We start from the raw sequence: 72089 nt of genomic DNA on the forward strand, positions 1-72089 counted from the left end.
ATTTCTGACATTTAAAGCAACGAACACGATTCGGGATGTATTGTCGAATCCGGCAGTTTGAATATCCAGCTTTAATAGTCTGGAGTGCCGGAGGTCAGAATGATGGATCTTGTTGGAGTAAGATTTCCATCTTTTTTCGTCATAATCCGTTTTACATTTATTACTTTCTGACTGCTGAGTTATTGCAGTAGTTCTTCTTCGGAGACTGTAGTTAGGTCCCACTCGCTGATGACACCTTTTGACGAATTTAATGTTTTGTGGGGAGTAATTTTTACGGTCAACCCACCAAATGTTGTTGTTTTTAACAGTCGCTCAGAATGTTTTGAGGTGGCTTTTTCTATCAGAAGGTCACCGGATTGCAGTCTTTTAACCATTTTTGGTGATCCAGCAATAGACTCCAAGATTTTCTGAATTAAGAATGGTGATAACTTACCTAAAGGTTGGGCGGATAAGGAATGAATCACCAGGAAGTTTGGACAATCGTCATGACATTCTGCTTCTCTTGGCAGTCTTTTAGGTTGACTTGACTCATGGTCAGTGTTAGAACCTTCCGCTCTTGAGCTAAGGTTCTAAGTTTGGATAATGATTTTTATCCATGATCGCTCTTTTTGGCCCTGGGGGTTTTTATTTACAAGCCAGGTTACCGTCCCCGTCACGGGGAGGCAGAAGCAGTGCCGCTTGGTAGTCAAGCGTAGAGTTAGTTAGTACGGCTAGCTAAATTAAAGAAAAAGGTACTTGCCTTCTTCTGGGTTCTCTTCTTAGCGTTTTTAAGTAAGTAGAGCTACTTAACAGAAAATTAATTCTAAGAGAAAAACAAGGAAAACTCTGTCGCTTGGAGGAAAAACACTTTATAAACACGCAAGAATCGCTTGACCACGGAAACGCTTGGCACCCGGGGCCACCAGACCTAATTAGAATTCTCTACAATTGAAGTAGGGTATAGCGGTCTGCACCCCATGTTGTCGAAGAAAGAACTCTGAGTATATTAATTTTTTTTTCTGGCAAGTAGTCCGAAAATATTTGACATGTTCTAAGAAATTAAGCTTACTATCAAAATCTGACCAAGGAGACGAATACTTTTCATGACTGATACAGGATGATTCGTTAAGTAGAGCTCTGGGTCAGGATACATCTTTCATTTGTTTCAAAAATGAATGACACTGGATTTCTGGTGTGATAGTCGGTACCTATTCTGCGTCATCCATAGCCCAATATTGTTAAGTGAGATTTGTAGTTGCCTTTCGACGAAGTTCATATTCTGTGGGAAACAGTCTGTTTCTTTTTTGAGAAACAGTCAGGTCAGCCGGCATAGAGACATGCGTTTACAGGTTTGGGTATACAAATAATGTAGAACTGAACCTTGTGGGACTCCTTCCTCTGGTATACAGATTTGCGAGAGGACTTGCCGAGAGCGGACTCGAAAAGTTCTATGCTAAAGGAAGTTTTGTATGAAATATGGTAAGTTGCCTCTCTGGTCAAGAGAATGAGGGTCTTTCAGGATGCCAAAACGCCAAGTGGTGTCAAACGCCTTCTCTATATCAAGGCATATCATAACGACATGCTCGTTTCGGATAAATGCATTTGATGTTCGTTTCAGCTTTGACCATGAGATTCAGGTATGATCGATTTTTTCTGAAACCAAATTGATTATCAGAGATTAGATGTTTGGAGTCAAGATACCAGGACAGTCGACGGTGTATCATTTTACTCAAGCAGCTGGTAAGAGAAATAGGTCTATAGTTCTGAGGGATAGAGTGATCTTTCCCTGGTTTGGGAATTGCAAGTACATAGGAATTATGCCAGCATGTGGGGAATGAATGTTCTGTGAAAATACGATTGTCTAAGTTTTTAAGCATTATATAATGCACTCCGTCCGGACCAGCAGCACTGTTCTTTGAGGTATATATAGTTTCTTGAAGTTCAAGCATAGTAAGTGGCCGATTGTATAATAGACAAGATTTGGTTTTGAAGTTCAATCCAGATTTTTCAACTGAAGCTTTAATCTTCTGAAATGACTGGTCGTATGCGGTCGATGCAGACAGCTGTAAGAATACAGAGCCTAAAGCAATTGTGATTTCTGCAGGAGATCACAGCTCTTGTCCATTCCAGTTGAAAATTGGGGAGAATAGAGGAGGAAATTTGCCATTTAGTTGTTTTTTATTTTTCTCCATATTATTCTAGAATCTTTATTTTTATTAACTGAATTTACAAATGTTGTTGTTGTTCTGGAGGCTTAATGGCACATAAGCTGCTAAGGCTATAATGTGCCTATTCACTTATTATAATAAAACATGAGTTTTCCCTAAATCAAAAGAAAATCTGAAATCAGAAATAATTGTAAAGCCCAGTTTGCCTGAGAAAGTCAAAAAATTCAGAAATATTTGCCTTATCACCAATGAGATTTTCAAGAGTTATTGGTTTATGGAGATTAACCAGTGAGATCAAGGATGAAGTTCTGGCTTGTTTGTAATAGGGGCAGCCAATAAGAATATGTTTTACACTCAAATTATTAGAACAATGTGTACATTGTGGTGGATCATCTCCTGTGAGTAAATGAAGGTGGGTCAGATGTGTATGTCCTATTCTTGCCCTTGAAAGGACTACTTCTTCTCGTCTCGATGTACGGATACTGGAGCGCCAAATTTTTGGATCATGTTTAAACTGAAAGAGTTTATTATTAGTCTGAGAGTGCCAGAGTGCTGTCCATTGTGATAGGCAAGCAGCATGAACAGTTAGTGCATAATCTGATGCTGGAACAGGAATATTGGTTAAATCAAAAGTAGTTGGATTTTTTGCAGCTTTATCGGCCAGTTCATTTCCTAAAATACCAGAATGGGATGGAATCCAGCAAAAAGTGACCAGATGGTTTCGTTCTTTAATTTGCAGTAATAAGCTTCTGATTTCATTAAGAATAGGGTGGACTTTATCTGAGGAATTATATAACGACCTGATTGAGCTGAGGGAATCAGTGTAAATAACTGATTTGAAGGAACTGTCAGAATAGAGATTTTCTAAAGCTAGTTTAATTGCATATAATTCAGCAGAAAATATACTAAATTCTGATGGAAGGGAAACTGATACAGTTGTATTCGGAAACACTGCAGCTGCTCCAACGTTTGAATTAGATTTAGAGCCATCTGTATAAATTGGGGAGAAATCAGTATATCTTTGAGTGTGAACTGCATGAATTTGGTTGACATTTGATGCTTGCAAAGTATTCTTTCTCCATTGACAGAAGTAAGTGTCACAGGTTGGAAGAGGAGGAGGAGCCCATGGTGGCTGAGTATAAATTGCCACCTGCTTTACGGAATGGATGGAAATATTCCAAACTTGCACCAATTCAAGAAGGCGAAGACCAGCTGGCTTTACTATACTAGGCTTGTTTCTGTATAGGATTTCTAATGGTGGGTTGAAAAGGTATGACTGAACGGGATGAGAGGCAAAACTTTGTATCTTGACAGCATATTTGAGTAACAGTGTTTTCCTGCGTAAAGTTAGTGGGGGCTCGTGAGCATCAATGTAGAGACTATGTGCTGGCGACGTTCTGAATGCACCAATTGCAATTCTCAAAGCACTGTGCTGAATGGGATCAAGCCAGCGTAATGCACTCTTTCTGGCAGTATCATAGATTGGAGCACCATAATCGAGACGGGATCTGATTAATGCCCTGTATAAACGAAGAAGCGAGGTACGATCTGCACCCCACATTTGGGCAGATAAAGCTCTGAGTATGTTTAACTTCTTTAGACATGAGGTCCGTACATTTTTAATATGATCTAGGAAATTTAACTTGTTGTCAAGGATTAATCCAAGAAATCTGATGTTGCTAGTGACTGGGACAAAGATGTTAGAAATTTGAAGTTCAGGATCTGGATGAAGTTTGCGTTGTCTACAGAAGTGGATTGCAACTGTTTTCTGCTGCGAGAGCCGATAGCCGTTGAGGCTCGCCCATTGTTGAATTTTATTAAGTGCTATCTGAAGCTGTCTTTCAATAGACCTCATGTTTTGAGAATGACAGGAGATCGAAAGGTCATCTGCATAAAGGTATGTCTCAACTGTATTTGGAAGCTGCTTAGTGATAGAATCTATTCTCAGAGCAAAAAGAATGGCACTCAGTACTGATCCCTGTGGAACACCTTCTTCCTGGATGAAAGTTGTGGAAAGGGCATGTTGGTATTGAACTTGAAATGATCTAGTATGTAAGAAGTTCTGAATAAATATAGAAGGTTGCCTCGTAGTCCGAGAAGGTAAAGGTCACTAAGTATACCATACCGCCAGGTGGTATCAAAAGCCTTCTCTATGTCTATTGAAACCATTACTAGATGTTCATGTTTGACAAAAGCATTACGGATGGCAAATTCAGCCTTGACCATAAGATCTAAGCATGACCTGTTTTGACGGAAGCCATATTGGTTATGGCTCATTAGCTGTTCCGACTCAATAATCCAGACGAGTCTTCTGTGGATAATTTTCTCAAGAATTTTGCTGAGGCAGCTTGAGAGAGATATGGGTCTATAGCTATTGGGGTTGGATGGATCTTTTCCAGGTTTCAGGAAAGCCAAAACTGTAGAGTGATGCCAAGTGGCTGGAAAAACATTTTCTAAAAAAATGCGATTGTAAAAGACCAGGAGGCAGCGCAAAGCTTTGTCATCTAGATGTTGTAGCATGACATAAATCCCATCTGGCCCGGCAGCACCATTGCGGGCGGTTTTAATGACATGTAAAAGTTCAGAATATTGCAGAGGTTTGTTATATGGGAGAAGACGAGCAGTTTGAAAATGAATAGCATGCTTTTCTTCAGTGTTTTTCATTCTTTGGAATGAGGTATAATAGGATGTTGCTGCTGAGATTTCGGCAAAAGTACTGCCCAAAGCATTAGCTATATCTGCTGGATTAGAGAGATCTTTCCCATTCCAAGAGAGGATTGGAGAAGGTATGGTAGGAAACTTACCAGACAGCTGTCTAATTTTTTTCCATATAATTTTGGAATCAGTATTTCTGTGAAAACTGGAGGCAAAACGAGTCCAGGATTCTTTCTTTGCTTGCTTTTGTATGAAGCGTGCTTTTGCCCTTAATTTCTTATAGTTAATGAGATTGACTGTGCTCGGATATTGCCGAAACAAATTCCAGGCTTTATGTTTTGCTCTCTTTGCTGTGGTGCATTTGTCATTCCACCAGTAATTATGATGCTTTCGGCCCGGGGGATTTGATAGTGGTATTGTGTTTTTAGCCACATTTAGAAGATGCGAAGTGATGTAATCTGTCGCATCATCAATATGTTGGAGGCGGATTTTTTCTTCATCAAGGTCGATTGATGATTGAAATTTTTCCCAGTCTGCTCGGACAAATTTCCACTTTCTGCAGGGTTGAATTGCAGGAGTCTTTGCTGTCAGAAAGTTGCATACTATTGGGAAGTGGTCACTGCCCATGGGATCATTTATTACATACCACTCTATGGTTGGGACTAGTACTGGTGAACAAATTGAGAGATCTATTGCTGAAGTGTGTCCTGCTGGGAGCTGTACGTGTGTCGGTGCACCAGTATTGAGTATACTGAAATTTAGTGCCTCTAAAAAGCTTTCAATTAGTCGGCCACGTCTGTCCAATTTGGGAGAGCCCCATAATGGGTGGTGTCCGTTAAAGTCCCCTAATATACAAAGAGGTGGAGGTATCTGTATAAAGAGGTCTTCAAGATCTTTTAAAGAGTAAGTACGGTTTGGTGGTAGGTAGATTGAGATAAGTGTTATTGCACTATGGAGAGTTATGCGAACAGCAACAGCTTCTATTTCAGTTTGGAGTGGGATATGTCTAGTTGGGATCTTCGAGTTTACTAGGATTGCTACCCCACCTTGGGCAGCATTAACGGTATTTCGATCTCTTCGATAAAGGCAATAGTTCTTTATCGAAGGAGAAATTTGTGAGGTCAGGTAAGTTTCCTGTAGGCAGAAGGCAACTGGAGAATATCGGTTAATTAGGTATTTAATATCGTCAGTGTTGCAACGAAAACCTCTGCAATTCCATTGTAAGATACTGTGGTTCATTTAGGTTTAGTTGAGGATGATTCATCAGACTGTTTTTTGTTTGAGCACTTTTTCCGGTATTTTTTTGGGAAGCTGGGGCGCCCAGTATCCATAGTGTCATTTGCATGGAGTTCTAGTATGGGTTCCTCAAGATCTGAGTGTACATCTACTTCCATACTATTGGTGGATGATTCAGGTTTCTTGTTGTCTTTGGTAGTTTTTAATTTTTCTTTATCATGCGAGACTGTCCGAGTATCAGTTGGGATGCTGATTGGAGTGTTGGTGGACTCACTGGTTTTACTTTGATGTTGTTGTTGTTGTTGTTCTGGAGGCTTAATGGCACATAAGCTGCTAAGGCTATAATGTGCCTATTCACTTATTATATTAAAACATGAGTTTTCCCTAGATCAAAAGAAAATCTGAAATCAGAAATAATTGAAAAGCCCAGTTTGCCGGAGAAAGTCAAAAAATTCAGAAATATTTGCCTTATCACCAATGAGATTTTCAAGAGTTACCGGTTTATGAAGGTTAACCAATGATATCAAGGATGAAGTTCTGGCTTGTTTATAATAGGGGCAGTCAATAAGAATATGTTTTACAGTCAAATTATTAGAACAATGTGTACATTGTGGTGGATCATCTCCTGTGAGTAAATGAAGGTGGGTCAGATGTGTATGTCCTATTCTTGCCCTTGAAAGGACTACTTCTTGTCTCGATGTACGGATACTGGAGCGCCAAATTTTTGGATCACGTTTAAACTGAAAGAGTTTATTATTAGTCTGAGAGTGCCAGAGTGCTGTCCACTGTGATAGGCAAGCAGCATGAACGGTTAGTGCATAATCTGATGCTGGAACAGGGATATTGGTTAAATCAAATGTAGTTGGGTTTTTTGCAGCTTTATCAGCCAGTTCATTGCCTAAAATACCGGAATGGGCTGGAATCCAGCAAAATGTGACCAGTTGGTTGCGTTCTTTAATTTGCAGTAATAAGCTTCTGATTTCATCAAGAACAGGGTGAACTTTATCTGAGGAATTACATAATGACATGATTGAGCTGAGTGAATCAGTGTAAATAACTGATTTTAAGGAACTGTCAGAATAGAGATTTTCTAAAGCTAGTTTAATCGCATATAATTCAGCAGAAAATATACTAAATTCTGATGGAAGGGAAACTGATACAGTTGTATTCGGAAACACTGCAGCTGCTCCAACATTTGAATTAGATTTAGAGCCATCTGTATAAATTGGAGAGAAATCAGTATATCTTTGAGTGTGAACTGCATGAATTTGGTTGACATTTGATGCTTGCAAAGTATTCTTTCTCCATTGACAGAAGTAAGTGTCACAGGTTGGAAGAGGAGGAGGAGCCCATGGTGGCTGAGTATAAGTTGCCACCTGCTTTACGGAATGGATGGAAATATTCCAAACTTGCACCAATTCAAGAAGGCGAAGACCAGCTGGCTTTACTATACTAGGTTTGTTTCTGTATAGGATTTCTAATGGTGGGTTGAAAAGGTATGACTGAACGGGATGAGAGGCACAACTTTGTATCTTGACAGCATATTTGAGTAACAGTGTTTTCCTGCGTAAAGTTAGTCGGGGCTCATGAGCATCAATGTAGAGACTATGTGCTGGCGACGTTCTGAATGCACCAGTTGCAATTCTCAAAGCACTGTGCTGAATTGGATCAAGCCAGCGTAATGCGCTCTTTCTGGCAGAATCATAGATTGGAGCACCATAATCGAGACGGGATCTGATTAATGCCCTGTATAAACGAAGAAGCGAGGTACGATCTGCACCCCACGTTTGGGCAGATAAAGCTCTGAGTATGTTTAACTTCTTTAGACATGAGGTCCGTACATTTTTAATATGATCTAGGAAATTTAACTTGTTGTCTAGGATTAATCCAAAAAATCTGATGTTGCTGGTGACTGGGACAACGATGTTAGAAATTTGAAGTTCGGGATCTGGATGAAGTTTGCGTTGTCTACAGAAGTGGATGGCAACTGTTTTCTGCTGTGAGAGCCGATAGCCATTGAGGCTCGCCCATTGTTGAATTTTATTAAGTGCTATCTGAAGCTGTCTTTCAATAGACCTCATGTTTTGAGAATGACAGGAGATCGAAAGGTCATCTGCATAAAGGTAAGTCTCAACTGTATTTGGAAGCTGCTTAGTGATAGAATCTATTCTCAGAGCAAAAAGAGTGGCACTCAGTACTGATCCCTGTGGAACACCTTCTTCCTGGATGAAAGTTGTGGAAAGGGCATGTTGGTATTGAACTTGAAATGATCTAGTATGTAAGAAGTTCTGAATAAATATAGGAAGGTTGCCTCGTAGTCCGAGAAGGTAAAGATCACTAAGTATACCATACCGCCAGGTGGTATCAAAAGCCTTCTCTATGTCTATTGAAACCATTACTAGATGTTCACGTTTGACAAAAGCATTACGTATGGCAAATTCAGCCTTGACCATAAGATCTAAGCATGACCTGTTTTGACGGAAGCCATATTGGTTATGGCTCATTAGCTGTTCCGACTCAATAATCCAGAGGAGTCTTCTGTGGATAATTTTCTCAAGAATTTTGCTGAGGCAGCTTGAGAGAGATATTGGTCTATAGCTATTGGGGTTGGATGGATCTTTTCCAGGTTTCAGGAAAGCCAAAACTGTAGAGTGATGCCAAGTGGCTGGAAAAACATTTTCTAAAAAAATGCGATTGTAAAAGACCAGGAGGCAACGCAAAGCTTTGTCATCAAGATGTTGTAGCATGATATAATAAATCCCATCTGGCCCGGCAGCACCATTTCGGGCGGTTTTAATGACATGTAAAAGTTCAGAATATTGCAGAGGTTTGTTATTTGGGAGAAGACGGGCAGTTTTGAAGTGAATACCATGTTTTTCTTCAGTGTTTTTAATTCTTTGGAATGAGGTAGGATAGGCTGTTGCTGCTGAGATTTCGGCAAAAGTATTGCCCAAAGCATTAGCTATATCTACTGGATTAGAGAGATCTTTCCCATTCCAAGAGAGAATTGGAGAAGGTATGGTAGGAAACTTACCAGACAGCTGTCTAATTTTTTTCCATATTATTTTGGAATCAGTATTTCTGTGAAAACTTGAGGCAAAACGGATCCAGGATTCTTTCTTTGCTTGCTTTTGTATGAAGCGTGCTTTTGCCCTTAATTTCTTGTAATTAATGAGATTCACTGTGCTCGGACATTGCCGAAACAAATTCCAGGCTTTATTTTTTTCTCTTTGCTGTGGTGCATTTGTCATTCCACCAGTAATTATGATGCTTTCGGCCCGGAGGATTTGATAGTGGTATTGTGTTCTTAGCCACATTTAGAAGATGCGACGTGATGTATTCTGTCACTTCATCAATATGTTGGAGGCGGATTTTTTCTTCATCAAGATCGATTGATGATTGAAATTTTGCCCAGTCTGCTCGGTCAAATTTCCACTTTCTGCAGGGCGGAATTGATGGAGTCTTTGCTTTCAGAAAGTTGCATACTATTGGGAAGTGGTCACTGCCCATGGGATCATTTATTACATACCACTCTATGGTTGGGACTAGTACTGGTGAACAAATCGAGAGATCTATTGCCGAAGTGTGTCCTGCTGGGAGCCGTACGTGTGTCGGTGCACCAGTATTGAGTATACTGAAATTTAGTGCCTCTAAAAAACTTTCAATTAATCGGCCCCGTCTATCCAATTTAGGAGAGCCCCATAATGGGTGGTGCCCGTTAAAGTCCCCTAATATACAGAGAGGTGGAGGTATCTGTATAAAGAGGTCTTCAAGATCTTTTAAAGAGTAAAAATGGTTTGGTGGTAGGTAGATTGAGAAAAGTGTTATTGCATTATGGAGAGTTATGCGAACAGCAACAGCTTCAATTTCAGTTTGGAGTGTAATATGTCTAGTTGGGATCTTCGAGTTTACTAGGATTGCTACACCACCATGGGCAGCATTAGCCGTATTTCGATCTCTTCGATAAAGGCAATAGTTCTTTATCGAAGGAGAAATTTGTGAGGTCAGGTAAGTTTCCTGTAGACAGAAGGCAGCTGGAGAAAATCGGTTAATTAGGTATTTAATATCGTCAGTGTTGCAACGAAAACCTCTGCAATTCCATTGTAAGATACTGTGGTTCATTTAGGTTTAGTTGTGGATGATTCATCAGACTGTTTTTTGTTTGAGCACTTTTTCCGGTCTTTTTTTGGGAAGCTAGGGCGCCCAGTATCCATAGTGTCATTTGCATGGAGTTCTAGTATGGGTTCTTCAAGATCTGAGTGTACGTCTACTTCCATACTATTGGTGGATGATTCAGGTTTCTTGTTTTCTTTGGTAGTTTTTAATTTTTCTTTATCATGCGAGAGTGTCCGAGTATCAGTTGGGATGCTGATTGGAGTGTTGGTCGACTCACTGGTTTTAGTTTGGTGTGTGTCTTTTCCTGATTTAACCCAATTAGCCATAGATGTGCTGGGGGGTATTGATACATCTGTTTGTACTGCTGTTGAAATAAAGCTTCTAGTGTGAGACGCATATGAACGACTGGGCATGGTCAACATAACCTGTCTGCGTGCCTCAGGGTATGTGACTTTGTGTTCAATTTTATATTTTTGAATTTTCTTCCGTGTTTTCCACATTTCACAGGATTTTGAAAATGCTGGGTGACTTTCTTTGCAGTTGGGGCAAATGGGACTTGATGCTGAACAGTCTGCTTGTGTATGTTCCTTGGAACCACAAATAGGACAAATAGCTTCTCCTCTGCATGCTTGTTGGGAATGTCCATATTTTTGGCATTTAAAACAACGAATGGGATTAGGAATATAAGCCCGAATTCGGCAGTTTAAATAGCCAGCTTTTACTGAGGATGGCAAATCTGGGGTACTGAAGGTTAAAATGATTGACCTAGTTGGGACGAGATTTCCATCTTTTTTAGTCATTATGCGTTTGGCATTGGTTACTTTTTGATTACTCAGTTCTTGAACTAATTCCTCTTCTGATATTGTAAGTAGGTCCCATTCCGTTATAACGCCTTTCGAGGAATTTAAGGTGTTGTGTGGAGTAATAGATACTGGCAGGCCACCGAATGTCGTTGTTTTGAGCAGCCACTCGGAATGTTTGGAGTTGGCTGTTTCAATTAATAGGTCTCCGGATTGCAGTCGTTTAACCATTTTTGGTGTTCCAGCAATCGATTCCAGAAATCTTTGGATGACGAATGGTGATAATTTGCCGACAGGTTGGTTGGAGAGTGAGTGTATCACCAGAAAGTTTGGCATTTCATTGCACTGAACTTCTCTTCGGAGCCTTTTCGGTTGGTTCACGTCTTCATCATTTGGTTTGTCTAGCCTTGAGTTTGAAGGCTCTAGAGGTGGATATTCATTTTTATCCATCGTTGCTCCTTTTAGCCCTGGGGGGTAACTTTTCCCCCAGATTACCGGCCCCGCCACGGGGAGGCAGGAGCAGTGCCGCTCGGAGGCCAAGCGGTTGAAGTGTTAGTTGGTTAATAGAACAAGAAATATAGGAAAAAGAAAGGTGTGTTTCCTTTCTGTGTTCTAACTTGTGGTTTTCAAGTATAGATCTAGTTATAAAAGAAAGGCTTTTGGTAGAAACGTAGGAACTTAAGAGGAAATAACTTCAATCACTTTAGAAGAGCGCTCTATATATCACCAGAATATCGCTTGGCCTCGAAATACGCTTGGCAGCCGGGGCCTATTAGATTAGCAGTGGTAGGATATCGACGGAATATCCCCCACGCTTTGTTTTGAGCCTTTTTTGCTGCTGTGCATTGTGAATTCCACCAAGGTTTGGGAAATGGTGGAAACCGGCCAGATGTTTTTGGAACAGCATTCGCAGCTGCTTGGACAATCATTTCTGTGATGTACGTTACTGCATCATTGATAGGCTCCTGACTGACTGTACTGAGTTCAAAATTTGCCTGATGTTGGAAGGCATTCCAGTCAGCCTGATCAAACTTCCACCGTGGTAACCTAAAAGGAAGACATGGTCTCCCACTGTGTAACAAGGTTATCACAGGGAAGTGATCACTTCCGTATGGATTCTCCTCCACTTCCCAAGTGAGTGAAGGGAGTAGAGAAGGGGAGCAGAGAGAGAGAGAGAGATCAATGGCAGAAAAAGTACGGGTAGGCATATGGAAGAAGGTTTGTTCCAGTATTGAGAAGGGAAAGGGCATTGTCATTGAGCATACGCTCTATGACCCGTCCCCTTTCATTGATGTTAGCACTACCCCACAGGGTGTTATGTCCATTCATATCCCCGAGAAGTAAGAAAGGGGGAGGCAACTGCGTTAGAAGATCATCAAGGTCTTCCTGGGAGATGTCAGTCCCAGGTGGCAAATAAATAGAGCAGACCGTTAATAAAAATCCCACTGTAAGGCGAATTGCAACAGCCTCTCTGCTGGTTGTAATTAGCAAGGGCTGAACTGGGGTCTGATTACTCACAAGGATAGCCACTCCTCCATGAGCAGGACCATCCGCAATTCTATCCTTACGAAAGATTGTGATGTTATGCATGGTGGGATCATCATTCGCCTTTAGATAAGTCTCCTGCAAGCAAAAGCAAACTGGCTCGTGCTTTTGCAGGAGGGCCTTGATGTCATCAGTATTTCGCCGGAATCCACGACAATTCCATTATAGGAATTTAACCATTATTTTGGCTTGGTGGGTCCATCAGGCGGCTTCCGAGGTGCTGAGGGCTTACTTTTATCAGCCTTGGCTTTATCTTTTTTGGGGAAGAAAGGACGATGTCCCGTGTCCATTTCTTCCTCCGCAAAGAGTTCCAAGAGTGATTCATCCTGTACCTCCTTGTTCTCTACATCCATTCTTTCTGGTGTCACGGATGACTCTTCTAAAGTTTTTGGCTTTTCTTTACCACTTGGTTTAAGTTTGTGGTGGAGCACTAGGAGGTACGGATATAGGAGTGGCAGCTGATTGTGTTTTTGTGGTGGGCTTTTGTGAACTCAATAAATAGCGTGCAATCGGGGTGAATGACTCTTTTGGTGGTATAGTCATCTCAGTTTGTGTACCGATAGTGCACTTAGCAGAAACCTTCTGGGCATATGAAGGTTTCCCGCTATTTATTGGTTGTATGCGTTTTCTAGCCTCTGGGTAGGAGATGTTTAGCTCCGTTTTTAATTTCTGTATCTCCTTTTCGTCCTTCCACCGCTGGCATGCTCGAGAGTATGCAGGGTGCTCTCCTTGTCAGTTAATACAATTAGGCTTAGGAGCTAGACATTCCTTGCTCTCGTGGTCTTTAACACCACATCGAGCACAGGCACTGGTAAGAGAAATAGGTCTATAGTTCTGAGGGATAGTGATCTTTCCCTGGTTTGGGAATTGCAAGTATATAGGAATTATGCCAGCATGTGGGGAATGAATGTTCTGTGAAAATACGATTGTCTAAGTTTTTAAGCATTATATAATGCACTCCGTCCGGACCAGCAGCACTGTTCTTTGAGGTATATATAGTTTCTTGAAGTTCAAGCATAGTAAGTGGCCGATTGTATAATAGACAAGATTTGGTTTTGAAGTTCAATCGAGATTTTTCAGCTGAAGCTTTAATCTTCTGAAATGACTGGTCGTATGCGGTCGATGCAGACAGCTGTAAGAATACAGAGCCTAAAGCAATTGTGATTTCTGCAGGAGATCACAGCTCTTGTCCATTCCAGTTGAAAATTGGGGAGAATAGAGGAGGAAATTTGCCATTTAGTTGTTTTATTTTTCTCCATATTATTCTAGAATCTGTATTTTTATTAACGGAATTTACAAATCGGACCCAGGACTCTCTTTTTTCTTTCTTCCTGATATGGCCAGCCTTGGCACTTAGTTTCTTATGATTTAATCGATTATTGATTGTAGGATGTTTGCGGAATATATTCCAGGCTCGGTTTTGTTTTTTTTTTTGGCGCTCTTACAATCTCATTCTACCAATAATTTATGGATCTACGGGAGCTTGACTGTGCCTGTGGGGGATGGCAATAGACGCAGCTGCTAGGATTTGTTTAGTAATATGGTTGGTGACTATGTCAATTTGATGACCTGGTTATCAAAAGATACATGATAATTGGACAGACAACTTGAATAGTCGAGATCCACTAATTTTCGTAAAGTCGGACAAATGCTAATAATTTATAGTAATTTTTCCTCACCTCACCCGGATGAATCCGTTCCTGAAGAAAACTCCAGGTAAGAAAACTCTTCTGCCTTAAAATATGTAATTTTTTTTTAAATTAATATTCTAGAAATAGCCTATACTGTCCCTTTTGGAAAGAATCCACAAAGTTTACTTTAAATCCATAATGAGATCGCAGATCCACTACAAGGAAAAATTACTGTAAATTATTAGCATTTGTGCGAAAATTAGTGGGTCTCGACTACTCACGTTGTCTGTTCAACTGTCTAATAAAGTTTCGCGACTTTAGGCCCTCCATATTTTTTACACCATGTCCAGGTTACATGATAAATGTACTTTGCCCAATCAGCCTTGGAAAATTTCCATTTCTTGCGGTTTTCTGAAGTTACAGAGTGTGAAGTTTGAATTTTACACATTAATGGATAGTGGTCACTGTTTAGTGGATCATCAAGAGCTGTCCACTCAACATAAGGAAAGAGGATAGATTGGAGAGCAGATAGATAGATCTATTGAGGAGACTGTTCCTGTTGGAAAATGGATGTAATTTGGTAAACCAGTATTTAGGATGGTTAAATTCTGCCTGTCATTCAGCATTTCAATAAGTTGTCCTCGTCCATCTGCATTGGGAGAGCCCCACAATGGATGGTGTCCATTGAAGTCTCCCAATAAACAGAAAGGGGTTGGTAACTGCAGAATTAAATCTGCAGTTGCTTTGGCGCTTAACGCATCTATTCTCCTCAAACTTGTTATCTTACTTTTCAAGCAGCCTCCGTAGACATTTTCGCACAAGGTTCAAAGTTTCTCTCACAAAATTTGTTCTATCATATGGAGAACGAAGTCTTATACTTGAAATGCCATTTAGAAAAGTATTTTTTATAAAAAAAAAAGTTCTTAAATATCGGAGAACAGATGAAATATTTACAGTAGGAAGAATGTTATCTTGACAACAACAAAAGTTTTTGCTGCTGTTTTTAGTACATGTTTGCGTATATTTCAAACTGCATAAGCGGATCTCATCTTTTCTGAATCATCCTTCCAGAAACGCAACTTAATATAAGTGGTATGCCACTCAACGGAAAGTTTGCTCGTTTAACAGTTCGAGTTTTGCTGGCGTGTTCATTTTACATAATAATTTACTCTCGATTATTCTTTAGTTCGCAACCGGATGGTAGTGAAGGAATCTTCAACTGCACATCCAGTTTATATACGAGAATACTCGTATTCTCGTATATCAACAACCCAATTTCTTTTTGAAGCTTCCCACTAACATACACTTCTTTCCGTCTCTCCTAGCGATGCATAATCTCTCAAGCAACCAATTCAGTGGATTGTTTCCATAAATAAGTATCGATGCAGCTAAGAGTTATGTTTCAGTGGATTGTATCTTTAAACTACAGTCCATTTTCCTTTTCTTCTTTCATATGAGCTGTTGTTGTTATAGGAGTTTAAAGCAAAACAAGACATTATGCATCTAACATGAGGTAATCAGTGAGCAAGTTTCTACTATTAGGATAATACAGGGGCTCACACCTGGTGAGTATCGGCTTGGGAAACCCAGGGCCCTGAGCTGGATATCATCATCCTTCTCTTTCTTGGGGTGATTCTGTTCTACTTCTCTCTCTCTCTCTCTCTCTCTCTCTCTCTCTCTCTCTCTCTCTCTCTCTCTCTCTCTCAGGATAACTCGGGAATTTTTTTGACTGGTGCAGCAAAGCCTCAGGCTTCCTTGCACCATATGGTTAATAATAATATTAGACGTTAGATTGAATTTACAGCAATCTAATGCCTAATTACCGTTCCAAAAAGTTCTGGTTCATCGACTGAGAGATGAGTCATACAGTAAGTAGTATTTATTGGGGGAAAAATAAGGTACTCCATCAACCCATGTATATATAGTATGTCTATAAATTGCGTGGCTCCTCTGGTCGGTTTGTCTGTTTTGTCGAACGAAAAATCTGAACATCAGGTCAACATTGTCTAAGTTGACATTAAGCTCTCTGAGCAGCTCTTGGACACGGATACCAAAGGGACGGTTGGCAGTCTGACTGGTGTTATAGAGTATTTCCCATAATGGCTCATAAACGGATGTCCACATAGAGTTGCCTTGCACGGATTTCAGTTTAAACGTATATTTTAGTGACAATTGCTTTCGTCGGAGCAATAATTGTGGTTCACCTGATTAGACGCATAAACTCTGGAGAGGTAATGTTCTAAATTCTCTACATGGTTCACTATGATGATATACAAAACTGTAGAATGTCAAGAAATGAGTGTAGACTATGTTTGTGTGTGTTGTGTCGTTTAGTTGTTTCTGGTCACTTGGCTACCAGGAAGCATCGATCACCAGGAAGGCTGCTTCCCTGTACCTCTCCACGCTACAGAGATGCGGGCCACAACTATACATGGACTACACCAAATGTATTAATATCAGCACCCATAGGAAGAGCACAATTCGCATGGGTGCAGGAGTCTTCTATATTCACGTACGGTGGCGAAGACCACAAAGAATCCTGCATCCAGAGGAGATAGAATAATACTAGTGGATGCCAGCAGTTTAAGCCTAAATCTGGGTACGAGCAGACGAAATCTCGTCTCATAAACTGGAGACTAGCGAATCCTGCCCCCAAAGGGGTTAGCATTAAAATAATAACTATAAACTAAAATAAAAATTAAAATAATTTAAAAAACCCTGTCCCCAAAGGGACTAGCATAATTAACAATTAATTTTAAATAAAAAAACATTTAAATAGACAAAATAATAATAATTACTATTATTACAATTTAAAAAATAATAAAAATGAATAATAGATTAAAATAATTATTATAATGGAGATGGCGCGTAGGAGCTTCAGTCTTCTCTTGCACCTTGTCCGCGGTTGACGGATATGTGATATAAATGTCAACTTCTTATCGAATACGAGCCTCAAGAATTTGTCTCGGGTACTACTCGAATGATGTTTTATCCAAACTTGAGTTCTGGTTCAGTGTGAAGGTTCCGTTTGAGACAAATGTGTGCAGACGGTCTTCCGAAGCAAGAACCTGAAACGGTTAGCCATTGCCCAAGATTTGGCATGGTCAATGGCGTGCTGCAATTGTCTTTTAATAACCTTCATATTGTTGTTGGGGTTTTCAGTACAATGGCTGGTTGGTTGGTTGTTGTTGGGTTTTTTTTGGCGCAAAAGCAACTTTGGCCATATTGCGCCTATCTATTAATGTTTAGTGACAAAGACATTTATATTTCTTAAATATGATTTATATCTGGTCAAAATATCCTATTAATTTTAAATAAGTGAATATATTTTCAATGTTGGAGTTATCGCCTAGGATTTGTGATAAATCAGAATCTTGGAAATTTATAGGGAGATGGAAGGCTGATTGTCGCGCCATGTGGTATTGTGGACATTCTATAAGGAAATGTTTTACAGTGAGTTGACAAGAACAGTGAGGGCATTCTGGAGGATTTGCTTTGGTGAGTAAATAATTGTGCGTAAGATGTGTATGTCCAATGCGTAATCTGGATATAATGACTTCTTCATGCCGATTCTTGTGAAGACTCGATTTCCATGGCTGTAGCTCATGTTTTATTTGAAATAGTTTATTGTTTAATTCATTTTGCCACATTTGTGACCACTGATTGTGGAGAAACTGTTTTATGATTGGTCTGTAATCGGTATATGGATGTTGTTGTTGTTGTTTATTAGTTGTTGGCGCATCGGCTTCTGTGGCCATAATGCACCTCTCTCGGTTTTGAATCCCTAGTCTGGTTTCTTTCAAATTTTGGATTTAAGTAATACCTGACTTTATGAAGAGACGGAGTTCAAATGGATTCATTGACTTGTGGTGATTTTTGTGTTTTAAATCTGATTATATAAGCCTATTGATTTTAGGTAGTGGAAAACTTTTCTTACGTTATTTTCTTCATTTAGAATGTTTTCCAAAACTAGATCATCTTGATTTTTAATTACAGAACTAAAGGCTATTTTTCTTTCATTCATAAAGGCTGGACAATCCAGTAGTAAATGTTTTACTGTTTGTTGTACACGGCACTGTCTGCATTGAGGTGGTTCTTCGGATTTAAGTAGATAGGAATGGGTTAGATATGTGTGCCCTATTCGTAACCTGGCAAGGGTTACTTCTTCTTTTCGGACATCTCTTTCACTGGATTTCCACTGATTTAAAACTGGTTTAATTTGAAAAAGTTTATTATGTGTTTGCTCACTCCATATTCTCTGCCACTGGTTTTTGCTGTTCACTTTGATACTATGTCTGTAGTCTGTAAATGGGACTTTGGTGGTTGAGGAAAGGGTGCCGGTTGCCATTTTTGCTGCATGGTCTGCTTGTTCATTTCCTTTAATTCCCTTATGTCCAGGAATCCAACAAAAAGTGACGTCTTGTTTTCTTTTAAGAATTTTGTTTAGGGTAACTTGGATTTGTCTTAGAGTTGGATGGAAATTCTTTGTGTCACATTGTATTGCTTGCATCGTACTGAGGGAATCTGTGAAGATCAGACTATGGGGTAGCTTTTTCTTCCATATTTGGTCTATTGCTAACTTCACTGCTTGCAATTCAGCTGTGAAGATGCTACATTCTGTTGGGAGGACTTGGATTATTGTAGTATCAGAGAAAACTGCTGCCGCGCTTACTTTTGTATCGGTTTTCGATCCATCTGTATAGATTTGTGCATATTGTGGATATTTCTCTAGATATGCAGCATGTAGTTGTTGAAAGCTGCTTCCTGGTAGGGAATGTCTTCCCCAAGATTGAAAGTAGGTATCATAGTTTGGTGATGTTATTTCCCAGGGGGGTTTTGGTGCATTTCGTATAATAGCTAGTTTGTTGAAATCAAGAGACCAAATTGGAAGTAGCTCTTTGATGCGTATGTTTGCTGGTTTGTTAACTGTTGGGTGTATTCTGTACATATTTTCCCATATTGGTGTATATAATGTTTTGAACACAGGATGGTTTGGAAAACACTTTATTTTAGCTGCATAAGATAGAAGGAGTTCTTGTCTTCTCAGGTGAAGTGGTGGTTCATAAGCCTCAGCATAGAGACTTTGAACTGGAGAAGTACGGAATGCTCCCAAGGCTATGCGGAGTGCACTGTGGTGTACAGGTTCTAACCATCTTAATGCACTTGGTTTTGCAGAGCTGTAAACAGGTGCCCCATAATCGATTTTGGATCTTATCAAGCTTCTATATAGATGTAATAAGGTGTACCTGTCTGCTCCCCAATTTGTTGCAGATATGACTCTAAGAATATTTAATTTCTTTAGACAGCTTATCCTAAGGCGCTTTATGTGATCTAAAAAGGTCAGTTTCTTATCTAGGGTTAATCCGAGAAAATTTGTGCTGGATGTTATTGGGATTACTTCTTCTTCTAGCTTTAATTCTGGGTCTGGGTGCAAGTTTCTTTTCCGACAAAAGTGTATTCCTACTGTCTTTTGTTTAGAGATTTTAAAGCCATTGTTTTGAGTCCATGCAGTTATTTTATTAATTGCTCTTTGTAATTGACGTTCTATTGTTCGCATGTTTTGTGATTGATAAGAAATGCTAAAATCATCAACATAAAGTGCTGTGTCTATAGTATTTGGTACTTGTTTAGCTATTGAGTTGATTTTTATGGCGAACAGGGTAGCACTGAGTACCGATCCCTGTGGTACTCCCTCTTGCTGCACAAAGACTTCCGATAATGTAGTTAATATCTTAACTTGGAAAGTTCGTTGTTGTAAAAAGTTTTGGATATACATTGGTAGATGTCCTCTCATTCCAAAGTTAAAAATGTCTCTAAGTATTCCATATCGCCATGCTGTGTCATACGCCTTTTCAATATCGAAAAATATCATTACTAAGTGCTGTTTTCTTAAGAAGGCGTTTCTTATGTTGTTTTCTGCTTTTATCATTAAGTCTAGAGTGCACCTGTTCTTTCTGAAACCACATTGAGCTGTATTTAGTAAGTTATGGGTTTCTAAAAACCACATTAGTCGGGCATTTGCCATTTTTTCAAGTATTTTTCCAAGGCAGCTAGTTAAGGCTATTGGGCGATAGTGATTTGTTGTTGTTGTTGTTGTTGTTGTTTTTTGGTGCAAGGGCTGCTTAGGCCATATTGCACCTATCACCGTTATAAATGTTACATATGCATGGTGATTGTGATGGCATTACTCAAAAACGATCATATAATTCGATATTTTTTGTGAAATGAAAGAACTCCAGTAGATTAGCGTCGTTACCTATGATGTGGCAAAGTGTCAAAGGTTCTTTAAGGTTTGGCAGAAAGCTAAAAGAGACTTGGCGGGCAGTGGTGTATAAAGTACACTCAATAAGAATATGCTTTATTGTGAGTGGACAGTTGCACTGTGTGCATTGTGGAGGATCATTACCTGTGAGGAGATAAAGGTGGGTAAGGTGACTATGGCCAATTCGCGCTCTAGTTAAAATTACTTCCTCCCTCCTGTTCATACGGAAACTGGAGGTCCACGATTGCGGTTCAGGTTTTATTTGGCGGAGTTTATTGTGCGTTTGGGCTTGCCATTGAATTCTCCATTGTTCTTTACACATTCTTCGAATGTTACTTTTGTAGTCAAGATATGGGACGTAATGCTGTGATAATTCACTGTCGGATGGATGTTTAGCGGCATAGTCTGCACGTTCGTTTCCTTGTATCCCAGCATGGCCTGGGATCCAACAGAAAATGACCACTCGTTGGAGTTCTTGAAGATGCATCAGTTTGGATTTTATGAGCTTTATTAAAGGATGTGTTTTAGGAGAATTGTTCTGTAAAGCTATAATCGCACTTTGGGAGTCTGTATATATCATGCTTTTATGGATGGTCAGATGGAGGATATTTTCCACTGCAATTTTGATGGCGTATAATTCAGCTGTATAGCTGCTGCATTCATTAGGAAGTGATACAGAGAAGGTTTTATGAGGGAAAACGGCTGATGCACCCACTCCACTCTCAGATTTTGATCCGTCAGTATATATTTTTGAAAATTGCAGATAATTTTGTGTATGGGCTATATGGAGTTGTTGTATATTAACATTTGCAAGAGAGTGTTTTCCCCAGTTTAGAAAATAATTGTCACAGAGTGGCATAATACACCTCCATGGGGGATCCGTACTGCTTAAATCTTGTAGAACTTTATCGGGATCTATATTCCAAGTTTCTGATAGTGCTTGAGCTCTGAGAGCAAAAGGTTGAATTGCTCTTGGTTTATTTCTATAGAATGTTGTGAACTGTGGGTCGTTAAGTATCGGCCTAATGGGATGGGTAGGTAGACTTTGGATTTTAGTTGTATAGTTAAGAATTAACATCTTTCTCCTGAGGGTTAGAGGAAGTTCATGAGCATCAATATAAAGACTTTGGACTGGTGAAGTTCTATAAGCGCCTGTAGAAATCCTCAGGGCAGAGTGTTGAATTGGTGCAAGTCGCGCTAGTACGCTTCCTCTAGCAGAATCATACACCGGGGCACCATAATCAAGGCGAGATCTGATTAGGGCTCTATACAAATGCAGTAACGTGTACCGATCTGCACCCCATGATGTAGAAGAAATGACTCTAAGTACGTTCATTTTTTTCAAGCAAGACGTCTTTAGATGTTTAACGTGCTCTATGAAGTTCAACTTACTATCAAAAGTCAGACCAAGCAGACGAATGCTGCTCACAACTGAGATAGGTTGATTTGTTAAGTGTACTTCTGGATCTGGATGCATCTTCCTTTTGTTGCAAAAGTGAACTACTTTCGATTTTGAACAAGAGAGTCTATACCCATTCTGTGCCATCCATAACTGAATATTATTAATTGAAATTTGGAGCTGCCGCTCAATGAAAGTCATGTTTTGAGAACTGCAAGAAAAAGTGAGATCATCTGCATAGAGGTATGAATTCACAGTGCTGGGCATATATTTAGTCATATGGTTTATTCTTATTGCGAATAAGGTGGCGCTGAGCACAGAGCCTTGTGGGACCCCTTCTTCTTGTATATATGTTTGAGAGAGAACTTGTCGGTATCGGACTTGAAAAGATCTGTGCTGAAGGAAATTCAATATGAAGTACGGTAAGTGGCCTCTCAGGTCAAGGGAATGCAGATCTCTTAGGATACCAAAACGCCATGTGGTGTCGAAGGCTTTTTCTACATCAAGGCATACCATGACGAGATGCTCATTTCGAATGAATGCATTCCTGATGTTTGTTTCCGCTTTGACCATGAGATCCAGGGCTGATCGATTTTTCCTGAATCCAAATTGATTGTCAGAAATTATATTTTTAGAGTCGAGAAACCAAGTAAGTCGACGGTGAATTATTTTTTCCAGGGTTTTGCTTAAGCAGCTGGTGAGAGAAATAGGTCTATAGTTTTCAGGAATGGAATGATCTTTTCCTGGTTTCGGAATTGCTATTATATAGGAGTGGTGCCAGGAACTGGGGAAACAATGTTCAAGAAAGATGCGATTGAAAAAAATGAGCAGTGAACAGACCGATTCTTTATTTAAGTGTTGGAGCATAATGTAGTATATCCCGTCAGGGCCTGCAGCACTGTGTTTTGAGCTAGATATGGCTTCTTGAAGTTCAAGCATTGTAAGCGGCTGATTATAAGGTAAAGTACATTTACTCGTAGATCTGAAGTTCAGTTTGGACTTTTCAGCTAATGCTTTGATCTTCTGGAATGATAGATCATATGCTGTTGAGGCAGATAGCTGTGAAAAAACAGTCCCTAGGGCATTGGCTATATCTGTAGGAGAAGAAAGATCCTGTCCATTCCAGTTCAGAATTGGAGAGGATAATTGGGGAACTTTGCCACTTAGTTGTTTTATTTTCCGCCATATTATTCTTGAATCAGTATTCTTATTAATCGAGCTCGCAAATCGAATCCAAGATTCTCTTTTAGCTTTCTTCCTAATGTGACGGGCCTTGGCTCTGAGTCTCTTGTAGTTTATAAGATTGGCGGTGGTGGGATATTTTCGAAACAGATTCCATGCTCGGTTTTTTTCTTTTTTTGCACCTTTGCACTCTTCGTTCCACCAATAGTTTATGGTTCTATGGGTTGTTGACTGTGATTGTGGAATCGCAGTGCATGCAGCAGCCAGTATTTGTCTCGTGATGTGATCGGTAGCTGTGTCAATAGGACAGCTTTCGATGATCTGTTCATCAAAGGACACTCGGGAAGTGAATTTTGCCCAATCTGCTCTGTGAAATTTCCATTTTACATAGTTTTGGGAAATTATGGAATGTCCTGTTTGAATTTTACATATTAGCGGAAAGTGATCACTATTTAGCGGGTTGTCGAGGGCCGTCCACTCAATACTAGGGAAGAGGATCGGAGAGCATATCGAAAGGTCTATTGCAGAAGTTGTACCCGTAGAGAGATGGATGTAAGTTGGCAAGCCAGTATTTAGTATAATCAGATTTTGTCTGTCAGCAAGCTGTTCGATAAGTTGTCCTCGTCTATCTGCATTGGGAGAACCCCACAATGGATGGTGTCCATTGAAGTCACCCAATAAACAGATAGGGGTTGGCAACTGCTGAATAAGATCTTCCAGTTCATGGATAGTATAGGAGTGATTGGGCGAAAGGTAGATGGAAACAATTGTCAAAGTAATACCAATCACAATACGTGTTGCAACAGCTTCGATGGAGGTTTGTAAAGGAATTAATCTGCAAGGTACTCGTGAGTCTATGAGTATGGCTACCCCTCCGTGAGCATTATTTGTAGCAGTTCTATCTTTTCTGAAGAGTGCATAATTCTTAACTGAGAGTGATACATGTCGTGTTAAATTTGTCTCTTGTAGGCAGATGCCTACGGGATGGTAACGATCAATTAACTCGTGGATATCATCAATGTTACTGCGAATTCCTCTACAGTTCCACTGTATGATTTGATGCATTATTTGGTTTTGTTACTTGAGGTGGATTCTGAGTCTTTTTTATTCCCAGGCTGTTTGTGGCGATCGAGTTTCATTTTCTCTTTTCTTGGAAAGGTTGGGCGTCCGGTATCCAAGACATCTTCTGCATGAAGATCTAGAATAGGTTCATTTGGGTCAGTATTGTTATCAGTGTCCATATTTTCTGAAGTAATATTGTTTGTCTTCCTATTTGTAACTGAGTCGGTTTTTGACTTTGAATTATCTGATGATCTATGTGGGGTTGCAGGTGGGACTGTGACAGGGGTGTTGTTGGCTCTATCTACTACCTTTTGCTCTTTTGGAGTCTGTTTCATTGTTGGTGACAGTATAGATCGGGCCCAATCTGCAATCGACATGGTTGGGGGAACTGATACTTCAGTTTGTGTTGCTGTTGTTTGGTATTTTTGCATTGCTGCTGCATATGTGTTCTTAGGTGCGTTAAGCATAATTTGCTTTCTTGCCTCTTGGTATGTGACTTTTCGTTCTACCCTGTACTTTTGGATTTTTTTTTCAGTTTTCCATAGATCGCATGACTTGGAGTAGGCTGGATGCACGCCTTTGCAATTCAGACAGTGTGGTGTTTTGGCGTCACAGTCTGCTTGCGAATGTTCTTTCGATCCACAGTTTGGGCAGACTGGATCTCCTCGACAAGCCATTTGTGCGTGACCAAATTTTTGGCACTTGTAGCATCTTATAGGATTCGGGATAAAGGGTCGTACTCGGCAGTTAAGATAGCCGGCTTTGACACTGGATGGCAAGATAGGTGTTCCGAATGTCAGGATGATGTTGCGGGTGGGAACAAGTTCTCCATCTTTCCTGATCATGATGCGTTTGGCTTGTATCACTTTCTGATGTTTGAGTTCTTGGGCCAGTTCATCTTCTGTTACATTTATCAGATCCCACTCTGCAATTACTCCCTTGGAAGTATTTAGTGTTGCATGAGGGGTAACTTGAATGGGTAGTCCGCCAAATACTGTTAGTTTCAACAGTCTCTCAGAATGTGCGCGACTCACTGTTTCTACCAAGAGGTCTCCAGATCTTAGTCTTCTCACCATTTTGGGAGAGCCCGCCACATTTTCCAAACATTTTTGAATAAGAAATGGTGAGAGAGTGCTCATAGATTTGTCCGACAGACTATGTAAGATAAGGAATGATGGGCATTCCTGTTGGTCTGTGTCTGTACGCAGTCGTTTAGACTTTGTTACATCGTGAGAAATTTCATGATCAGCATTGTTGATGGTACTGGACGAGCGCCTAGGCTGCTCAAGCTCTGGGTAGTTGTCGTAGTCCATGTTAGGCTCCTTTTTGCCCTGGGAGGTTGACTTTCCCTCCCAAGTTTCCGGCCCCGCCACGGGGAGGCAGGAGCAGTGCCGCAAGGAGGCCAAGCGGTTAGATAAGTTAGTTGGTTAGTAAAATAGAGTAAATATATGTATTGAAAAAGAAAGGTGAGTTTCCTTCCTGGTTCTTACTTGTGATTTTTCAAGTATAGAACTAAATTATAAATGAACTTCCAGTAAAGAACGATATAACTTAAAATGAATTTTTATCACTGGGAAAGATCGCTATATATTCGCACTTTGAACGCTTGACCTCGAATTCGCTTGGCACCCGGGGCCGATAGTGATTTGGATTTGTGGGATCTTTATCTGGTTTTGGGAAGGCTAAGACTATTGCGTGGCGCCATTGATTCGGAAAGGAATTTTCCAGGTATATTCTGTTATATAAGAGGAGCAACGATCTCAATGATTTCTCGTCTAATTTTTGTACCATCATGTATACTATTTCATCTGGACCTGCTGCACTTTGCTTTGTCTGTGAAATGGCTTTATAAAGTTCTCCGAGGGTGAAAGGTTGGTTATAGCATTCTTTGTTTTTACTAGAGAAATTCAATTTATATGTTTCTGCATGGGCTTTATGTTTTTGGAAGGTTGCCTCATAGGAGTTACTATCTGATATTTTTTCAAAGGTTCTACCAAGAGCATTTGCTATGTCTTTAGGTTTAGCTATATCTTGTCCATTCCATTTTATAAAAGGAGGAGAAATTCTTTGGAATTTGTTGTTCATTTTATTTATTTTGTCCCAAACTTTCCGGCTGTCTGTTTTCCTAGTAATCGTAGATGCAAAACGGATCCAACATTTTTTCTTACTAATCTTAGTAATGCGTCTGACATTCGCCCTTGCCTTTTTGAAAATTATCAAGTTGGTTGTGGTAGGGTGTCTTCGGAAAATATTCCATGCTTTGGTTTTCTCGCGTTTTGCTAGGGAACATGCATCGTTCCACCACGGCTTTGGATGTATGGGAAATTTTAATGAAGTTTTTGGTATTGTTAATTTTGCAACCTGGAGGAGTTTGTCAGTCACATATTTCACTGCAGAGTCTATTGATACCTGTTGGATTTGTTCCTGTTCTAATATTGCCAGCTGCTTGTATCTTGCCCAGTTTGCCTTATCTAATCTCCACTTTGGAGCTCTTTGTGGTTGACAAGTGGTAGGTTCTTTTAAAGTAATCCTTATTGGATAATGATCACTACTCAGGGGATCGTTATGAACTGCCCACACCAGTAGAGGGTATATTGATGGAGAGCATATGGAAAGGTCTATAGCTGTGCTAGTTCCTGTGGTTAGACGTATATATGTGGGTGTCCCGTCATTCAAGAGTATTAGGTTTAGCTTATCAAGTAGTTTCTCTAGAATTTGACCTCTTTTATCTATATTTTCATTTCCCCATAGAGGATGATGGCCATTCATATCTCCCATGATACATAAAGGAGTTGGTAATTGAACTACTAGGTCTTCTAGTTCTGTATAGGTTATTTCTTCGTTTGGTGGTAGGTAGATGGAAGCAACTGTCACATGAAAGTTTACTGCAATCCGTACTGCTATAACCTCTAGATTAGTCTGCAAAGGGATCTGTTTAGTTGGTATACCGGAATTTACTAGCATTGCTACTCCACCGTGTGCTGTACCGCCTGTAATTCTGTCTTTTCTGTATATATTGTAATGTTTTAGTGTTATTTTATTCTGGGGCTTAAGATATGTTTCCTGTAAACATAGACTAATCGGATTGTACTCCGATAAGAGATCGTGGATATCTTCGAAATTGCTGCGGAATCCTCTACAGTTCCAGTGTAAGAATTTATTCATTATTTGGTTTTGTTAGTACTTTCAGCTTGTTTTCTTGAGGTTGTTGCCTTTGAGTTCTCTGTTTTTTGCCTTCCTTTTTTAGGGAAGTGTGGCTTTCCGGTATCCATCTCTTCTTCTTCTGCAAAAATTTCTAGTATTGTTTCATCTGTCTGATCCTTTTCTTCTACTGCCATTTTATTTCTGTTTGCTTCAGTGGTTCTGACTTGTTTTGTAGATTTGGTAGTTTCTCTAGTTGGTGGTATCGTGATGGGCGTGTTTATTGCTTGATCAGGTTTTTCTTTTGGTTCAATAAGAAGAGAACGTGCCCATTCTGACATGGATTTTTTTGGTGGGATCGTTATATCTGTCTGTGTTTCTATTGTTCTATAAGTTTGGGTTACTTGTGCATACGTTGGTCTATTTGTTCGTTGCGGTTGTATTGTTTTTTTTTGCTTCTTGGTATGTTACATTGTTTTCTACCTTATATTTCTGTATTCTTTTTTCTCTCTTCCATTCTTCACATTCTTTTGAGTAGGCATCATGTTCTCCTCTGCAATTTGGGCATCTTGAATTCTGTGCTGTACAGTCGTGTTGTGTATGCTCTCGTGATCCACATTTGGCGCAGACAGAAAAGCCTCTACATACTGCTTGAGAGTGTCCGTACTTCTGACATTTAAAACATCGGACAGGGTTTGGAATATATGGTCTCAGTGGGCAGTTTAGATATCCAGCTTTAACTGTTTTTGGTGGTTTTGGAGTGTTGAAAGTCAGAATTATATTCCTCGTTGGGATAATTTCTCCTTCTCTTTTAATTGTTATTCTTTTCACTTGAATAACTCCTTGGTCTTTCAACTCTTCTTTTATTTCATCTTCGGGAACATTGAGAAGATCCCACTCTGTAATTACTCCTTTCGATGTATTCAAGGTGGAATGAGGAGTTACTGTTATTGGAATTTCTCCGAAATATCTCGCTTTTATTAGATGCTCTGCTTGTTTTTGATTTGTCATCTCTACTAATAGATCGCCTGATTTTAGTCTTCTGACTGTTTTAGGGGAACTAGCAATGCTTTCAAGAGTTTTTTGAATTCTGAAAGGTGACAAACTTCCGATCGGTTGTTCATTCTTTGAATGAATAACTAGAAACAGTGGTGCGACTAGAGGGAAATCCTCTGTCCTTTGTCTCTTTGCTGTACATGAATCCATTTGATCTAGTTTTCTGCTAGTTTGTGTAGCAGAAACATGGTCTGTGTTTGCCATGTTTGCTCCTTTTGGCCCTTGGCTGGAGGACTTTTCCGCCAAGATTTCCGGCCCCGCCACGGGGAGGCAGGAGCAGTGCCGCTAGGAGGCCAAGCGGTTAGTGTTAGTTGTTTAGTGTTGCTTAAAAATATATGATAAAGGAAAAGAAAGGTGAATTTCCTTTCTGCGTTCTGACTTGTAGTTTTCAAGTATGGAACTGCTTTTAAAAATGAAAACGGTTGGGAGAAAGACAGGAACTTAAAAATAACGTTATTCACTTATCTAGAGCACTATAAGTCGCAGTAATGTCGCTTGGCCTCGAAAAACGCTTGGCACCCGGGGCCACGGTATATGGAACTTTGCAAAACCTTTGGTTTGCGTTTGTAGGATTCTTTGCTGCTTGATCAGCTCTTTCATTACCTTCAATGCCTGTATGTCCTGGGATCCAACAGAATTTTACTTGCCTCATTTTGCTTTTAAGTTTCACAAGGTGAGCTTGTATCTGATAGAGAAAGGGATGTGATGGAGTCTGTCTTTGTTGGAGAGCTTGTATTGCACTCAATGAATCTGTGTAGATGAGATGTTTTAGAAGAGGGGAAGAATCTATGTATTTTAAGGCCATTTGTAGGGCGAATAGTTCAGCGGAATAGCTACTGCATTGATTTGGAAGTTGTTGTGAGAGAACAGTGTGTGGAAATACCACTGCAGCACCAACTTTGGTGTCTGTTTTAGAGCCGTCTGTATATATATGAAGGTATTCCGAGAACTGTGATGCGTGGGCTGCATGCATCTGTTTTATGTTGACATTTGCCAGAGTGCTTTTTCCCCATTGTTGAAAATAAGTGTCACAGTTTGGCGTGAAAGTGTGCCATGGTGGAATACTTATGCTGTTATCCTCATGTACATTTTCAAAGTTTAGGCCCCATTTTGAAATTGTTTCTTTTAGTCGTATTCCGGCTGGTTTATTTACTGTGGGTTTATTGCTGTAGAGGATTTCCCACTGTGGATTGAAAAGATACTGCCAAGTAGGATGGTGAGGAAGACTTCGGATTTTAATTGCATAGTTTAATAGCAGCATTTGCCTCCGGAGATATAATGAGGGCTCATGAGTCTCTGCATATAAGCTTTGTACTGGTGATGTTCTGTATGCACCTGGAGAGATTCGTAAGGCACTATGATGTATGGAATCGAGCCATTTGATTGGTTTGGTTTGGTTTGGGGTTTATTGGCGCATCAGCAACTGATACTATAATGCGCCAAATACCGGTCATATATAAAAAGTGAAAATATTCAGTGACCTAAGTAGTTAGGCCACCATGTCAAGATATAAAAGGAGTAAAAGTACAAAACATATGAGCAAAGGAATGCCAAATGAATTTTAAATTCGATTAAAAAGGTTTACTGATTTTAAAAAGTTAAAAACAGCAGACACATTGTCATTGTCGGATAAAATCTGACTGAGTGTATAAGGCTCAGCCAGAGGACTAAAAGCGGTAAAATAAAAATCACGTTCGTGTCTAAAACGTGGACACTCGGTTAAAATGTGGCGTATACTTAAATAGGTGTCACAATTCTCACACATAGGACAGTCATCTGCCCTCAGCAAAAAAGCATGTGTAAGATGACTGTGTCCTATGCGGAGCCGAGCTAATACAACTTCCTCTCTGCGATTCCTGCGCAGACTAGACTGCCAATGTCCGATTACAGGCTTTATCTGATAGAGCTTGTTTGTGACTTGCTCATGCCAGGATTGTTGCCATTGGGACAGTAATTTATCGTGTATTAACTGCCTGTAGTCTGTATAGGGGACTAACAGGCAATAACTGTTTTGGGGTTCGGGTGACCTGGCCGCAGCATCTGCCAGTTCAATTCCCACTATCCCAATGTGGCTTGGAATCCAGCAGAAACGAATGTCAAATGAACACTCAAACAAGGAATGCAACGTCTGCTGAATCCGGGTCACAAATGGATGAGGATTATACCTCCTACCCGATAAAGCCTGCAGTGAACTTAGAGAATCAGTGTACACCATACACTTTTGGTACCTATGGGTTTTAATGTGGTCCAAGGCTAACTCTATAGCATACAACTCAGCTGTATATATGCTGCATTGTTGGGGAATCTTTCCAGATATAGAAAGACCTGGAAAGATAGCAGCACATCCAACAGACAACTCCGACTTCGAGCCATCAGTGAAGATAGGCAAGAATTCGGAATATTCGGTCCGGTGGGCAGCGTAGAGTTGGTGGTAGACAGAAGATGGAGTTGTGGACTTTCCCCAATTTTTAAGGGAGAAGTCGCATGATGGAATGCGAGCATGCCAGGGTGGAAGTGATTGCCTTGGTGACTGGGCAACATTGTCTACCGTGATGTCGAGCTCTCTGAGCAGATCTTGGACACGGATACCAAAAGGCCGATTGGCAGTCTGACGAGTGTTATATAAGTTTTCCCATTGTGGCTTGAAAACGGACGTCCACGTAGGGTTGTCTGGCAGGGATTTTAATTTAACAGTATATTTTAAAGACAATTGCTTTTGTCGCAATGACAGTGGTGGTTCAGATGCTTCAACATATAAACTCTGGACAGGGGATGTTCTAAATGCTCCAGTAGCAATTCGGATGGCTTGGTGGTGGACTGGGTCCAGCCATCTAAGTACGCTGTTTCTAGCCGATGTGTACACTTGGGACCCATAGTCTAGTTTAGATCGGACAAGTGCACGATAGAGGCTGAGCAAAGTGGAGCGGTCTGCTCCCCATTTATTGGAGGAAATAGAGCGTAGGAGATTCAGCCCTCTTGTGCACCTTGTCCGAAGTTGACGAATGTAAGGTAAAAATGTCAACTTCTTGTCGAAAATGAGCCCCAAGAATTTTGTCTCAGGTGCTACTGGAATGATGTCTTGTCCGAGTTTAAGTTCTGGTTCAGGGTGAAGGTTCCGTTTGCGACAAAAGTGTACGCAAACGGTCTTCTGTGGCGAGAACCTAAAACCATTAGTCACTGCCCAAGAGTTGACGTGGTCTATGGCATGCTGCAATTGTCTTTCGACGACCCTCATATTGCATGACTGCAAAAAGATGCTAAAGTCATCTACAAAGAGGGCACTGTTTACGGTAGGAGGAAGTTGTTCGGTTATAGAGTTAACTTTGATTGCAAAAAGCGTAACGCTTAAAACTGATCCCTGTGGAACTCCCTCTTCTTGGCAGAATGGTCGGGAGAGGGTGGATCCCACACGAACTTGGAAAGACCGGTCTGTAAGGAAGTTTTTGATAAAGAGGGCAATGTGTCCTCTAAGACCAAAGTTATATATATCTTTTAAAATTCCATATCTCCAAGCCGTGTCATACGCTTTTTCCATATCAAAGAAAACTGACACCTGGTGCTCACGTTTTAGGAAAGCATCACGTATAGATGTTTCCAAGCGGATTAAATGGTCGAGTGTTGACCGATTCCTTCGGAAGCCACACTGTATCCTGGAAAGGAGGTCATTAGCTTCTAAATACCACAAGAGACGAGCATTGACCATTCTTTCCAGGATCTTGCACAAGCAGCTCGTCAGAGCAATAGGACGGTAATTGTTTGGTGTTTTTGGATCCTTTCCTGGTTTCGGAAAGGGAAGGATAGTTGCCACATGCCACGAGTCCGGAAATGTCTCTTCAATATAGATTCTATTATAGAGACAGAGCAAACGATCCATGGATTCCGATGAAAGATGTTTAATCATCTCATAATGGATGTCGTCTGGCCCAACAGCACTCGCCTTGGAGAGTAAGAGTGCTGCTTTCAGCTCCCACTGTGTAAAGGGCTGATTGTATTCCTCGTGATTGTTAGAGGACAGCTTTAGGTGATGTTTTTCTGCTCTCTGCTTGTGTGCGAGGAACTCTGGGGGGTAAGCTGTTTCTGAAGACACTTTAGCAAATGTCTCCCCTAGAGTATTTGCAATTGCAGTTAGATCTGCAATTGTACATCCATTATGTTCCAGGATCGATGAAGGGTGTGAGTTGTATTTGCCCTTCATTTTCCGAACTTTGTCCCAGATGGCTTTGGGATTGGCGGCCCTTGTAAGGGAAGATGTAAATTTGATCCAAGATTCCTTTTGGCTCTGACGTCTAATGTACCGTGCTTTGGCACGTGCACGTTTAAAGGCTATTAAATTATCTGTGGTGGGGTAACGGCGGAAAAATCCCCATGCTTTGTTTTGAGCCTTCCTAGCCGCTGTGCATTCTCCATTCCACCATGGTTTTGGAAAGCGTGGAAAACGGGACGATGTCCTGGGAATTGCAACTGCTGCTGCCTGGGCTATACTTTCTGTGACGTTTTTAACTGCCTCATTAATTGACTCCTGGCTGACTATGGTGGTATTAAACGTTGCCAGATGACGAAAGGCATTCCAGTTGGCATGATCGATCTTCCAACGTGGTATCCTCGACTGGTGACATTGTCTCCCATTTGAAATGGTGGATAACACGGGGAAGTGATCACTACCATAAAGGTTATCTTCAACCTCCCATGTACTCAGAGGCAGGAGGGAAGAGGAGCAGATGGAAAGATCAATAGCAGTAAATGTACGGGTAGCCGTGTGGAAAAAGGTGTTAGATCCCACATTTAGAAGGGCCAGATCATTGTTTTCAAGCAATCGCTCGATAATCCGACCCCTTCTGTTGATGTCAGAACTACCACACAGCGGATTATGTCCATTAAAATCCCCTAATAATAGGAAAGGGGGTAGCAGTTGCTTAATGAGATCATCAAGGTCTGCCTGGGCGGTGTCGTTCCCAGGCGGCAAATAAATGGAGCAAACAGTTAGTAGGAACCCTACTGTAAGACGAACTGCTACAGCCTCTAGATTAGTGGTAAGAATCACAGCTTGAAAGGGGGTGTGGTTACCCACAAGGATAGAAACTCCTCCGTGGGCAGGTCCATCCCCAGCTCTGTCTCTGCGAATAACTGAGCAGTTACGTAAGTAAGGATCTTCATTTGCCGTTAAATATGTCTCCTGTAAGCAAAAGCAAGTTGGTTCATGCTTACTCAGGAGGGCCTTGATGTCATCTCTATTTCTACGAAATCCACGGCAATTCCATTGGAGAAATTTAAATGTACCCATTATTTTGATTTACTGCGTCCGTCTGGTGGCTTCCGAAGGGCTGAGGGCTTCATTTTCTCAGTCCTGGGTTTATCTCTCTTTGGAAAGACTGGACGTTGGCCTGTATCCATTTCTTCTTCGTCTTTCGCAAAGAGTTCCAGGACAGGGTCGTCCTGTACCTCCTTATTTTCGACATCCATTGTCTCTTGAATTGTAGATGTCTGCTCCCCCCCCCTCGACGTGGGCACCTGTACGTGGTGAGGGGACCTCCCAGTGATGCTGCTGGGTTTCCAGATTAGCATCACTGGGATCTAACGCCCATACCTTGGTTCCAGGGTTACATCTTTGGAATCCGGCGTGTGCAGCCGTGCGCCGCGACCCGTGGAAGCGGAAAGGGGGATCCTGGTGGTTGAGGGGCCCAGCCTTAATACACCACTTTGGCCCCTGCTTCGACAAGACGGGCGGTCCCGGACCGGCTCGACTGGGATCAATCGGCGGGTGGTTCTATACTGCTAGGGTCAACTGCGTTCCAATAAGTCTCCCTCCCTTTGGTCCTGGGACGGGATAAAGACTTATTGGTAACGTGGGTATGATGTTCTAAGCGAACTCGGCGTCCCATTCGTGTACGCAGTACCTGCTAGTTCACGAGTGGGCGCCCCCTCGTAGGGCTCCGTGGTGGGTGAGGTACTTAGGCATCAGACATTTTTTCTTTACTCTCATGAGTAATTTAAATCCTTCTTCTGGGGCCCCAACAAGGCCCCTACCTAATCGAGATGATGACGCAGATAACACCTCTGCAAAACGAGCCAGAACTGAGGATAAACAACCACCATCAGTTACACCGCTTTTCCTCATTCTCCATTCCACCGGAGAGCAGTCCATTGGAAAGATGTCACCCTTCTTCATCCAGAAAGGATTAGAAGGGTTGGCAGGTTCGCCCAAATCCGTTAAACGACTGCGTTCTGGCGACCTTTTGGTCGAAGCTACCAATTTTAAACAGGCGGAAAAAATCCTGAACGCCACATCAATAGGGGGAATACCTATCATTGTCACCCCCCACAAAACTTTGAACTCTTCTAGAGGCGTCATTTCAGAGTGGGACCTTCTTCATGTTTCTGAAGAAGAGATCTGCTCTGAATTAAAAGACCAAGGAGTCACAGCTGTAAAAAGGATATCGATACGGAAGGATGGGAATCTCGTCCCTACCCGAGTTCTTATCCTCACATTTAACACCCCACGGCCTCCAAGTTCCATCAAGGCAGGTTATCTAAATTGCCCAGTGAGGATTTATAACCCAAACCCACTGCGGTGTTTTAGATGCCAAAAATACGGCCACTCACAAACATCTTGTCGTGGTAACCCTGCCTGTGCTCGATGTGGTATGAAAGACCACGAGAGCAAGGAATGTTCAGCTCCAAAACCCACCTGTGTCAACTGCCAAGGTGAGCACCCCGCCTATTCAAGAGCATGCCAGCGGTGGAAGGACGAAAAAGAAATCCAAAAACTGAAAACAGAGCTGAATATTTCCTACCCAGAGGCCAGAAAACGTATCCAACCAATAAATAGCGGGAAACCTTCATATGCCCAGAAGGTTTCTGCTAAGAGCACTATCGGGACACAAACTGAGATGACTATACCACCAAGAGAGTCATTCACTCCGATTGCACGCTATTTATTGAGTACACAAAAGCCCACCAAAAAAACACAATCAGCTGCCACTCCTATATCCGTACCTCCTAATGCTCCACCACTACCCAAACCAAGTGGTAAAGACAGTCCAAAAAGTTCGAAAGAGCCACCCGCAATAACAGAAAAAATGGATGTAGAGAATAAGGAGGTACCGGATGAATCAGTCCTGGAACTCTTTGCGGAGGAAGAAATGGACACCGGACAGCGTCCATTCTTCCCCAAAAAAGATAAATCCAAGACTGACAAAAGTAAGCCCTCAGCACCTCGGAAGCCGCCTGATGGACCCACCAAGCCAAAATAATGGCTAAATTCCTACAATGGAATTGTCGTGGATTCCGACGAAATATTGATGACATCAAGGCACTCCTGCAAAAGCACGAGCCAGTTTGCTTTTGCTTGCAGGAGACATATCTAAAGGCAAATGATGATCCCACAATGCACAACATCACTTTTTTTCGAAAGGATAGAATTGCGGATGGCCCTGTACATGGGGGAGTGGCTATCCTTGTGGGTAACCAGACCCCAGTGCAGCCCTTGCTAATTACAACCAGCATAGAGGCCGTTGCAATTCGCCTTTCAGTGGGATTTTTAATAACTGTGTGCTCCATTTATTTGCCACCTGGGACTGACATCACCCAGGCAGACCTTGATGATCTTCTAACGCAGCTGCCTCCCCCTTTCTTACTTCTCGGGGATTTTAACGGACATAACACCCTGTGGGGTAGTGTTAACATCAACGGAAGGGGACGAGTCATAGAGCGTATGCTCAATGACAATGACCTTTCCCTTCTGAATACTGGAAAAAACACCTTCTTCCACATGCCTACCCGTACTTTTTCTGCCATTGATCTCTCTATCTGCTCCCCTTCTCTACTCCCTTCACTCACTTGGGAAGTGGAGGAGAATCCATACGGAAGTGATCACTTCCCTGTGATAACCTTGTTACACAGTGGGAGACCATGTCTTCCTTTCAGGTTACCACGGTGGAAGATTGATCAGGCTGACTGGTTTGCCTTCCAAAATCAGGCAAATTTTGATCTCAGTACCGTCAGCCAAGAGCCTATCAATGAAGCAGTAACGTACATCACAGAAGTTATCGTCCAAGCAGCTGCGAATGCAGTTCCAAAAACATCTGCCCGGTTTCCACCATTTCCCAAACCTTGGTGGAATTCCCAATGCACAACAGCAAAAAAGGCCCAAAACAAAGCGTGGGGGATATTCCGCCGATATCCTACCACGACCAACCTTATAGCCTTTAAACGTGCGCGAGCCAAAGCTCGCTACATCCGTCGTCAGAGTCAAAAGGAATCGTGGATCCGTTTTACATCATCTATTAACCAGTCTACCAACTCCAAGGTAGTCTGGGAAAAAATCCGGAAAATGAAGGGTAAATACACAGCACACCCCTCATCGGTCCTTGAATATAAGGGATGTACTATTGCAAACTCTACTGCAATAGCCAATGCTCTTGGGGAAACGTTTTCTAACATCTCTGCAACGTCATCTTACTCCCCAGAGTTTCTGGTCTTAAAGTGAAAGAGTGAAAATCAGGCCCTTAAGTTCACATCGAAGGGTTCCCACCCATATAATGGGCCATTTACTATCCACGAGCTAAAAACAGCACTTGCCTATACAAAGGCTACCGCTGTTGGACCAGACAACATCCACTATGAAATGATCAAACATCTTTCATCAGAATCCATGGACTGTTTGCTTTTCCTGTATAACAGAATCTTCCTTGAAGAGCACTTTCCGGATACCTGGCGCAAGGCAATTATACTTGCTTTTGCTAAGCCGGGAAAGGATCCTAAATGTCCAAAAAACTATCGTCCTATTGCTCTGACCAGCTGTCTGTGCAAAATATTGGAGAGAATGGTCAATGCTCGTCTCTTATGGTATCTAGAATCGAACGACCTTCTCTCCCGCTTTCAGTGCGGCTTCCGAAGAAATAGGTCCACACTGGACCACTTAATTAGACTGGAAACATCTATTCGAGATGCTTTCCTAAAAAGAGAACATTTGGTGTCCATCTTCTTTGACATGGAAAAAGCGTACGACACAACTTGGAGATTTGGTATTTTAAAAGACCTTTACAATCTCGGTCTGAGAGGCCACCTCCCCATTTTTATTAAAAATTTTTTATCCTGCCGTTATTTCCAAGTTCGTGTAGGATCCTCCCTTTCGCGGCCTTTTTGCCAAGAGGAGGGGGTACCACAAGGATCTGTCTTAAGTGTTACGCTTTTTGCCATTAAAATAAATTCTATTTCTGAACAACTTCCTCCAACTGTAAACAGTGCACTCTATGTCGATGACTTCAGCATATTCTCCCAATCATGCAATATGAGGGTTATTGAGAGACAACTACAACAAGCTATTGACCGTGTTAACACCTGGGCCACGGCCAATGGTTTCAGGTTCTCACCGGAGAAGACCGTTTGCGTCCATTTTTGTCGCAAACGTAACCTCCACCCCGAGCCTGAATTACGACTTGGACAAAGCACCATTCCAGTTGCATCAGAGGCGAAATTCCTGGGACTCATTTTTGACAAAAAATTGACATTTGTTCAACACATTCGTCAGCTACGTACAAAGTGTACGAGAGGGCTTAACATTCTCCGCTCTCTCTCTTCTACCTCTTGGGGTGCAGACCGATGCACTCTACTACGTCTGTACCGTGCATTTGTACGCTCAAAATTAGATTATGGGTCTCAGGTGTATGCATCTGCTAGAAATAGCGCTGTTCGGTGGCTTGACCCCGTCCATCACCAAGCCATTCGTATCGCTACTGGTGCATTCAGAACCTCACCTGTCCAAAGTCTGTATGTCGAAGCAAATGAACCATCTCTGTCGCTTCGACGAATGCAGTTGTCGCTACAATATGCCTTCAAGCTGAAGTCGATGCCGGACCATCCCACGTGGACATCCGTTTTCGAGCCACGATGGGAAAATCTTTATAACACACGACGGACCGCGAATCGCCCATTCGGCATTCGTGTTCAAGAGCTACTCAATGAGCTTAACATCTCGGTAGACAAGGTCGCTCGATCACCAAAGGACCCCCTTCCACCCTGGCATGCACAAACACCAGCATGTGACTTCTCGCTGAAGATTGCGACGAAGTCGAATACTCCAATTTCAGTCTACCTTCAGCTCTATTCACAACACCGTGCAGAACATTCTGACTTCTTGCCAGTTTATACAGACGGCTCGAAGTCAGAATCATATGTAGGATCTGCTGCTGTGTTTCCAAATAAAACCATATCAGAGCAGTTACCTGTTAACTGCAGCATTTACACTGCAGAGCTGCATGCCATAGAGTTAGCTCTAGATCACATAAGAAAACACCGTTACCAACGGTGTATTATATATGCCGATTCAATGAGTGCACTACAGGCTTTATCAGCGATGTCACACACCAATCATCCAACACTGTCCCGAATTCAGCAGATAATATACAGCCTCTTTGTAAGTGGATTCGATATCCGATTCTGCTGGATTCCCAGTCACATCGGGATTAGAGGAAATGATTTGGCTGACATTGCAGCCAAATCGGCAGCCCTGATGGATAATCTTGGCCTGTTGGTCCCCTATACAGACTACAGGCAAGTGATCCGTAATAATTTACAATCTCAGTGGCAAGATTCGTGGCATCGACTGATTACTACAAACAAATTATGTCGAATTAAGCCCGTGATCCATCCTTGGCGGTCCAGCTTACGCAGAGATCGCAAAGAGGAAGTTGTTCTTGCTCGGCTCCGCATAGGACATTGTCATATTACACACTCCTTTTTGCTGAGGGCTGATGACCCTCCTATGTGCGAGCAGTGTGACACCAGTTTATCCGTTGAACATATTTTATGTAACTGTACCAGTTTTAGAAATGCTCGTTTTACCGCTTTTAACCATCTGACTGAGCCGTATACACTCAGTCAGATTTTATCCGACAATGACAATGTGTCTGCTGTTTTTAGTTTCCTAAGATCATTAAACCTTTTTACACGCATTTAAAAAAAAAAAAAAATCTTATTATTTTAACATTTACTATGGTTACTTGTTTACTGATCTTTGTCTTTTATAGTTTATACTTGTTTTTATACCCTGACTTAGTGACCTAATTCATTAGGTCACTGAAAGTTTTACCTTTTTATGACAAGGTTTTGGCGCATTATAGCCTTAGTTGCTGATGCGCCAATAAAACTCAACTCAATCAATCAGTCTGCTCCCCTTTCTTCTTGGTTTCTTTAGTACTCTGTTTTGGAAGTGGTGGAGCACTAGGAGGTACGGATATAGCAGTGGCGGCTGACTGTGATTTTTGGGTGGGCTTTTCGGAACTTAATAAATAGCGCGCAATGGGGGTAAAAGACTCCCTTGGTGGAATACTCATATCAGTCTGAGTACCAATGGTACTTTTCCCAGAAGCTTTCTGGGCATATGAGGGCTTGGCGCTATTTATAGGTTGGATGCGTCTTCTGGCCTCCTGATAGGAGATGTTTAGCTCTGTTTTTAGTTTCTGAATTTTCTTCTCCTCTTTCCACCGCTGGCATGCTCGAGAGTATGCAGGGTGTTCCCCTTGGCAGTTTGTACAACTTGGCTTAGAAGCTAAACATTCCTTGCTCTCATGGTCTTTAGCACCACAGCGAGCACAGGCGGGGTTGCCACGACAAGCTGTTTGAGAGTGGCCATACTTTTGGCATTTAAAGCACCTCAGTGGGTTGGGGATATAAACCCTCACTGGGCAGTTTAAATAGCCTGCTTTTATGGAACTTGGAGGCCGTGGGGTGTTAAACGTTACGATGAGAACTCGGGTAGGGACGAGATTCCCATCCTTCCGCATCGATATTCTTTTGACAGCCGTCACTCCTTGCTCTTTAAGTTCAGAGCAGATCTCTTCTTCAGAAACATGAAGAAGATCCCACTCTGATATGACACCGCGTGAGAAATTCAAGGTTTTATGGGGAGTAACGATGATCGGTAATCCCCCTAAAGATGTGGCTTTCAGTAGTTGCTGTGCATGTTTTTGGCTTGCAGCCTCAACTAAAATGTCTCCAGAACGTAGCCTTTTGACAGATTTTGGGGATCCTGTCAACCCTTCTAATCCTTTCTGGATGAAAAAGGGTGACATTTTCCCGAGTGCCTGCTCTCCGGTGGAATGGAGAATGAGGAAAAGCGGTGTGACAGATGGTGGTGTATCCTCAGTTCTGGCTCTTTTTGCACAAGTATTTTCTGTGGTTTCGTCTCGGTTAGGTAGGGGCCTTGTTGGGGCCCCAGAAGAAATAGAATTTAAATTACTCATAAGAGTAAAGAAAAAATGTCTGATGCCTAAGTACCTCACCCACCACGGAGCCCTACGAGGGGGCGCCCACTCGTGAACTAGCAGGTACTGCGTACACGAATGGGACGCCGAGTTCGCTTAGAACACCATACCCACGTTTCCAATAGGTCTTTATCCCGTCCCAGGACCAAAGGGAGGGAGACTTATTGGAACGCAGTTGACCCTAGCAGTGTAATACCACCCGCCGATTGATCCCAGTCGGGCCGGTCCGGGACCACCCGTCTCGTCGAAGCAGGGGCCAAAGTGGTGTATTAAGGCTGGGCCCCTCAACCACCAGGATCCCCCTTTCCGCTTCCACGGGTCGCGGCGCACGGCTGCACACGCCGGATTCCAAAGATGTAACCCTGGAACCAAGGTATGGGCGTTAGATCCCAGTGATGCTAGTCTGGAAGTCCAGCAGCGTCACTGGGAGGTCCCCTCACCACGTACAGGTGCCCACGTCGAGGGGCGAGCCATTTGATGACACTTGGTCCACACGAACTGTACACAGGGGCTCCATAGTCTAGTCTAGTCTTGATCTGATTATAGCATGGTATAGGTGAAGAAGTGAGAACCGATCGGCTCCCCACTTCATTGCAGAAAGAACTCTGAGAATATTTAGTTTTTTTTGACAGGTTGTTCGGAGGTATTTGATGTGTTCCAAAAAGTTAAGTTTTTTGTCAAGAATCAGGCCAAGGAAACGTATACTATTTGCTAGAGGTATCAGCTGGTTTTCTAGTTTTATTTCTGGATCTAGATGCATTTTTCGTTTTCTGCAGAAGTGTACAGCTATTGTTTTTTTTTCTGATAATCTGTAACCATTGTTTTTAGTCCACAGTTCTATTTTGTTCACTGCGCTTTGCAATTGTCTTTCTATCATGTTCATGTTTTGTGAATGGCACGAGATAGTAACATCATCAGCATAAAGGAATATTTCAACTGTTTTTGGCAGGTCTTTTATAATAGAGTTTATTTTGATGACAAATAAGGTTGCACTCAGCACTGAGCCTTGGGGTACTCCTTCTTCCTGTGTGTATATTTTTGACAGATTGTTTTGGTATTTTACCTGGAAGGTTCTAACTTTCAGAAAACGTTTTACCAAGAGTGGTAAGTTTCCTCGCAAACCGATATTGTGGAGATCTTTAAGAATGCCGTATCGCCAGGTAGTATCAAAAGCCTTTTCTATATCAAGACTGATCATTATTAGATGCTCATTCCTTAGAAAAGCATTTCGGATATTTGCTTCTGCTTTTATCATGGGGTCCAGAGATGATCTGTTTTTACGAAATCCGTATTGAGTTATGTTAAGAACGTTATATGTTTCCAGAAACCAGGTTAATCTATTGTTCACCATTTTTTCGAGGATTTTCCCAAGGCAACTTGTTAGCGCTATTGGTCGATAATTTGTAGGGATCGTGTGATCTTTGCCAGGTTTTGGTAAGGCAATTATAAGGGAGTGAAGCCAGGAATTTGGATAGTAGTTTTCCATATAAATTCTATTGTATAGCATAAGCAATGCCTTTAGAGATTTTTGATTAAGTTGTTGGATCATTTCATAGTGAACTCCATCAAGTCCTGCTGCACTTTTCCTAGACTTAGCCAGAGCTTTCTGTAGTTCTTCTATGTTGAAAGGTTGGTTATATGGGAGTTGTTTGTTGGTTTTAAAATTTAGTCTGTATTTTTCAGCTACAGTTTTAGTTTTCTGAAAAGATGGACTATATGCCGATACTGCTGATATATTTGCAAAAGTAGTTGCCAGTAAGTTAGCGATTTCCTTGGGGTTGGTTATCTCCTGTCCATTCCAGATTATTAGTGGAGTTGGAACTGAAAGAAATTTCCCATTCAGTTTTCTGATTTTGTTCCATATGACACGGGTATCTGTATTTTTGTTAATTGTGGAGGCAAAACGTATCCATGATTCCTTTCTACTTTTACGCTGGAGATATCTAGCTTTGGCTCTGGCTTTTTTAAAATTTATGAGATTGATGAAGATGGGATATTTTCGGAAGAGATTCCAAGCTTTGTTCTTCTCTCTTTTGGCTATACTGCATTCTTCAGTCCACCATGCTGTGTCATGTTTATGGCCTTTTCCAGATGACCGAGGAACTGTAGCTTCAGCTGCTATTAAAATTTGGTTTGTGACATGAGCTGTAGCATTGTCTATGGGCTGAGTGGTGATTATTTGTTCATCTATTGCTGCAATTGTTTTATATTTAGTCCAGTCAGCTTTATGGAATCTCCATCTTTTTTGGCCATCGTGATGTGCAACATCATTTGTTAGTATTTTGCAGATCACAGGAAAATGGTCGCTATTCAGTGGATTCTTCAATATTGACCATTCAATCAATGGGTATAGAACAGGTGAACATATGGATACGTCAATTGCAGAGGCTGTTCCAGTGGGCAAATGGATGTATGTCTCAGTACCAGTATTAAGGAGAGAGAGATTTTGCTCTTCCAGTAATTTCTCAATCAATTTACCACGTTTGTCTTGATGACGGGATCCCCACATGGGATGGTGGCTATTTAAGTCTCCCATAATACAGACCGGAGGTGGAAGCTGGGCTACTAACTCTTCCAAATCTGAAAATGAAAATTCTTGATTTGGAGGAAGGTAGAGTGAGACCAGTGAGAAAGTAAAATGTACTGAGACTCGAACTGCGACTGCTTCCAAAAGAGTTTGTAGTTGGAGGCGTTTACACGGAATTTTGGAATCAATTAAGATTGCAACTCCACCATGAGCTCCTCCGGAAAATTTTCGGTCTTGTCTGTAGATACCGTAGTGGTTTACTGCTGCATTTATTTGTGGTGTGAGGTTAGTTTCTTGAAGGCAGACGCCTACCGGGTGATATTTATCAACTAGATTGCGAATGTCATCCAGGTTACTGCGAAAACCTCGACAATTCCACTGTATTATTGTGCGCATTATATTGGCTTTGTATTTGTATTTGTCTCTGACTTTTTACGAGTGGGGGTCTGCTTGGATCGCTCAGGCTTTTTCTCTTTTCTGGGGAAGATTGGGCGAGCTTCCATCTCTTCTTCAGCATGTATCTCTAAGATTGGTTCTTCTGGGTCTTCTTTTTCACATGTATCCATATGATCATGGGCAGGGGGTTTGTCATCTTTATCTAAGTTTTTAGTATTCATGATTGGCCGTGACATAGACGGCATTGTTGGCGGAATTGTAACAGGTGTATTTATGGCTTGATTAGAAGTTGAGATTGAAGATGATTTTGCTGATGGAGCTAGGATTGAGCGAGCCCAATCAGAAGTAGAGATGTTTGGGGGAATTGTAACTTTGCTTTGAACTGAAGTGGTAGTGGTGGTTGTTGTTGTTGTTGTTGTGTTTGGGTTTTCTGGCACAAGGGCCTCTTGGGCCATATTGTGCCTGTTCGATATTTGCTTATCACAAATTTCTCATGTTATTGTGATCATAGGCTATTATAGAGATTTATCTGTTTCAAATAAGTAAACAGTTCCTCCAAATTTGCATCATTGCCAAGAATCTGCAATAAGGTTATCGGTTCCTTCAAATGGGATAGGGAGGTAAAGGTTGATTTTCTGGTAGTTGAAAGTTGGGGACATTCAATGAGAACATGATATATTGTCAACTGTGACTGGCAGAACAAACACTGAGGAGGGTTCTCTCCCATAAGCAAATACAGATGAGTTGGATGTGAGTGTCCGATGCGGAGCCTTGCTAGAATTACTTCTTGTCGCCTGCTTTTCCTGATACTAGATGTCCACAATTTTGGCTCTTTTTTTATCTGCAACAGTTTATTATTTATTTGAGCTTTCCAGAGGTCAGACCATTGCTTCCTACATGATGTTTCAATGATGGATTTGTAGTCGGTGTAGGGCACTGTTTGTTGAATGGAAGTGTTAGGGTGTTTAGCGGCGGCGTCCGCTTGTTCATTACCTGGAATGCCTGCATGACCAGGTATCCAGCAGAAGGTAACCTTCTGGTTGGCTTTTTTACAGTAAAATAACTTGGACCGTATCTCTTTAAGAATCGGATGAGAGGGCGACATGGTAGTTTGAATGGCAGTGATTGCGCTTAAGGAGTCTGTGTATATCAGAGATTGCTTTATACAGCTGTTGTGTATTCTATCTAGAGCTAGTTTAATTGCAAATAATTCTGCAGTATAGATAGTGCATTCCGTAGGAAGAGACACAGTTGTTGTTGTTGTTGTTGTTGTTGTTGTGTTTAACGACACATAGGCTGCTAGGGCCATATTGTGTCTTTCTAATAGTGAATATAACTATATTTTATGGTATATTCCTATACGATTTAGGAAAATAAATAGTTCTTTTTCATTAGAATCATCACCCAGAATCTGTAATAAATTTATTGATGACTGTGTATTAGCTATTGATTTAAAGGTGTTTAAGCGGATATTTTGAAAGTAGGGACAGTCCACTAACAAATGGCGAATGGTCAGTTGTACTTGACAGAATGTTGGAGCGCTGTCACTAGTTAATAGATATAGGTGAGTGAGGTGCGTATGCCCAATCCTTAGCCTTCCTAAAATTATTTCATCTCGCCTGTTTTTGCTGAAGCTGGATTGCCATAGCTTTGGTTCCGGTTTTATTTGGTAGAGTTTATTTCCTGAATAACCTTTCCAGATTAATGACCAACTGTTATAACATGCTTTACGGATAATGTATTTGTAATCTGTATATGGAACTTGAAAATTCTGCGAAGTGGTGGTTTCTGGTTGTTTGGCTGCATGATCCGCTCTTTCATTGCCAGCTATTCCAGAATGACCTGGGATCCAGCAGAATGTCACAGTTTGGTTTAATTCCTTACAGGCAAGTAGCTTAGAATGAATCTGTTTTATTACAGGGTGAGAAGAGTTGTTACCACTTATTATAGCAGTGACAGCACTGAGTGAGTCGGTGTATATTAAACTGGTTGTAATTAAAAATTCAGTTATCCGGTCGAGAGCTAAATTAATAGCATAAAGCTCAGCAGTAAAGATACTGCATTCTGTTGGTAATGAAACAGAAATGGTGAATGAAGGGAAGACTGCTGCAGCACCTACTTGAGTCTCAGTTTTTGATCCATCTGTATAGATTTTGCAGGCCTCTGAGTTAGAGTTTGAGTTTGATTTGGGTTTTATTGGCGCATTAGCAACTTAGGCTATAATGCGCCAAGACCAGGTCATGTATAAAAGAGTAACCTTTCAGTGACCTAATTAATTAGGTCACTATGTCAAAAAATTTAGCAAATGTATAAAAGGTAAATCAACAAAAATTCACAATAAAATGTAAATTTTATATATAAGCGAAAACGTTTATTGATTTTAAAAAGCTAAAAACAGCAGACACGTGGTCATTGTCGGATAAAATCTGGCTGAGTGTATAAGGCTCAGCCAGATGACTAAAAGCGGTAAAATAAAAATCACGTTCAGGGGTAAAACGTGGACACACGGTTAAAATGTGATAAATAGTTAAAATGGTGCCACAGTTCTCGCACATAGGACAGTCATCTGCCCTCAGCAGAAAAGCATGTGTAAGATGACTGTGTCCTATGCGGAGTCGAGCTAAAACAACTTCCTCTCTGCGGTTCCTGCGCAGACTAGACTGCCAATGTCCGATTACAGGCTTTATCTGATAGAGCTTGTTTGTGACTTGCTCATGCCAAGATTGTTGCCATTGGGAATTAATCTTTTGGTGTATTATTTGCCTGTAGTCTGTATAGGGGACTAACAGGCAATACGTGTTTTGGGGTTCTGGTGATCTGGCCGCAGCATCAGCCAGTTCATTTCCCCTGATCCCAATGTGGCTTGGGATCCAGCAGAAACGGATATCGAGTGAACTCTCAAACAAAGAATGTAAAGTCTGCTGAACCCGGGTCAATATTGGATGAGGATTATATCTCATCCCCGATAAAGCCTGCAGTGTACTTGAAGAGTCAGTGTACACCATACATCTTTGATGCTTCCGGGTTTTAATGTGGTCCAAGGCTAGCTCTATAGCATACAACTCAGCTGTATATATGCTGCATTCGAGGGGAATCTTCCCAGATATAGTACAATCTGGAAAGACAGCAGCAGATCCTACAGACAACTCTGACTTCGAGCCATCAGTGAACACAGGCAAGAAATCAGAGTAATCGGATCGATGGGCAGCATAGAGTTGTTGGTAGACAGAGGACGGAGTTATGGCTTTACCCCAACTTTTTATGGAGAAGTCACATGATGGTAAGCGAGCATGCCAGGGTGGAAGTAGATGCCTTGGTGACTTTGCAACATTGTCTACCGTAATGTTGAGCTCTCTGAGCAGATCTTGGACACGGATGCCAAAGGATCGGTTAGCAGTCTGACGGGTTTTATAAAGCGTTTCCCATCGTGGCTCAAAAACACAAGCCCAGGTTGGGTTGTCTGGCAGGGATTTTAGTTTGAAGGTATAGTTTAGCGACAATTGCTTTCGTCGGAGCAATAGTGGTGGTTCACCTGCTTCGACGTATAAACTCTGGACGGGAGATGTTCTGAATGCTCCAGTTGCAGTACGGATGGCTTGGTGGTGCAGTGGGTCTAGCCACCGTAGTACGCTATTTCTAGCCGATGCGTACACTTGGGACCCATAGTCTAATTTTGAACGAACAAGTGTACGATAAAGACGCAGTAAAGTGCATCGGTCTGCCCCCCATTTATTTGAGGAGATGGCACGAAGGAGATTCAATCCCCTCGTGCACCTTGTTCGCAGTTGACGGATGTGTGGTAAAAATGTCAACTTCTTATCGAATGTGAGACCTAAGAATTTTGTCTCAGGTACTACTGGAATGATGTGTTGTCCAAGTTTGAGTTCTGGTTCAGGGTGAAGGTTCCGTTTGCGACAAAAATGTACGCAGACGGTCTTCTGTGGTGATAGCCTGAAACCATTAGCCATTGCCCAAGTTTTTACATGGTCAATGGCATGCTGCAATTGTCGTTCAATAACCCTCATGTTGCATGACTGACAGAAGATGGTAAAGTCATCAACAAAGAGGGCGCTGTTTACGGTTGGAGGAAGTTGTTCAGTAATAGAATTAACTTTGATAGCGAAAAGCGTAACACTTAACACTGACCCTTGGGGGACTCCTTCTTCTTGACAAAAAGATTGAGAATAAACAGAGCCGACACGAACTTGGAATGACCGATTCAATAAGAAATTTTTAATGAAGAGGGCTAGATGGCCCCTCAGACCCAGATCATGGATATCCTTTAAGATTCCAAATCTCCAGGCCGTGTCATACGCTTTTTCGATATCAAAGAAAATTGACACCAGGTGTTCACGTTTAAGGAAAGCATCTCGGATAGATGTTTCCAGTCTTATAAGATGGTCAAGTGTTGACCTGTTCCTTCGGAAACCACATTGAACTTTGGAAAGGAGGTCATTCCCTTCTAAATACCACATGAGACGGGCATTCACCATCCTTTCCAGGATCTTGCACAAGCAGCTTGTCAAAGCAATGGGACGGTAATTACTCGGAGATTTTGGATCTTTTCCTGGTTTTGGAAACGCAAGCACGATTGCCTTATGCCAGGAGTCCGGAAACTCATCTTCAAGATAAACTCTGTTGTACAAACAGAGCAACTGATCCAGAGATTGAGACGAAAGATGTTTTATCATCTCATAATGGGTGTCATCCGGCCCTACGGCACTCGCCTGGGATAGTGATAGTGCCGCTTTCATTTCCCATTCAGTGAAGGGTTGATTGTATTCTTCACAGTTCTTTGACGACAATTTCAAAGGTTGCCTTTCAACATTTTGTTTGAGGGCCAGAAACTCAGGGTGGTAAGATGTTTTGGCAGACACTTTAGCAAATACCTCCCCAAGAGTATTTGCAATTGCAGTTTGGTCTGCAATTGCAGATCCATTATACTCCAGAATCGAAAAAGGGTGGGATATATATTTCCCCTTCATTTTTCGGACTTTATCCCACACAAGCTTAGATGATGAAGCCTGATTGATAGAAGATGTGAATTTGATCCAAGATTCCTTCTGACTCTGACGTCTTACGTAACGTGCTTTGGCACGTGCACGTTTGAATGTTATTAAGTTATCTGCGGTGGGGTACCGGCGAAAAATACCCCACGCCTTGTTTTGAGACTTTCTTGCTGCAGTGCAATTGGAATTCCACCAGGGTTTTGGAAATGGTGGAAACCGAGACGAAGTCTTTGGTATTGCAATTGCCGCTGCTAGGACAACAGCGTCTGTAATGTACTTTACCGCGTCATTAATCGGTTCCTTGCTGACTGTGTTGATATCAAATAGTGCTAGATTTTTGAAGGCATTCCAGTCAGCGTGACCGATCTTCCACCGTGGCATCCTGGACGGGTGGCATGGTCTCCCTTTACAAAGGGTGGATATCACGGGGAAGTGGTCACTGCCATAAATATTGTCTTCAACCTCCCATGTACACATGGGAAGGAGAGAGGGCGAGCATATAGAGAGATCGATCGCGGTAAATGTACGGGTAGGCATGTGGCAAAAGGTGTTAAGTCCAACATTTAGAAGGGCCAGGTCATTGTTTTCAAGCATGTGCTCTATAGTCCGACCCCTTCCATTAATGTCTACACTACCCCACAGAGTATTGTGTCCATTAAAATCCCCTAGTAACAGAAAAGGTGGCGGCAATTGTCTAATGAGATCATCAAGGTCTGCCTGGGGGATGTCATTCCCAGGTGGCAAATAGATGGAACAAACAGTTAAAAGAAACCCTACAGTAACTTGAACTGCTACAGCCTCTAAGTTGGTGGTAAGTGGTGTAGCTTGAAATGGGATGTGGTTACCCACAAGGATTGCGACGCCTCCGTGGGCAGGTCCATCCGCATCTCTGTCTTTTCGTATAACGAAAACGTTACGCAAGTATGGGTCCTCATTTGCCTTTAAATACGTCTCCTGTAAGCAAAAGCAAGTAGGCTCATGCTTACTCAGGAGCGCCTTGATGTCGTCACTATTTCGACGGAATCCACGACAATTCCATTGTAGAAATTTAAACTTTCCCATTATTTGGATTTGTTGGGTCCATCAGGTTGTTTCCGAAGGGCTGAGGGCTTCATTTTCTCAGTCCTGGCTTTATCTTTCTTTGGAAACACAGGTCTTTGGCCTGTGTCCATATCTTCTTCTGCAAAGATTTCCAGAACTGGGTCATCCGATACCTCCTTATCTTCGACATCCATTGTTTCTCGTATTGCAGGTGACCCTTCCGATGTTTGCACCTTTACTTTACCACTTGGTTTTGGTAGTGGTGGAGCATTAGGAGGTACGGAAATAGGAGTGGCAGCTGACTGTGTTTTTTGGGTGGGCTTTTGTGAATGCAATAAATAGCGTGCAATCGGAGTAAATGACTCTTTTGGTGGTATAGTCATCTCCGTTTGTGTACCGATGGTGCACTTTGCAGAAACCTTCTGGGCGTATGAAGGTTTCCCGCTATTTATTGGTTGAATGCGTTTTCTGGCCTCCTGATAGGATATGTTCAGTTCTGTTTTTATTTTTTGAATTTCTTTCTCGTCCTTCCACTTCTGGCATGCTCTAGAATAGGCAGGGTGTTCTCCTTGACAATTTATACAAATTGGTTTGGAAGCTGAACACTCCTTGCTCTCGTGGTCTTTCGTACCACATCGAGCGCAGGCAGGATTACCACGACAAGCTGTTTGTGAATGGCCGTATTTCTGACATCTAAAACACCTCAGTGGGTTCGGAATGTAAAGCCGCACTGGGCAGTTTAAGTAGCCTGCCTTGATGGAACTTGGAGGCCGTGGGGTGTTAAATGTTATGATGAGAACTCGGGTAGGGACGAGATTCCCATCCTTCCGCATTGATATTCTCTTGACAGCCGTCACTCCTTGGTCTTTTAATTCAGAGCAGATCTCCTCTTCAGAAACGTGAAGAAGATCCCACTCTGAAATGACACCTCGTGAAGAGTTCAATGTTTTGTGGGGGGTTACGCTGATCGGTATTCCCCCTATGGATGTCGCGTTGAGGATTCTGTCTGCTTGCTTCGTGCTTGAAGCTTCGACTAAAAGATCGCCAGAACGCAGCCGTTTTACAGATTTCGGTGATCCAGCCAACCCTTCTAATCCTTTCTGGATGAAGAAGGGTGACATTTTCCCGAGTGCCTGCTCTCCGGTGGAATGGAGAATGAGGAAAAGCGGTGTGACAGATGGTGGTGTATCCTCAGTTCTGGCTCTTTTTGCACAAGTATTTTCTGTGGTTTCGTCTCGGTTAGGTAGGGGCCTTGTTGGGGCCCCAGAAGAAATAGAATTTAAATTACTCATAAGAGTAAAGAAAAAGTGTCTGATGCCTAAGTACCTCACCCACCACGGAGCCCTACGAGGGGGCGCCCACTCGTGAACTAGCAGGTACTGCGTACACGAATGGGACGCCGAGTTCGCTTAGAACACCATACCCACGTTTCCAATAGGTCTTTATCCCGTCCCAGGACCAAAGGGAGGGAGACTTATTGGAACGCAGTTGACCCTAGCAGTGTAATACCACCCGCCGATTGATCCCAGTCGGGCCGGTCCGGGACCACCCGTCTCGTCGAAGCAGGGGCCAAAGTGGTGTATTGAAGCTGGGCCCCTCAACCACCAGGATCCCCCTTTCCGCTTCCACGGGTCGCGGCGCACGGCTGCACACGCCGGATTTCAAAGATGTAACCCTGAAACCAAGGTATGGGCGTTAGATCCCAGTGATGCTAATCTGGAAAACCAGCAGCGTCACTGGGAGGTCCCCTCACCACGTACAGGTGCCCACGTCGAGGGGCCTCTGAGTTAGAAGAGTGAGTTTCATGTAATTGTGCAATATTGGAGGGCGACAAGGTGTTCTTACCCCACTGTTGAAAATAACCGTCGTAATTAACAGAAATATTTGTCCAAGGCGGATCAGGAGGTGTCATGTCCTGAAATATATTGCTGATGTCTATATTCCATGCTTGAGTGAGTTCTCTAAGTCTAAGTGCAGCAGGTCGGTTTTCATTTGGCTTACTGTTGTAAAATGACTCCCATTCGGTATTATACAGATATTTCCAACTAGGGTGGGAGGGCAAACTGCGAATTTTTGCGGCAAACATCAAAAGTAATGTTTTCCTCCGAAGATGTAAAGGTGGCTCATGAGCTTCGATATAAAGGCTCTGAACAGGGGAGGTTCTGAAAGCTCCTAGAGAAACTCTCAGCGCACTGTGCTGGATCGTGTTTAATCGCTCTAAAGTAGTTCTTCTCGCAGAGTCATACACTGGAGAGCCATAGTCTAAGCGGGATCTGATGAGGGCTCGATAAAGATGGATCAGGGTATGTCGATCAGCACCCCATGACATAGATGACACACACCGGAGAATATTCAACTTTTTCAAGCAGATAGTTCTAAGATAAGATACATGTGCTTGAAAGTTCAGTTTCTTATCAAGTACGAGGCCAAGAACACGGACAGTGTGAACAAGAGGAATTGAAATGTTATTGATCTTTAGCTCAGGATCGGGATGCAGTGACCGTAATTTGCAAAAATGAGTAGTGGTGGATTTCTGCTCAGCTAGGCGGTATCCATTACGTAAGGTCCACGATTCTATTCTGGAAAGAGCAATTTGTAACTGTCTTTCAACAGTATTCATACTTTGTGACTGACAGGATATGGTGAGGTCATCTGCATACATGTATATTTGTATGGATTTTGGAAGTTCTTCCAATATGTGGTTGACCCGAATAGCAAATAGGGTAGCACTCAGTATGGAACCCTGAGGAACACCCTCTTCTTGAATGTGAGTTGCTGATAGCATGTTTTGGTATCGGACTTGAAAGGTGCGTAACCTTAAAAAGTTCTGGATGAATTGTGGAAGGTAGCCTCTCAACCCCAACTGATGTATATCTTTAATAATACCATGACGCCAAGTGGTATCAAATGCTTTCTGAATATCTAGGTTCACCATCACCAGATGTTGTCTCATGACAAAAGCGTTACGTATGTTAGATTCAATTTTGAGTAGTAAATCTAGGGTAGATCTGTTTTTACGGAAGCCATATTGGTGATCGGAAAGAACGTTTTGGGAGTCTAGCACCCACATGAGCCTCTTATGCACCATCCTTTCAAAGATTTTGCCCAAACAGCTTGTCAAGGATATTGGTCTGTAATTCTCAATTATGGAAGGATCTTTACTTGGTTTTAGAATAGCACAAATGTAGGAATGACGCCATGAGAGAGGATATGTATTTTCTGAGAAGATCCGGTTATAAAAGAGTAATAGTATGTAGAGATCGGCTTCACATAGATTCTTCAGCATACTATAGTGAATGCCGTCTGGTCCTGCTGCACTATTTGGAGATTTGCTCAAGGATTCTTTGAGTTCAGCTATAGAAAAGGGTTGATTATACGGAAGTGAGAGTCTAGTTGAAAAATTAAATTTATGACGTTCCTCAACAGATTTAATGCGTTGAAAGGAGGTGACATAAGAAGAGGAGGCGGAAATGTTATAGAAAGATTCTGCTAAAGCATTTGCAATGTCAGTAGAAGAGGATAGGTCCTGTCCATTCCATTGTATTATCGGGGACTGCTGCGGAGGAAATTTTCCATTGAGAGCTTGTATTTTTTTCCATATAATTCGTGTGTCAGTATTTTTGTTAATAGTTGATGCAAAGTTTATCCAGGAGTCACGTTTTGCTTTCATTCTAATTTGCCTTGCTTTTGCTCTGAGTTTTTTGTATAAAATTAGGTTGGCAGTAGTTGGGCATTTGCGGAACCGGTTCCAAGCACGGTTTTTTTCTACTTTAGCTTTAGAGCAATCCGTATTCCACCATTGGTTTTTGTGTACATGTTTGCATTGGTCTGATTTTGGGATGGAAATTTCTGCTGCATATAGGATTTGGCTGGTAATGTGGTCAGTTACGTCATCAATATGTTGATGTTGAACATATTGAGTGTCGAGAAGGACACAAGCTGAGTAGTTTACCCAGTCTGCTTTATAAAAATTCCAAGAAGTACGGCCTTTTGGACATGACACAGCTTGGGTTTCAATTGAATTGATAATAGGAAAATGGTCGCTGTGGAATGGATCATTCAACACTAACCATTTCATGCTTGCAAAAAGAGATGCTGAACAGATGGACAAGTCTATGGCTGAGGTTGTACCTGTAGGTAGTTGTATATAAGTTGGAGAGCCAGAATTCAGCAGAGTCAGGTTATGGTTATCCAGGAATGATTCAATTAATTGGCCTCTCCTATCCATGGTGGAAGATCCCCACAATGGATGGTGGCCGTTGAAATCGCCGAATAAGCAGACAGGAGGCGGCAGTTGTGCGATTAGATTGTCAAGTTCAGCCTGGGAGCAAGGATAATTGGGCGAGATATAAATGGATGCAAGCGTTAATGATATTCCCAATGCCATCCGAACTGCAACAACTTCTAAGGAAGTTTGTAGCTGGAGATGTTTTGACGGTATAGTAGATTTTACAAGAACAGCTACGCCCCCACGGGCAGGACCATCAGAATCTCTGTCTCGTCTAAACATGGTGTAATTTTTGAATCTGAGAGAGACTTTTGGTGATAGAAATGTTTCCTGTAGGCATACACCTACTGCATTTGTTTGAAAAAGTAAATCACTCAGGTCATCAAAATTACTACGTAATCCTCTACAATTCCATTGTATGAATTTATTCATTGTTTGGATTTGATTGAATAAGATTGATCTGACTGTTTTTTCTGAGAGGGTTTCAGTCTGCTTTGTTTTGATTTTTCATTCTTTGAAAAGGTTGGGCGTCCTGTTTCTATGGTATCATTAGCATATAATTCTAAAACTGACTCTTCATCCTCTGGTTGAATATCAATTTCCATTTTCCTATTGCATTGTTTCCCTTTTTCTTGGTCTTCAACATTTGCTGATTTTACTGTTTCGGGCAATGATGAGATAGCATCACTTGGGATACTAATTGGTGTATTGTTGGTCTCATTGACTGTAAGTTTCTTTTTGGATGTTAGCAGTGCAGTTTTGGCCCAGGTGGAAAAAGAACTGCTTGGTTCTATGGAGACATCTGTTTGTGTTGCAATTGAGCGGCTACTTCTGGTCACTGATGCGTATGATCTGCTAGGCATGGTTAACAGCACTTGCTTTCTTGCTTCAGGATATGTAACTTTATGCTCCACTTTATATTTCTGGATTTTTTCCCCTGTTTTCCAGAGGTCACATGCTTTAGAAAATGCAGGGTGGCTTTCTTTACAGTTTGGGCAAGTGGGAGTGGAAGCTGTACAGTCTCCTTGGGAATGCTCCTTGGAGCCACAAATAGGACACACAGCATCGCCTCTGCATGCAGTCTGTGCATGGCCGTACTTCTGGCACTTAAAACAGCGAATGGGATTCGGGATGTAAGGTCTAATCTTGCAGTTTAAATAACCTGCTTTGACAGAAGATGGAAGATTCGGAGTGCTGAACGTCAAAATAATGGACCTAGTTGGTAGTAGGTTGCCATCTTTTTTGGTCATTATTCTCCGTGCATGTGTCACCTTTTGTTCGCTAAGCTCTTGTACTATTTCTTCTTCAGAAACAGTTAATAGGTCCCATTCACTGATAACGCCTTTAGACGTGTTCAGGGTGTTATGGGGCGTAACTGACACTGGAATATTGTTGAATGTTGTTAAATTTAACAATTTTTCCGAATGAGATGTTTTTGAGGTTTCAATTAAAAGGTCTCCTGATTGGAGACGCTTCACCATTTTAGGGGATCCAACAACCGATTCTAAACATTTCTGTATCAGAAAAGGCGATAGCTTGCCGACAGGTTGTGTGGACAATGAGTGCATTATGAGAAATGCTGGCATATCTGAAATCTGTTTTTCCGTCCGAAGTCTCTTCGGACGATTGGACTCGTGTTCTGAGACAGAGTTAACAACTTTGCCACCTGTGGGCTCCAGAGATGGATATTCATTACAATCCATCGTTGCTCCTTTTAGCCCTGGAAGAGGGAAATCCTTCTCCCAGATTACCGGCCCCGCCACGTGGAGGCAGGAGCGGTGCCAACCAGTGACCAAGCGATCAGCAGAAGAGGAGAGCAGTACGTTGCTAGCGATAGCAGTGACGTTGCAAGCGGGGTTAGCAGTAACGTTGCTAGCGGTGAAGCAGTGACGTTGCTCAGCGAGGGAAGCAGTAACGTTGCGAGCGGTCAGCAGTAACGTTGCGAGCGGTGGAGGGATTATCAAAGCACTAGTACTCGCCCTAGGAAAATCGCTAGAAAATCGCACTAGAAAGATCGCTTGGGAAGAGACACAGCAACTGAAAAGGCAGAAGAAACCGCTGCAGCACCAACGGCTGCATCTGTTTTGGAGCCATCGGTATAGATAGGTACTTTATCTGAGTTTTCCAACAAATGAGTTTTATGGAGCTGTTGATAGCTTATATTTGCCAGAGAGGATTTTCCCCATCTTGAAAAGAAATTGTCGCAGAGAGGTGAGAGTTCAGTCCAGGGAGTTTCAGGAGTAGCAATGTCTTGGAATATGTTGTGAAATTTAAGATCCCAGCTGATCATGAGTTCTTGCAGTCGAATCCCTGAGGGGCGGTTTTCATTAGGCTTATTGTGATATAATTCAACATATTGAGGATCAAACAGGTACTGCCAGCTAGGGTGGAATGGCATGCTTTTAATTTTTGCTGCATAATTACACAATAAGGATTTTCTCCTGAGATGCAAAGGGGGTTCATTGGCCTCAATATACAGGCTGTGGACCGGAGATGTTCTGAAGGCTCCCACAGCTATCCTAAGAGCACTATGCTGTATGGTGTTTAGACGTAATAGTGAACTTTTCCTAGCGGAGTTATAGACAGGTGATCCATAATCTAATCGTGATCTTATTAATGCTCTATACAGATGAAGGAGAGAGCTTCTGTCAGCACCCCAGGACTTAGCAGAGACTGCTCTCAGGATGTTCAGTTTTTTAAGACATGTAGTTCGAAGGAAAGCAATATGGGAAGCAAAATTAAGTTTGTTATCTAAATATAACCCCAACAGACGGAAATTGTTAGTCACAGGAATCAGATTGTTTTTTAAAAATATTTCTGGATCTGGGTGAAGTTTGCGTTTTTTACAAAAATGAATTGCACTAGATTTCTTTTCTGATAGGGAATAGCCATTCCGCAATGTCCATGATTCAATTTTAGCGATGGAAATTTGAAGCTGTCTTTCAATGGTGTTCATGGATTGGGATTGACAAGAAACAACGAGGTCATCAGCGAACATATACGATTCTACTGTATTAGGTACATCCTGTGTCATGTTTGTAATTCTTATTGAAAATAACGTCGGACTAAGAATGGACCCCTGAGGAACACCCTCCTCTTGTTCAAATGATTTAGATAAATTGTTCATGTATCTAACCTGAAATGTTCTGTGGCATAGGAAGTTTTGTATAAAGTGGGGTAAATGACCTCTCAAGCCAAAAGAATGAAGATCTTGAAGTACACCGTATCGCCAGGTGTTATCAAAGGCTTTCTCAATATCAAGATTGATCATGACCAGATGTTGTCCCCTTATGAAGGCATTTCGGATGTTTGCTTCTGCTTTTATCATTACATCTAACGTGGACCGGTTCTTTCGAAACCCGTACTGATTGTTATTTTGCAAGTTGTTAGTTTCCAGGAACCACGTTAGCCGCCTGTGAACCATTTTTTCCAAGACTTTGCCTAAGCAGCTGGTCAGTGAAATCGGCCTGTAATTATGTGGAAAGCTGCGATCCTTTCCTGGCTTTGGAAAGGCTAGTATAATTGAGTGACGCCAGGAGTTTGGGTAAGTATTTTCTAGAAATATTCGATTGTAATATTTTAACAATGCCCTTTTTGTTCTGTTGTTTAGTTGGCTTATCATGACGTAGTAGATCCCATCTGGACCAGCAGCACTACTGGAAGTTTTATTGAGCGCCCCTAAAAGTTCTGTTAATGTAAATGGCTGGTTGTACGAGTGTGAAACTCTAGTGGAGAAATTGATCTTATGCTGCTCTGATGATTTTTTAATTTTCTGAAAGACTGGGTTGTAAGTGGATATGCCTGATATACTGGCAAATGATTCGGCTAAGGCATTTGCAATTTCTGCTAGAGAGGACAACTCCTTTCCTTTCCAGTTTAATATTGAGGCCGGGGACTGGACATATTTGCCATCAATTGTTTGTATTTTCTTCCAGATGAGTCTGATATCTGTGTCCTTGTTTATACTAGAGGAAAAGCTAATCCATGCTTCTCTTTTTGCTTTCCTTCTTATTTGGCGGAATTTAGCTTTCATTCGTTTAAAACTAATTAGGTTACTGGTTGTGGGGAATTTGCGGAACAAATTCCAAGCCCTATTTTTTTTCTGTTTAGCGTATGTACAATCCGGATTCCACCAGTAATTATTGTGTTTGCGTTTCCCAGGCAAGGACTTTGGTATTGTAGAGTTGGCAGCTTGTAATATTTGATTAGTTATATGTTGTGTGACATAATCTATGGGTTGAAGTTGAATTATTTCATCATCTAACTGAACATTTGAAGCATATTCATTCCAGTGTGCCCTACGAAATTTCCATTTGGAGCGACCCGGCAAAGGGGAGTTTACCCGTGTTTGCAGCTTGCAGAGAATTGGTAGATGATCGCTATTTAGTGGATTTTCAAGAACAGACCACTCCGTATTAGTACATATGGAGGGAGAGCAGATTGAAAGGTCTATAGCACTCATGGATCCTGTAGAAAAATGTATATAGGTAGGCTCTCCAGTATTCAAAAGGGTAAGTTGGCACACATCGAGAAGATTTTCTATTTGTTTACCTCTTTTGTCGATTGTTGGAGATCCCCACAGCGAGTGATGAGCATTGAAGTCTCCGAGTAAATAGAAAGGAGGTGGTAGCTGGTCTATTAGATTTTCTAGATTTTCTGAGGAGATTGAGGAATTTGGGGGAATATATATTGATGCTATTGTAATAGTCATGCCAATTTCTGCGCGCATTGCCACTACCTCGAAAGGAGTCTGAAGAGCAACAGGTTTAGATGGAATATTGTTTCTAACAAGAACCGCCACGCCTCCACGGGCCGGCGAGTCGATACTCCTATCTCTTCTGAACATGGTATAATTTTTAATGGTAGGACACACTTGTGGATTTAAATAGGTTTCTTGTAGGGATATACATGCTGGTTCATAGCGGTTTACGAGATCATGCAAGTCATCTTTTGCATTACGAAAGCCTCTACAATTCCACTGAAGAATTCTTTCCATTATACGTTCTTGTTAGTTGTTTTTGCTTCTGACAGTTTTTTGGTTGTAGCTTGTTTATACCTCTCTATTTTTACTTTGTCTTTCTTAGGAAAGAAAGGACGTGTTGTGTCCATCTCATCAGTTGCGTGGAGTTCTAAAATTCCATCATCTGAATTTTTCTCCTGATCAATATCCATTTCCGTTGAAATCCGTGGATGCACCATTGGGGTTTCTGTAGCTTTTGGTTTCATTGTTGACACATCGGCTGGAATGGAGATTGGAGTATTGCTGGCTTGTTCAGTTGTTTGTTGTGAAGAACTCTGTTTGGGAGAAGTGAGTATGGATCGTGCCCAATTCGCAATAGATGTATTAGGAGGAACTGTAACGTCCGTTTGGATACTTACTGATTGCACCTGTTTGGCAGCTGTGGCATACGTACGCTTTGGCTCCATTTTGATTATTTCTCTTCTCGCCTCTGAATAAGTGACTTTGTTTTCCACTTTATATTTCTGTATTTTTTTCCCTTGCTTCCATAGTTCGCATATTTTGGAGAAAGCTGGGTGATTTCCTTTACAATTTGGGCAATTAGGAGTGGTAGCATTGCAATCGGATTGGTTGTGGTCTTTCGATCCGCAGTTAGGACATATTGCCTCACCTCTACATGCAGTCTGAGAGTGTCCATATTTTTGGCACTTATAGCACCTGATTGGGTTTGGGATGTAGGGTTTGGTTTGGTTTGGTTTGGTTTGGGGTTTATTGGCGCATCAGCAACTGAGGCTATAATGCGCCAAATACCGGTCATATATAAAAGGTGAAAATATTCAGTGACCTAAGTAGTTAGGCCACCATGTCAAGATATAAAAGGAGTAAAAGTACAAAACATATGAGCAAAGGAATGCCAAATGAATTTTAAATTCGATTAAAAAGGTTTACTGATTTTAAAAAGTTAAAAACAGCAGACACATTGTCATTGTCGCATAAAATCTGACTGAGTGTATAAGGCTCAGCCAGAGGACTAAAAGCGGTAAAATAAAAATCACGTTCGTGTCTAAAACGTGGACACTCGGTTAAAATGTGGCGTATACTTAAATAGGTGTCACAATTCTCACACATAGGACAGTCATCTGCCCTCAGCAAAAAAGCATGTGTAAGATGACTGTGTCCTATGCGGAGCCGAGCTAATACAACTTCCTCTCTGCGATTCCTGCGCAGACTAGACTGCCAATGTCCGATTAAAGGCTTTATCTGATAGAGCTTGTTTGTGACTTGCTCATGCCAGGATTGTTGCCATTGGGACAGTAATTTATCGTGTATTAACTGCCTGTAGTCTGTATAGGGGACTAACAGGCAATAACTGTTTTGGGGTTCGGGTGACCTGGCCGCAGCATCTGCCAGTTCATTTCCCACTATCCCAATGTGGCTTGGAATCCAGCAGAAACGAATGTCAAATGAACACTCAAACAAGGAATGCAACGTCTGCTGAATCCGGGTCACAAATGGATGAGGATTATACCTCCTACCCGATAAAGCCTGCAGTGAACTTAGAGAATCAGTGTACACCATACACTTTTGGTACCTATGGGTTTTAATGTGGTCCAAGGCTAACTCTATAGCATACAACTCAGCTGTATATATGCTGCATTGTTGGGGAATCTTTCCAGATATAGAAAGACCTGGAAAGATAGCAGCACATCCAACAGACAACTCCGACTTCGAGCCATCAGTGAAGATAGGCAAGAATTCGGAATATTCGGTCCGGTGGGCAGCGTAGAGTTGGTGGTAGACAGAAGATGGAGTTGTGGACTTTCCCCAATTTTTAAGGGAGAAGTCGCATGATGGAATGCGAGCATGCCAGGGTGGAAGTGATTGCCTTGGTGACTGGGCAACATTGTCTACCGTGATGTCGAGCTCTCTGAGCAGATCTTGGACACGGATACCAAAAGGCCGATTGGCAGTCTGACGAGTGTTATATAAGTTTTCCCATTGTGGCTTGAAAACGGACGTCCACGTAGGGTTGTCTGGCAGGGATTTTAATTTAATAGTATATTTTAAAGACAATTGCTTTTGTCGCAATGACAGTGGTGGTTCAGATGCTTCAACATATAAACTCTGGACAGGGGATGTTCTAAATGCTCCAGTAGCAATTCGGATGGCTTGGTGGTGGACTGGGTCCAGCCATCTAAGTACGCTGTTTCTAGCCGATGTGTACACTTGGGACCCATAGTCTAGTTTAGATCGGATTTGATTTGATTTGATTTGATTTTTAATGGCGCATTGGCAGCTAAGGCCATAATGCGCCAAGACAAATTTAAAATCTTGTTAAACATTTTGGTAGCAAAGGCTACCACGTCAAACAATTAATTATTATGTTTAAAAAGGTATAAAAGTAAAAGCATAAAAAACTTAGATCTTTGTATAAACATTAAAAAATTGTAAAAAGTTAAAAACATCACACATATTCTGTCTGTCACCTATAATCTGACTGAGTGTAAATGGCTCAGTCAAATTATTAAAAGTGGTAAAATACAAGCGTCGGGCTTCTATAAAAACAGGACATTCTATTAAAATATGACGAACGGTTAAAATAACATTACAGATCTCGCACATAGGTGGGTCATCCGCCCTCAGCAAGTAGGAATGCGTTAGATGACTATGACCTATGCGGAGCCGAGCAAGAACAACTTCCTCTCTTCGGTCCCTGCGTAGACTGGACTGCCATTGCGCAATTACAGGCTTAATACGATGTAATTTATTTGTGGCCTGTCCGTGCCAAGAATCTTGCCATTGGGAGAGTAATTTAGAACGTATTATTTGCCTGTAGTCTGTATAGGGGACTGACAGGCAATGGTTATCCAGGGAAACAGCCGATTTTGCAGCCGTATCAGCTAATTCATTTCCCCGGATCCCAACGTGGCTTGGGATCCAGCAAAAGCGAATATCAAATTCTAATTCCAAGAGAGGAAGAAGAATCTGCCGGATCCTGGACAGGATCGGATGAGGATTAAACCTCACCGACACTAGAGCCTGTAACACGCTCAAGGAATCACAATAAATCATATACCTTTGGTAGTCGCTATTTTTAATGTGATATAGGGCTGTTTCTATTCCACGCAACTCTGCAGTATAAATGCTAGTTTCTTGTGGGATCTGATTGGATAAAGTTTTGTTAGGGAACACGACAGCATATCCCACATAGCTTTCTAACTTTGAGCCGTCTGTATAGACTGGCAGAAAGTCAGAATACTGCTGTCTATGTGATGCAAAGAGTTGCTGGTAGACAGATGGCGGTGTAGCAGCCTTCTCCCAGATCTTAAGGGAGAAGTCACAAGGTGGAGAATAAGCATGCCAGGGTGGAAAGAATTGCCTTGGTGATTGGGCAACATTGTCTACCGTCAAGTTCAGCTCATTCAGCAGCCCTTGAATGCGAATACCAAAAGGTTTGTTGGCAGTCCGACGGGAGTTGTAGAGGTTTTCCCAGCGCGGCTCAAAAACGGATGGCCACGTGGGATGATCGGGCAGGGACTTCAATTTGAAAGCGTACTGTAAGGACAACTGCTTACGTCGAAGAGACAGAGATGGTTCATTTGCTTCAACGTAAAGGCTTTGGACAGGAGATGTGCGAAATGCTCCAGTGGCTGTCCGGATGGCTTGATGGTGGATTGGATCTAACCACCGAAGTGCACTATCTCTAGCAGAACCGTAAACCTGAGACCCATAGTCGAGTTTGGAACGGACAAGTGCCCGGTAGAGACGAAGAAGGGTAGTACGATCTGCGCCCCATGAGGTTGACGAAAGGGCACGAAGGATGTTAAGCCCTTTTACACACCTTGTCCTAAGCTGGCGAATGTGTTTTAAAAATGTCAGCTTCTTGTCGAAAATAAGTCCCAGGAATTTGAATTCTGCCACAACTGGAATGTTATTTTGCCCAAGCGTTAATTCTGGGTCAGGATGAAGATTACGTTTGCGACAGAAATGCACACAAACAGTCTTCTGTGATGAAAATCTGAACCCATTAGCCAAAGACCAAGCTGTAAGATGGTCAATGGTTTTCTGCAGTTGCCTTTCAATGACCCTCATATTGCATGAATTGCAAAATATGGCAAAGTCGTCTACATAGAGGGCATTGTTTACAGTGGGTGGAAGTTGTTCTGTGATAGAGTTTATTTTAATTGCGAAAAGCGTAACACTTAGAACGGATCCTTGTGGGACTCCCTCTTCCTGAGAGAAAACTCGAGAGAGGGTGGATCCTAAACGGACTTGAAACTGGCGATTCGAAAGAAAGTTTTTAATAAAAACAGGAAGGTTACCTCTAAGACCAAAGTTATAGAGGTCTTTTAAAATTCCAAATCGCCAGGCTGTGTCGTACGCTTTTTCAATATCAAAGAAAACTGCTACCAAATGCTCGGATTTAATAAAAGCATCACGAATGGACGTTTCCAATCGGATTAAATGATCCAGAGTGGATCTATTTCTTCGGAAGCCGCACTGTGTCCTGGAAAGCAGACCATTTGTTTCTAAATACCATACGAGGCGTGCATTAACCATTCTTTCCAGGACTTTGCACAAACAGCTTGTCAGAGCGATAGGACGATAATTACTTGGATTGCTAGGATCCTTTCCTGGTTTTGGGAAGGCAAGAACGATTGCTTTCCGCCAGGAGTCCGGGAATTGTTTATTAAGAAAAATTCTGTTAAACAGAATTAAAAGGTGATCCTTACATTGTGGTGTGAGGTGTTTCACCATTTCGTAGTGGATGTCATCGGGCCCCACAGCACTTGCGTGCGTGAGAAAGAGTGCAGCATTTAACTCCTCCTGTGAAAAGGGCTTGTTATAGGATTCAAGCCCTTTTGAATAGAAGTTCAGGGGGTTTTTCTCATTTTTCTCTTTCAGGGCCAAAAACTCTGCGGGAAAAGATGTTATTGCAGATATTTTTGCAAATGTTTCCCCTAGAGTATTTGCTACTGCAGTTCGATCTGCAATTGGACATCCATTATACTCGAGGATCACAGAAGGGCATGGTGGATATTTTCCCTTCATTTTCCGGATCTTATCCCAGACTACTTTTGAGCTAGCAGCCTGAGTTATGGAAGATGTAAAACGAATCCAAGATTTCCTTTGGCTCTGACGTCGTACATAACGCGCTTTCGCACGTGCACGTTTAAATGTTATTAAATTTTCAGTTGTGGGATATCGGCGGAATATCCCCCAGGCTTTGTTTTGTGCTTTTTTTGCTGCTGTGCATTCGGAATTCCACCAAGGTTTCGGATAGAGTGGGAACCGGCTAGATGATTTTGGGATTGCAATTGCAGCTGCTTGGACAATTGTTTCTGTGACGTACACGACTGCATCATTGATTGGCACCTGACTGACTGTAGCGATGTCAAGATTTGCCAGATGTTGGAAGGCATTCCAGTCAGCCTGATCAATCTTCCACCGCGGTAAACTAAATGGAAGACACGGTCTACCACTAGTTAGGGTGATTATCACGGGGAGGTGATCGCTTCCATATGGGTTCTCCTCTACCTCCCAAACAAGTGAAGGAAGGAGAGAAGGGGTGCAGATAGAAAGATCAATGGCAGAGAAAGTTCGGGTAGGCATGTGGAAGAAGGTGTTTGTTCCCACATTTAGGAGGGAGAGATCATTGTCAGTGAGCATATGCTCTATGACTCGTCCCCTTCCATTGATGTCAGCACTACCCCACAGAGTGTTATGTCCATTGAAATCCCCAAGAATTAAACAAGGGGAAGGCAATTGCAAGATAAGATCATCAAGGTCTTTCTGGGGGATGTCAGTCCCAGGTGGCAAATAAACAGAGCAGACAGTTAATAAGAACCCCACTGTAAGGCGAATTGCTACAGCTTCAATGCTAGTTGTAAGCTGCAAAGGCTGAAATGGGATCTGGTTGCCGATGAGGATTGCGACTCCTCCGTGGGCAGGACCATCCACAATTCTATCCTTACGAATGATGGTAATGTTATGCATGGTGGGGTCATCATTTGCCTTTAAATAAGTCTCCTGTATGCAAAAGCAAACTGGTTTGTGCTTTTGCAGGAGTGCCTTGATGTCGTCAGTATTTTGCCGGAATCCACGACAATTCCACTGTAGGAATTTAGCCATTATTTGGACTTGGTGGGTCCATCAGGCGGCTTCCGAGGTGCTGAGGGCTTAAGTTTGTCAGTCTTGGATTTCTCTTTCTTGGGGAAGTATGGACGCTGTCCTGTGTCCATTTCTTCCTCAGCGAAGAGTTCCAAAACTGACTCATCATGTACCTCCTTCTGCTCGACATCCATGTTTTCCTGGGTACTAGGTGTTACTTCCCCTTTCTTATTCTTTTCTTTTGCTTTTGTTACTTGTGGAGCATTAGGAGGTATCGATATAGGAGTGGCAGCTGATTGGTCCTTCTGTGCAGGTTTTTGGGAGCTTAAAAGATAACGTGCAATGGGAGTAAATGATTCTTTTGGAGGGACAGACATGTCCGTCTGAGTCCCAATCGAACATCTCCCTGCTACCTTCTGGGCGTAGGTAGGTTTTTTGATGTTAAGAGGTTTCACTGCTTTTCTTGCCTCCTGGTACGATATGTTTAGCTCTGCCTTCAGCCGTTGAATCTCTTTTTCTTCTTTCCACCTCTGGCATGCTCTTGAATAGGCTGGATGTTCTCCCTCACAGTTAATGCAGGTGGGTTTAGTGGCTGAACATGCTGTTGTTTCGTGGTCCTTTGCACCGCACCGGGCGCATGCAAGGACTCCACGGCAGGCCATTTGAGAATGTCCATACTTCTGACATTTAAAACACCGTAATGGGTTCGGAATGTATGGACGTACTGGACAGTTGATGTATCCAGCTTTAATCTCATCAGGAGGTTTGGGAGAGTTAAAAGTCAGGATAACACTCCTGGTTTTAACAGTTTTCCCATCCCTTCGCGCAGTGATTCTCTTGACGGCAGTAACTCCCTGTGGTTTTAATTCGGAGCAGATTTCCTCCTCGGTGACGTCGAGAAGGTCCCACTCCGAAATGACACCTCTCGATGAATTTAGTGTTCTGTGTGGTGTCACTGTTATGGGTATACCTCCGATTGATGTTACTCGGAGTAGATGTTCAGACTGCCCGTCATTTTTTGTTTCAATCAAGAGGTCCCCAGAACGGAGCCTCTTAACTGACTTGGGTGTACCTGCTAACCCATCCAACCCTTTTTGTATAAAAAAGGGCGACATTTTACCAATCGGTGTTTCATTGGTGGAATGCATTATTAAGAACCTTGGGACAGGCCCTGATGGTAGTTCGGTTCGCTGCCTCTTTGTAGCAATAATGCTATCTGCCTCTCCGTCATTATTTTCAGATAGGGACCGGGTTGGGGCCCCTGAAGGAATACGTTTATCAGGATTCATGAAGTTATTTAAATTGTTCAGTGCCCGGGCTCCCCACCCACCACGGAGCCCAAAGGGACGCCCACTACCCGGCATGCAATAAATGCGCTCGGGAGTGGGACGCCAGGGCTACCCAGACACTATACCCGCACCGCCGCCAGCCTGAATCCTGTCCCTCGGACCATGAGGGTAGGGGCGTGGCATTGACACGGTTGACCCTCGCAGGCGAGCCTACTAGCCGATTGATCCTAGCCGGGCCTTCCAGGACCACCCGTCTTGTCGAAGCAGGGGCCAAAGTGGTGTATTGAAGCTGGGCCCCTCAACCACCAGGATCCCCCTTTCCGAATTTCCACGGGTCGCAGCGCACGGCAAACACGCCGGATTCCATTGATGTAAGCCTGGAACCTGGGCTGTGGGCGTTGGATCCCAGTGATGCTAGTCTGGGAGTCCAGCAGCGTCACTGGGAGTTCCCCTCACCACGTACAGGTGCCCACGTCGAGGGGTTTAGATCGGACAAGTGCACGATAGAGGCTGAGCAAAGTGGAGCGGTCTGCTCCCCATTTATTGGAGGAAATAGAGCGTAGGAGATTCAGCCCTCTTGTGCACCTTGTCCGAAGTTGACGAATGTAAGGTAAAAATGTCAACTTCTTGTCGAAAATGAGCCCCAAGAATTTTGTCTCAGGTGCTACTGGAATGATGTCTTGTCCGAGTTTAAGTTCTGGTTCAGGGTGAAGGTTCCGTTTGCGACAAAAGTGTACGCAAACGGTCTTCTGTGGCGAGAACCTAAAACCATTAGTCACTGCCCAAGAGTTGACGTGGTCTATGGCATGCTGCAATTGTCTTTCGACGACCCTCATATTGCATGACTGCAAAAAGATGCTAAAGTCATCTACAAAGAGGGCACTGTTTACGGTAGGAGGAAGTTGTTCGGTTATAGAGTTAACTTTGATTGCAAAAAGCGTAACGCTTAAAACTGATCCCTGTGGAACTCCCTCTTCTTGGCAGAATGGTCGGGAGAGGGTGGATCCCACACGAACTTGGAAAGACCGGTCTGTAAGGAAGTTTTTGATAAAGAGGGCAATGTGTCCTCTAAGACCAAAGTTATATATATCTTTTAAAATTCCATATCTCCAAGCCGTGTCATACGCTTTTTCCATATCAAAGAAAACTGACACCTGGTGCTCACGTTTTAGGAAAGCATCACGTATAGATGTTTCCAAGCGGATTAAATGGTCGAGTGTTGACCGATTCCTTCGGAAGCCACACTGTATCCTGGAAAGGAGGTCATTAGCTTCTAAATACCACAAGAGACGAGCATTGACCATTCTTTCCAGGATCTTGCACAAGCAGCTCGTCAGAGCAATAGGACGGTAATTGTTTGGTGTTTTTGGATCCTTTCCTGGTTTCGGAAAGGGAAGGATAGTTGCCACATGCCACGAGTCCGGAAATGTCTCTTCAATATAGATTCTATTATAGAGACAGAGCAAACGATCCATGGATTCCGATGAAAGATGTTTAATCATCTCATAATGGATGTCGTCTGGCCCAACAGCACTCGCCTTGGAGAGTAAGAGTGCTGCTTTCAGCTCCCACTGTGTAAAGGGCTGATTGTATTCCTCGTGATTGTTAGAGGACAGCTTTAGGTGATGTTTTTCTGCTCTCTGCTTGTGTGCGAGGAACTCTGGGGGGTAAGCTGTTTCTGAAGACACTTTAGCAAATGTCTCCCCTAGAGTATTTGCAATTGCAGTTAGATCTGCAATTGTACATCCATTATGTTCCAGGATCGATGAAGGGTGTGAGTTGTATTTGCCCTTCATTTTCCGAACTTTGTCCCAGATGGCTTTGGGATTGGCGGCCCTTGTAAGGGAAGATGTAAATTTGATCCAAGATTCCTTTTGGCTCTGACGTCTAATGTACCGTGCTTTGGCACGTGCACGTTTAAAGGCTATTAAATTATCTGTGGTGGGGTAACGGCGGAAAAATCCCCATGCTTTGTTTTGAGCCTTCCTAGCCGCTGTGCATTCTCCATTCCACCATGGTTTTGGAAAGCGTGGAAAACGGGACGATGTCCTGGGAATTGCAACTGCTGCTGCCTGGGCTATACTTTCTGTGACGTTTTTAACTGCCTCATTAATTGACTCCTGGCTGACTATGGTGGTATTAAACGTTGCCAGACGACGATTTGATTTGATTTGATTTGAGTTTTATTGGCGCATAAGCAGCTGAGGCTATAATGCGCCAAATACCGGTCATATGTAAAAAAAAAATTAAAACATTCAGTGACCTAAGTAGTTAGGCCACCATGTCCAGATGTATAATAACAAAGATATAAAAAAATAAATCAATAAAGACGTAACAATAACATAAATTTTAAATACAATTAAAAACTTTTATCGATTTAAAATAGCTAAAAACAGCAGACACGTTGTCATTGTCGGATAAAATCTGACTGAGTGTATACGGCTCAGTCAGATGGTTAAAAGCGGTAGAACGAGTGCTGCTAAAATCTGGACAGTCAATTAAAAGGTGTCTGATCGTTAAAATTGTGCCACAGGACACACACATAGGAGGGTCATCAGCCCTCAGCAAAAACGAATGTGTCAAATGACTATGTCCTATGCGGGTCCGGGCAAGAACAACTTCCTCCTTACGATTCCTGCGCAGACTAGACTGCCACGGTTCAATTAAAGGCTTTATACGGTATAGTTTATTCCCAGTCTGTCCATTCCACAACTCCTGCCATTGGGAATGTATCTTCTCGTGTATTATTTGCCTGTAGTCTGTATAGGGGACTGACAGGCAGAGATTATTATTAGGGATTGCTGATTTGGCTGCGGTGTCAGCCAAATCATTTCCCCTAATCCCAATGTGGCTGGGAATCCAGCAGAAGCGGATGTCATATTCGCGATCATGGAGAACGTGAATCTTCTGCTGAATGCTAGACAGAACCGGGTGAGGATTATACCTCACGGATATTAAAGCCTGTAACACACTGAGAGAGTCAGAATATAAAATGAACCGTTGGTATTGGCATTCACTAATGTGATCCAAGGCTAACTTTATAGCGTGCAGCTCTGCAGTAAATATGCTGCATTCAGAAGGAATCTGCTCCGAAGTAGTGCTGTCTCTAAAGACAGCAGCAGATCCCACGTATGATTCCGCCTTCGAGCCGTCTGTGTAGACTGGCGCGAAGTCAATGTTCAGCTCGGTGTGCTGAAAAAAGCTGCAGGTAGACAGACGATGGAGTGTCCGACTTACCCCAATTTCTAAGGGACAAGTCACATGCCGGGACATGAGCATGCCAGGGTGGAAGGGGTTGCTTTGGTGTTTGGGCAACCCTGTCTACCTTTATATTAAGTTCTTTGAGTAGCTCTTGGACACGAATACCAAAAGGACGATTGGCAGTCTTACGGGTGTTGTACAAATTTTCCCATCGCGGCTCAAAAACGGTTAGCCACGTAGGGTGGTCTGGCAGGGATTTCAGTTTTAGAGCGTAGTTTAGACACAACTGCTTACGTCGAAGCAATAATGGCGGTTCGTTTGCTTCGACGTATAAGCTCTGGACAGGAGATGTGCGATATGCTCCAATAGCGGTACGGAGAGCCAGATGATGGACAGGATCGAGCCAGCGAAGTACACTGTCTCTGGCCGAATTGTATACCAGGGACCCGTAATCCAGTCTGGATCGTACAAGTGCACGATATATGCGTAGTAGGGTGCATCGATCCGCACCCCAAGATGTTGAGGAAAGAGAGCGCAGAATATTTAGCCCTCTTGTGCACTTTGTGCGGAGTTGACGGATGTGATCCAGAAAGGTCAGCTTTTTATCGAATACGAGTCCCAAGAATTTTGTGTCCGCTGCTATTGGAATTACATTTTGTCCGAGCTTTAATTCAGGTTCAGGATGAAGATTACGCTTACGACAAAAGTGTACGCAAACGGTCTTCTCCGGCGAGAACCTGAAGCCATTAGCAAGAGCCCAGGAGTTGAGGCGATCAATAGCTTTCTGCAGTTGTCTTTCAATAACCCTCATGTTGCATGACTGACAAAATATGCTAAAGTCATCAACATAGAGGGCACAGTTTACAGTTGGAGGAAGTTGTTCTGTGATGGAATTCACTTTGATGGCAAAAAGCGTGACACTTAGTACTGATCCTTGTGGTACTCCCTCCTCTTGGCTGAAGGAACGAGAGAGTGAGGATCCCACACGAACTTGGAAAGATCGATTGGCTAAAAAGTTTTTAATAAAAATGGGGAGTTGCCCCCTAAGGCCAAGGCTATGCAGATCTTTCAAAATGCCCAATCTCCAAGTTGTGTCATACGCTTTCTCCATGTCAAAGAACACCGACACCAAGTGTTCACGTTTTAGGAAAGCATCCCGGATGGATGCTTCCAATCTAATAAGATGGTCCAGAGTGGACCGGTTCCTTCGGAAGCCGCACTGTATGTTGGAGAGAAGGTCATTTGATTCTAAGTACCATATTAAACGAGAATTAACCATTCTCTCCAGGATTTTGCACAGACAGCTAGTCAGAGCAATAGGACGATAGTTGGTGGTGACTTTTGGATCCTTTCCTGGCTTAGGGAAGGCAAGAACGATTGCCTTTCGCCAGGAATCCGGAAACTGCCCTTCAGTAAAGATTCTGTTATACAGAAAGAGCAGACAATCCATAGACTTTGGTGAAAGATGTTTAATCATGTCGTAATGGATGCCATCTGGTCCAGCAGCACTTGCTTTGGAAAGAGCGAGGGCTCTTTTCAGTTCCTGAATAGTAAAATCCCCGTTGTAGGGATAGAGGCCCTTGGACTTAAAATTAAGTGCTTCTCTTTCCAGTTTGTTTCAGGACCAGGAACTCTGGGGAGTATGAGGATGTTGCGGAGATGTTGGAGAATGTTTCCCCAAGAGCATTGGCTATTGCAGTTGGATCTGCAATAGCGCATCCATTATAATCTAAGATTGAAGAAGGGTGGGATGTATATTTTCCCTTCATTTTCCGGATTTTATCCCAGACTACCTTAGAGTTGGTAGACTGGTTAATAGATGATGTAAAACGGATCCACGATTCCTTTTGACTCTGACGACGGATGTAGCGTGCTTTGGCTCGTGCACGTTTGAAGGCTATAAGGTTGTTCGTGGTAGGATATCGGCGAAATATCCCCCACGCTTTGTTTTGAGCCTTTTTTGCTGCTGTGCATTGTGAATTCCACCAAGGTTTGGGAAATGGTGGAAACCGGGCTGATGTTTTTGGGACAGCAGTAGCAGCTGCGTGGACAATGATTTCTGTGATGTACGTTACTGCGTCATTGATAAGCTCCTGACTGACTGTACTGAGTTCAAAATTTGCCTGATGTTGGAAGGCATTCCAGTCAGCCTGATCAAACTTCCACCGTGGTAACCTAAAAGGAAGACACGGTCTCCCACTGTGTAACAAGGTTATCACAGGGAAGTGATCACTTCCGTATGGATTCTCCTCCACTTCCCAGGTGAGTGAAGGGAGTAGAGAAGGGGAGCAGATAGAGAGATCAATGGCAGAAAAAGTACGGGTAGGCATATGGAAGAAGGTGTTTGTTCCAGTATTTAGAAGGGAAAGGTCATTGTCATTGAGCATACGCTCTATGACTCGTCCCCTTCCGTTGATGTTAGCACTACCCCACAAGGTGTTATGTCCGTTAAAATCCCCGAGAAGTAAGAAAGGGGGAGGCAGCTGCGTTGGTTGGTTGGTTGGTTGGTTGAGTTTTATTGGCGCATCAGCAACTATGGCTATAATGCGCCAAAACCTTGTCATAAAAGGTAAAAAAGTTTCAGTGACCTACTGAATTAGGTCACTACGTCAGGTTATAAAAACAAGTATAAACTGTAACAGACAAATATCAGTAAATAAGTAACAATGGAAAATCTTAAAATAATAAGATTTTTAAATATGATTAAAAAGGTTTACTGATTTTAGGAAATTATAAATAGCAGACACATGGTCATTGTCGGATAAAATCTGACTGAGTGTATACGGCTCAGTCAGATGGTTAAAAGCGGTAAAACGAGCATTTCTAAAACTG

This window comes from Mastigoproctus giganteus, chromosome 1 (assembly GCF_048544385.1).
Source record: "Mastigoproctus giganteus isolate SK-2022 chromosome 1, ASM4854438v1, whole genome shotgun sequence".
Classification (NCBI taxonomy): domain Eukaryota; kingdom Metazoa; phylum Arthropoda; class Arachnida; order Uropygi; family Thelyphonidae; genus Mastigoproctus; species Mastigoproctus giganteus.